Source organism: Theropithecus gelada, chromosome 10, assembly GCF_003255815.1.
Source record: "Theropithecus gelada isolate Dixy chromosome 10, Tgel_1.0, whole genome shotgun sequence".
NCBI lineage: Eukaryota > Metazoa > Chordata > Mammalia > Primates > Cercopithecidae > Theropithecus > Theropithecus gelada.
In genome coordinates, this window is record NC_037678.1 from 2,179,425 (window position 1) to 2,251,513 (window position 72,089).

Consider the following 72,089-nt stretch of genomic DNA (forward strand, 5'->3'; position numbering starts at 1 on the left):
TGACCTGTGGGCCAAGTCTGGCCCTCTGCCTGATTTTATAAATAAAGTTTTATTGACACACAGCCCCTCCCCATCTATCTACAGCTGCTTTGGAGCTACAAAGGTAGAGCTGAGTAGTGGTGACAAAGATCTTGTTGTCCCCTAGGCTGACCACATTTGCTGTCTGTCCCTCTAAGGAACAAGCACCTCACTCCTCCCTTCACAATCAGCCCTGGGGCTTTGCACAGATGAGCCCCAGGGGAGTCAGTCCAGAGGAACCCTTGCCCAGCCAGCCTGACCCTGCTGTGCCAACACCACTGTTCAACTCCTCTGTTCCCTTCTTGGTCTTCCAAAACTCCCTCAGACACAACAACAAACAAACAAGTAAGAAAAAAAACCCCAAACGCTGACAGGAAAGTAAATAGATCCTGAACCAAAGAGTAACTCTGGAAATCAGAGATAAATTTCTCACAACTTTCTTTTGAAATAAGAGACATGCTGGGCACGGTGGCTCATGCTTGTAATCCCAACACTTTCGGAGGCCAAGGCGGATGGATCATTTGGGTCAGGAGTTCAAGACCAGCCTGTCCAACATGGTGAAACCCTGTCTCTACCAAAACTACAAAAATTAGTCAGGCGTGGTGGTGCACACCTGTAATCCCAGCTACTTGGGAGGCTGAGGCAGGAGAATCGTTTGAGCCCGGGAGACAGAGTTTGCAGTGAGCCAAGATTGAGCCACTGCACTCTAGCCTGGGTGACAGAGTGAGACTCTGTCACAAAAAACAAACAAACAAACAAAAACAAGAAAAAAGAAAGAAAGAAAGAAAGAAAGAAAGAAAGAAAGAAAGAAAGAGAAAGAAAGAAAGGAAGAAAGGAAGAAATAAAAGAAATAAGAGAGGCATATTTCATTTATTTTATGATGATATTGCTGGTAGAAGTAACACAAAATAAATCTGTCAGGCAATAAAACTTCACACAGTAACATGTATTCTTATCATTTTTGAAAACTTTAAATATGCAAAATTTAACTTGGACATTTTAAACTGTGTAGAAAGAATGCACCTAAAAAGAAAATGTACAGTGTTTATCATTGGTATAATTGGTGAAAATGTGTATGATCACATTGATTGTTGTTGAATGCTTATAAAATCAAACCAAAGTAATTGATTCTCACAAAATTAATGTCAGTAAAACAAAAATGAAAATAAAATTACCTGTTTGAACTGTGTAAAATAAATCAAAGAATTATGGTAAGTTGAAAATTTGATAAATCTTGACCAACAGTTATAATTCTATTTTGAATATTTATACTCATTGAAATGGAATCAGATGTCCATATGGTTTTGAAGTATCCTCTTCCTGGAAACTAGCCATCCATCCAACCATCCAAACATCCAAATATCCAGCCATCTACCTTACTACCCCCTTTACCCCCTCCATCACCCAGCCCTCCTTCCACCCATTTACTCATCTACTGACCCACTCATCCATCTCTCCATCTCTACATCCATTTGCCCATCCACTCCTTCACCCACCTACCCGCTCATTCACCAATCCATTCACCCATCCACTAACCCACTCATCCATGTATCCATCTCTACATCCATTTACCCATCCACTCACTTACCCACCTACCCACTCACCCACCAATCCATTCACCCATCCACTAACCAACCCATCCATCTATCCATCTTTACATCCGTTTACCCATCCACTCATTCATCCACCTACCCACTTACCCACAAATCCATTCACCCATCCACTAATGCACCCATCCGTCTATCCATCTCTACATCCATTTACCTATCCACTCATTCACCCACCTACCCGCTCATCCACTAATCCATTCACCCATATCAACCCTTCTATCTATACATCCATCATCCACCCATCTACCCCACCATGAGCCACTCAACCATCTATCCACCTTCCATCTACCTACCCCTTCACCCATCCATCTATCCACATAATCATGCATTGGTCCATCCAGCCAACCTTTCATTCATTCCACAAAAATATCTGAATCATTTAGAAGAAAAAGTATAACAAAATAATCATTTGTTAGGATCTGGAAAAATGTCAGAATTAGAGGTCAGACCATGGGAAGATGGGAAATAAAATATTTAGGCCTTGGATCCTGGATCAGCATTTAATGGGAGCCCCACATGCAGCATTAAGCTGCTTTTTTTTTTTTCTTTTGAGACGGAGTCTCGCTCTGTCACCCAGGCTGGAGTGTGGTGGCGCGATCTTGGCTCACTGAAACCTCCGCCTCCTGGGTTCAAGTGTTTCTCCTGCCTCAGCCTCCCGAGTAGTTGGGACTACAGGCATGTGCCACCACACTCTGCTAATTTTTGAATTTTTGTATTTTGTATTTTTAGTAGAGACTGGATGGAACCAATGTGCTGACACCTGGTTATCCAGGCTGGTCTTGAACTCCTGACCTCAGGTGATCCACCTGCCTCGGCCTCCCAAAGTGCTGGGATTACAGGCATGAGCCAACACGCCCAGCCAGCACTGAGCTTCTTACTGGAAAAAGCAAATTCAGCCAGCAACGTGTCTTTCCTCTCCGCTAGGAAAAACACACCAGTCGAGTAAGAAAAGTGAATCCTTGCTTCGCATTCAGGTCTGAAAACTTTTCAACAGTGACGCTTCACTGGGGCAATCACAGAGCAGATAACATCCTCTGGCATGTCCCTGGGGTCCACGCACAAGAGTTTCCTCTGCAGCTGCAGTGACACCCCCTCTCAGCACGGAAAGACACCATGAACCACGACAGGTCACATGTCAGGAGGAGTGGTCTCTGGGCCTTGTTGGATCTACTCCAGGGAGCTCGAAATAATGAAATCCTGTGTCTCTGTAAAATGCCATAATGCAGGCTTTCCAGTCCCCGAGGGCTGTCATCTCAACAATGAGTGTGGAGCTGTGACATGAGGCTCACCTGGACCCTCCTTCTTATCGTCTTGTTGAATCATGGTTTAACTGGTGAATAATTCAGCCATGGATTTGAATTGAATGGTGGATCCCCACAATCTGTCCACCTGCTGCTCCTGTGAATATGGCCTTATTTGGAAAGGGGTCCATGCTGATGCTAAGAAGTTAAAGATCTTGAGTTGAGGTCATCCTGGATTATCCAAGCAGGCTCTGAATCCAGTGACAGGTGTCCTTTTGAGAGACAGAAGAAGAGAAGGGAGAAGACACAGAAAGAAGAGGAGGTCACACAGATATGGCAAGGGAGACCAGAGTTCTCCCTCTACAAGCCAAGGGGTGCCATGGAGTGCCGGCCACCACTGAAAGCTGGGAGAGAGGCCTGGAACACAGCCTCTGAGAGCCTCTGGATGGAACCAACGTGCTGACACCTGGATTTTGGACTTCTGGCTTCTGGAACTACCCAGGTTGTGGTAAGTTTTAATGGCAGCCCTAGGAAGCGAATGCACCATGGATCAAGCATTTGTTTAGTTGACATCACTCTAGATAGAACACCAAAACCCTTGGGTTCAGAACGCGAGCTGGCTTCCAAGGAGTTTATTAAATAGTAGGTATTTTACCGAATGGACTTACAGTTTATGTACGTATATTTTCTTCTTTCTCCAACCCCACCCACCTTAAAATAAGAACAGCAGAACTAGGTAAAGAGAAATAAAATGTCTCTTTGAATTCCTTGGACAAAAACCTGATAATACAAAATTATTATTTATTATATTATGATGATGAGAATGATGCCCCTTATTTATTAAAGGTTCTTGAATGTTTGCTGCATGTCAGGCACTCTGTTGGGTATGACAGGATGAGGTGAAGGGATGGAGTCATTCTGGTCAGTTCAAGGCCTCCCTATGGCCATCCAGGTGACTGAGGACAAATGGCGGGGCCCTGGAGCACGGCTGTTGGGAGGAGGGAGTTTGCTCAGTAGGGAAGGAGGGGGTCCTGTCCCTTAGGCAAGTTCTGGGGACAGGAATAGTTATGTCAAAATGAGAACTTCGAAGGTACAGACCCTGTCACTAGGCAGGTTTAAGTGCATCACATTTTCATGGATAATTTTCAGCTGAGACTGTTACAACTTCGAATAAAAGTTCTCCAAGCCTCAAACTTTCAGTGTGCGTCTCTTCTGTATCCCTTCCCATCCTTACAATAGAAGACATCACTTCCTCCTGCCCAAAGATTCCTTTTTCCTTTCAACACTCAAAGCGCTGCCTAACCAAACCTTCCATCCAATTATCTCCCTGCAGCTTAATTTGACTGTTCCTGAGATGCTTTTTCTGGAACCCTCTACTTTTGTTGCTAAAATTACACTTGGCTATCCTGAACTCAGCTCAATTATAATTCTCGCTTCTGAAGATTTATTTCCTGCAAAAAAAAAAAAAAGAATCTTCTGAAGCGCCATGGAAATATCTCTGCTCCTCCGTGTTGATACCTGCTGGCGAGGCCGTTCCCCCAGCACCAAGGTCTGGAGCCCAGATTCCTCGGGACCTGGTGCAGGGGTTACCTGGTCCCCAGGGAGCTTGCTGGTGAGTGCAGAGGGCAGCCCTCACCTTCATTCAAGGAGTTTATCAAACAATCAACATTTCATCTAATGGACTCCTAGTATCTGCTGGGTAAATTTACTTCTCACCTGGCTCCTAATCCTTTTAAAATAAAAATAGCAGAAGTAGGCATTGAGTTAAAAGTGTTTAGCCAGAATATAGGGATGGAGAGGGAGCCTGCCTTCCGAAGGATAATTGTCCCATTTCATCTCTTGCTCAGTGAGCCCAGGAGGACGGTGCTGTCCCTGGGGGACCCACCACGTGCTGTGTGCACATCCTCAAGTCTGACCTCAACCTTGCCAAACAGATACTATGGTTTTTCCCCCGAGGAGGACCTGGTGATCCAGAGTTCATGATCGTATCGTCAGTTGTGTGAGGATCAAGGATTTGACTCGGGACTGTCCAACGAGGAGTCTCCCCTGACACCACGTCGCTTCACAATGGAGAGAGAAGACCTCATTCGATATCTTCCAGAAACATCCCACAGGAGACACCAGAAAGCAGGGTTTCTGGCCCAATAAGTTTGTGAATCAGAGCATGCAATGCCCCTTTCTTAGAGATGACTGTGCACATTAGTATTGCAAGAGCTCCAAGACATTCTGCAATTTAAAAAGTCACTTTAACTCTGTTCGACTCATCATGTACTAATGTTTAAAAAATAGCACCTACGAATACACCCAACCTAGTGTCCCAGGGGCATGTTGGGGACTTAGCGTGTTGGCCCGGTTTGCTCTGTAACACATCACTGGCCACAGATCCCACACCCTAGAACCACCTCAGTCTTGGAGCTCCTCTCCCTTGTGTGGCCCCTAGATTTGATGCCTATTTACAATTGGAAATCAGCTCAAATTCCCCCATCCTTATTTGGCCTTCTTTACTGAACAACACTTGTACCTCTCCCCTGCCCGATTTGCCAGCCCAGGTTAAACACGTTGGCTCTGTAAGCCCGGTCACCATGGCCAATATTTGCACATGGTCACTGAGAAACTCAGAGACAGGAACCACCGGCCTCAGTGAGCTGGGAACATGGCACGATGGAAAGAAGCCCAGGAGGATGGGTGCCCGGAGTGAGTCCTGCTCCAGTCCCCCGGAGGATGGGCTTCCGGGCTCTGCCCTCGAAGGTGGGCTGCAAGCCTCCTGCAGAGACGCCTTCTTTGGGGGAGGCAGGAAGCAGAGCACGGGGAATAGGCCTCAGCCTCACGAGGCCAGGCCCATCTCCAGCCGCTGGGGTGAGCTAAGCTGCTTTGGGCAGATGCTCAGCCTCCCACCTCCCACCCCTGGAGGGGCTGGCCATCAAAGGCAGGGTCACAAGGGCCCTTCCCTGGCTGCTGAGAATTAAATGGGATGGCGCATGATGGTCTGTGGCCAGAGCCGGCCCCCAGTGAGCCTCTGCGGCCTCGTTGATTATTGATTCCTGGGGCTCTGCTCTGTGTCTGTGCCTGCATGATGGATGTGGCCCTTTGCCGGCTGCGGTGTGTATTAACTTGATGGAGTGGGCCACCTGCCCTCAGCGCCCCTCCCCTGCAGATTCCACCAGAAGCCACAGGAGGGGCTACAGGCGATGAAGCCAGGGAGGCTGCGGGCCTCAGCTGCCCAAGGGCACTGCCATGGCCACAGGGAGTCCCCTTCAGCCCCTCGTGCTTGCCCTTCCCAGTCCTGAGTGGAGGGCTCTTCAGGGGTGTGGTTCAAACTTTTCCCCAGAGTCACAACAGCTGCCTCTGGCCCAGCCGTCGGGAAGGGAGCTGCCCTATGCTTGGTCCTAGTTCAAGGAGTTCATCTCTGCCATCATCCTGATGAGTGTCCCAAGGCTGGTGATGTGCTCATTAGCTTACCCGTTGGTTACATTAGCGTACCCGTTGGTTACATTAGCGTACCCGTTGGTTACATTAGCTTACCCATTGGTTACATTAGCTTACCCGTTGGTTACATTAGCTTACCCGTTGGTTACATTAGCGTACCCGTTGGTTACATTAGCATACCCGTTGGTTACATTAGCTTACCCGTTGGTTACATTAACTTACCCGTTGGTTAGCTTACATTAGCTAACCTGGTATCTGCAGACAGGAAACAGGAAAGAACAGCAGTTCTCAGGCTGGGCTTCAAGGAGCCCATTGAAAACAGCAGGTAGTTCCCTGACCACGTCGACACATGTGCCTTGACTTTATTTAACTCCAGACAACAGCACAGACTGCAGATGGCAATCATCTAATTGCTAATAGATTAATGCAGTGAGCCCAACCTGCTTGCTACTTGTTAGGAAGTTGTGGTTTTCAACAATTATTCTGAGATGCTGCTGAAAGGCTGTCAGAGGTGCTGGCTGGAGGTTTGTCTGATGAATGAGAGGATGGGTGCCGGGCTCGGATGTCCACACCTTCATGAGGCTGGAATTTAAGTCGACATGAGCTGTGAATCCAGAGGTGTCTGTGATGAGAAAACAAAGCAACTGCCCTGTCTCCAGCTTTCCCTGATAAAATCCCGGATTTCTGTACGGTGTGCTTGCTACAGACTGTGTGAGCGTATGTGAAGATAAGGCTGTGTTTCCTGTTTGCTCAGTTCTACAAGTAGTGGTGACACAAAGTTGTAAGTCAAATGGTGTTTCTGGAGGGTGGAAGAGAGAGCGCAGCTTCATCGTTGCATTTGTGGGTTTTAGGGGTTTGGGGGCACACCTCCGTGGACACACAAAATGAACCCAGTTTGAAAATGGAAGTCTCCTATATCCTGGCTGCTCCTAAGATGAAGCTTCTCATTGGAAGCCTCCGTACTGCCTGGTGCTTGAGACTTTGTAAGCATTTGACATCGAATTTACAGAAGGAAAAACAATCAACTCTGGCACCTTAGTAAATGTTAAGACAGGTATGCTAGCTGTTAGGTTTGTAATTCACAGCTATTAAATTCCTTAGGGAGGTGATAAAAAGTTTTTCTTGGGGCAAGAAAGTATGAAAAAAGATGAAGAAAAGTGCAAAAACACGTTTATACATGGGGCTTTGATACAGTTTTGTAATGCTAAGTGATGAAGAGCTATCAGCTTGGAATTCGCACCTAATCAGTTCATCAAATAGTTGTGTAATTGCTGCCCTGAGAACACAAGAGTGGGAAGAGAAAAACCCAGGTGAGGTGCGAAGGTTCCCTGGCTTGAGTCCCAACCTACACTTTCGGTTTAAGGGACATAAGAACAATATTTTTAAAATGCAACATATATATATTTATATTTATTTGTATAACAAATATATATATTTGTATAACAAAACGAATTTGTATATCAAACTGCATTTTGTGAAAGTCTTTGCAGTTTCCTGAGAGACGGCAAGCCAACTAATTAGACACAAAATTGAATTCAAACGGCTTAGCCTGGCATTCAAAACCCATCAGCACCGGCCTTCCTTGTCCACGCAATTCCTCCACGTGTCTGGGCATCTGGCCTCGGGATGACATGAAGGCTCCCAGCCTGTGGGACCTGACCGCTGGAGGACCGGCCGGTGCCCTCCTCAGGCAGCCCCCATGGCAGAAGGGAGGGAGGTCTTCCTCTCCACTCATCTGGTAAACCATCATGCTGTGACTTGAGATATATTTTGAATTTCATGTGTCACTTCTCAAAAAAAAAATCTCGACTCACATGCTGACGGTGAGAGAAGGCCACCAGGCTGCATAATTTAAATGCTTCAGTTTTTACCTGAAGTCTCCGGATGAACAAAAGGATCTGGAATGCGCTTTCTTTCTTCATTTAAATAGAACTTGCCTGCTGAAATATAGAGCATGAAAAACAATAAATTCTTTTAGATAACTTGGAAAGTATATATAAAAAGACATAGGAGCAGACCTTTAATTTTTACATATTTTGATCTTAGACGATGTCATAAAGAATGCTTGGATGCCGTGTCTCACATTAGGGGGCCGCTCTTGCAGGTCTGGCTGTGACATTTTTGGGACCTGATGAAAAAGGACAAAAAGAAGAAAAAGAGGCCCACATGTGTATGTCTGAACATCTGAGCTAAGAATCTACTAGGCGTGTTGTGTTCTGATCTCCAGCCTTGACGGATGTGCCACCATAACCGCCTGGAAGCTGAGGTTTGAATTTAGAATCCTCAGACACACAAAGCCTTGGCCAGGACTGCGGCCAGGGTGGAGGAGCCTCGCCTGGGCTGGGGGCTGGGGGCTGGGTACTGGGTGCCAGCCTGTGGCCTGCCCACTGGGGGTGGAGGAGACTCACCTGGGCTGGGTGCTGGGTGCCAGCCTGTGGCCTGCCCCACTGGGGGTGGAAGAGCCTCACCTGGGCTGGGTGCTGGGTGCTGGGTGCTGGGTCCTGGGTGCCAGCCTCTGGCCTGCCCCACTGCTCTTCCTGCTTGCAGGTCTGTCCTGTGCCTCCAGGGACCTCATGGAAGTGAAGGAAAAGGCTGTGGGCAGAGAACATGTTGGGGGCCACCGGGCAGAAATCAGTGTCCTGCCCAATGGAATGGGCTGGGACTGGGACCCCTACCCACAAAGGAGGACTGTCCTACTCTGGGCCAGTGGTGGGTAGCAGGGATGCTCTGAAGTTGCTGGCCTCACATGAGGGCAGGACTGAGACTGCCTCTGATTGTCCTAAAGGAGAAATCAATGATCATTTTCAGGAAGGATGAAGATTTCACCCGGGGCAGGAGCCAAGAGCATGGCCCCAAGATGGGGAGGGGACTGGGAAGCCCTCAATTCTGTGTGGGCCTCTGTAAGTGTTCACTGGTTCAGGAAACAGTGGGGATGATTCGTATCTGATCATTACTGGATGCATTCTTGAGTAGAAAGCAGGAATCTACAATCTCCTGAGCACATTCCATCAGAATTCTGAATCTTTTACTTGCAAATCTATGTACACTTTTTATAAACTGGTGTCTGGCAGGAAGAGGGAGGTCCCTAATATTTAGCTACATATCCCCTTGGAAGGCTGTGCTGTGCTGGGCTGTTTCCCCCAGACAGATTCCTCCAGGTGGCTGAGAGCTCATCTGTGAAAGCTGCAGTGAACAGCCTTGCGTGAACGTCTCTGCCTGCGTCTCTGAGCTACTCCGAGGATGGTTTTTGGAAGCGTGATGGTGGCATTAAAGAGTGTAAATTCTTAACTCGCATCTCTTCGATTACCACATTCCTTTTGAGAGGCAGTTCAAGTTTCTATTTCCACCAGCAAGGAAAAATATAGCCATTTCACTTCACTCTTCCCAACATCACATATTATCTTGCTAAATTGCCAATTTGAAAGGTGAAAAAAGTTTCATATTGCTCCTATTTGCATTTTAAAATCCCTGCGAGGCTGAGTGTTTTTCACATGTTTAGAACGTCTGTGACTTACCCGTTCATACCACTAGTCTCCTGGTGGTGGGTAAATGCTCCTGAAATGTGGGGGATATTAAGACTTTGCCATAGTTGTTGCTAATGTTTTTCTTAATATGCCCTTTGTCTTTTGATGACAGAAGAAAGACAAAAATATTACTTTGTGACAATAAATATTAGTAAGTTAAACTCTCCTATTCTGTGACAAAGACCAGCATATTAGGGTAAACCGTTAGGCCCATTTCTAAGAAGAATACATAAAACAAAATGGTAATTTAATGATAATTTCAATTAAGAAAAAGTTCCCATGTATGGACCACGATTTACCGTGTGAAGCATGGTACATTTCCTCAAAGCCTGTTTGATTGGACTTCTCTCTTGGAAGCTCTCCTGAGACCCCTTAGTTTGTATCCATGGCACCTTGTCTTTCAGCCGGCTTGCAGGGTTTCAAATTCCTGGAAAACTGTGTGTGTGTGCTGTTCACCACTGAATCACTCAGTCAGTAACTGTTCACAGATGAACCCTAAATTCATTCGCTCATTTAATTCCATCTTATGTATAGCTATTGTTGCCCCCATCTTATAAGTAAAGAAACAAGCTTGGAGAGTGAAGTGATGTTCCTCCAACCTTGAGTCTCTGAAGTGGCTCGGCCAGAATGGAAGCCCTGGTTTGAGGGACCACAAAATGCATCCACCACACAACAGCTGGAGGTTCAGGAGGAAACTCCAGGATAAGCTTGTGGAGAAAAGCAAAGGAAAAGAAAGGAAGGCTTGAAATAGTCATTTACAACAAAGGCCAAATGCAAAGCAACCATCATTTAACGAAAAAAGAGAGACATTGTCTTTTGGAAAGAAAGGATATTGTTCAACAAGGCTGTATCAGTCTTGAATATTTTGTGCTAAATGCCAACATCTAAATATACTAAAAATACTTTTAGAAATGTAGATATAAGTGGGCAGAAATCCATTTATAGGAGATTATGTGTCTCCCAGGCTTTGATCAAATAGACAATGTATACATTAAGGACCTAATGAATTTGAATAGTTTGACTAAAAATGTTATATTAGAGCACCTCTATCAAATATTGTATTGCACGAATTATTGTTTTATCCTTTCAAGCTGCTGTGAAACATATGCAAAATAGAGATTATATGTTAGGCCACAAAAATCACAGTCATTCTAATGCATTAAACCAGAAATTAATTTAAAAAATACTCACACAGAATGAATCGCTTGTAAAGTTAAAAACAAAGCAAAACGAAACAACAGCCAGGCTTGGTGGTTCACACCTGTAATGCCAGCACTTTGGGATGCCAAGGTGGGTGGATCACCTGAGGTCAGGAGTTCGAGAGCAGCCTGGCCAAGATGGTGAAACCCCATCTCCATCAAAAATAAAAAATAATTTAAAAAATTTAGCCGTGAGTGGTGGCGGGTGCCTGTAGTCCTAGCTACTCGGGAGACTGAGGCAGGAGAACCACTTGAACCCGGGAGGTGGAGGTTGCAGTGATCCGAGATCGCACCATTGCACTCCAGCCTGGGCAACAAGAGTGAAACACTATCTAAAACAAAAACAAAAACCACTTCCCTAAAGGGACTGTTGAATCAAAAGATTCATTCAAACAACCACCGCAGACTAATTAGGCTTCTGAGGAGCACTGCTGAGCCACCAGCACGCCAGTGTGGAAGGCGCCTAAGACATTTGTGAAATGAAGAAAGACCGAAGCACCCACTTGATTTGCCTTCACCTTTGCAAAACCCCTCGCTCTGTAACAGGGCCTTTGTATCCATTTCTAGCATCTCACAGCACAAACAAGATGTTCCTGACTGTGACCCTGTCCACTTGGAATAATTTCCTTCCTCCCTGCTTTTACATGTTGGGGTGACAAGTGAGTCCTTAGCCTACAAGACTTGTCATTCCTCCTTACGAGAAAACCTGAACAATCTAAAATCAACAACTTTTCACGACTCATCAGAAAATGGAGGTCACAGGGCAAAATCTGGAGAGCTGGAGACATCAGAGAGACACAGCTCAGATGTGCTCACCTGAGCTTTCTTTCCAGAAAAATACAGACCGATATTTGTCATGAACATGTATCTAAATATTTTAACATTAGCGAACCAAATCCAGTAATATATAAGAAAACATAAAGGCTCATGACCAAGTAGAATTTGTTTCAGGAATGCAAGACTAGTTAACACTCATAAATCAAACCAGGGAATTCTTATTTATTTATTTATTTTAACTTTTATTTTAAGTTCATGTGCAGGTTTGTTACGTAGGTAAACTTGTGTCATGGGGGTTTGTTGTACAGATTATTTTATCACCCAGGTACTAAGCCTAATATCCATCAGTTATTTTTCCTGATCCTTTCTCTCCTCCCACCCTCCGTCCTCCTATGGTCCCCAGTGTCTGTTGTTCCCCTCTTTGTGTCCATGAGTTCTCATCATTGAGCTCTCACTTATAAGTGAGAACACGTGGTATTTGATTTTCCGTTCCTGCATTAGTTTGCTAAGAATAATGACCTCCAGTTGCATCCATGTCCCTGCAAATAAAATGATCTCATTCTTTTTTATGGCTGCATAGTATTCCATGGTGAATATATATCACATTTTATTTAACCCATCTATCATTGATGGGCATTTAGGTTGATTGCATGTGTTTGCTATTGTGAATAGTGCTGCAATGAATATATTCGTGCATATGTCTTTATAATAGAATGATTTATATTCCTTTGGGTATATATCCAGTCATGAGATTGTTGGGTTGAATGGTATTTCCATCTTTAGGACTCTGAGGAATTGCCACACTGTCTCTCACAATGGGTGAACTAATTTAAATTCCCATGACCACTGTAAAAGCGTTCCTTTTTCTCCACAACCTCACCAATGTATGTTGTTTTATGACTTTTTATTAACAGCCATTATGACTGGTGTGAGATGCTATCTCATTGTGGTTTTGATTTGCATTTCTCTAATGATAGGTGATTTGAGCTTTTTTTCATATGATTATTGGCTGCATATATTAATATGTCTTCTTTTGAATAGTGTCTGTTCACGTTCTTTGTTCACTTTTTAATGGGGTACTTTGTCTTTTTCTTCTTGTAAATTTGTTTAAGTTCCTTATAGATGTTGGATAGTAGAATTTTCTCAGATGCACAGTTTGCAACATTTTTATCCCATTCTGTAGGTTGTCTGTTTAATGGTGGTTTATTTTGCTGTGCAGAAGCTCTGTTATTTAATAAGATTCCATTTGTCAATTTTTGCTTTTGTTGTGATTGTTATTGGTGTCTTCACCATGAAATCTTTGTCCATGCCTATGTTCTAAATGGTATTGCCTAGGTTGTCTTCCAAGGCTTTTATAGTTTGGGGTTTTACATTTTAGTCTTTAATCCATCATGGGTTAATTTTTATATGGTGTAAGGAAGGGGTCCATTTTTAATCTTCTGCATATGGCTCACCAGTTACCCCAGCAGCATTTATTGAATAGGAAATCCTTTCCCCATTGCTTGTTTTTGTCAGGTTTGTTGAAGATCAGATAGTTGTAGGTGTGTGGTCTTATTTGTGGGTTCTCTATTCTTTTCCATTGGTCTATGTGTCTGTTTTTGTACCAGTACCATGCTGTTTTAGTTATAGTAGGCTTGTAGTATAGTTTGAAGTTGGGTAGTCTGATGCCTCCAGTTTTGTTCTTTTTGCTTAGGATTGCCTTGGCTATTCAGCCTCTTTCTTAGTTCTACATGAATTTTAAAATAATTTTTTCTAGTTCTGTGAAGAATATCAGTGGTAGTTTAATAGGAATAGCATTGAATCTATAAATTGCTTTAGGCAGTATGGCCATTTTAATGATAGTGATTCTTCCAATCCATGAGCTTGGAATGATTTTCCATTTGTTTGTGTCATCTGTGATTTAATTGAGCAGTGGTTTATAGTTCTTGTAGAGGTCTTTCATTTCCTTAGTTAGCTGTATTTTTGGGTATTTTATTCTTTTGTGGCAATTATGAATGGGAGCATGTTCTTGGCTTGACTGTTGTGGTGTATAGGAGTGCTGGTGGTTTTTGAACATTGAATTTGTATCCTGAGGCTTTGCTGAAGTTGTTTATCAGCTTAAGAAGCTTTTGGGCTGAGAGTACGAGGTTTTCTAGATATAGGATCACGTCATCTGCAAACAGAGACAGTTTGACTTCCTCTCTTTCTAATTGAATATGCTTTATTTCTCTTGCCTGTGTGCCCTGGCCAGGACTTTCAATACTGTGTTGAATAGGAGTGGTGAGAGAGGGCACCCTTGTCTTCTGCCAGTTTTTAAAGGGAATGCTTAATGGAACTTTTAATATTAACAGATAAAAAAAAAACATATGATCATATCAACATACCAAAAAAGCATTGAGAAATTAAACACTTATTTATAATAAATCTCTTATCCAACTAGGAATAGAAGGGAGCTTCCTATACCTATTAAGGGAAGCTTATCAAAACCTCACAACTAACATCACATTCCAGAGTGAGAGACTGAACTCTCTCCCTCTAAGACTGGGAACAAGGCCGGATGTCCCCTCTTATCACTCCTACTCCACATCACACTTGAAGTCCTAGTCCTCCCATAAAACAAGTACATAAAATAAAATACATTCATATTATAAGGAAGAACGATATCTGCTTTTACTATTAGTTGATGTTATATCTATGCAGAAAACTTCAAAGAATCTGTAGAAAAAAATTATTTGAATCAGTAAGTGAGTATAGTAAAACAAAGTCAATCTACAAAAGTCAATTGCTTCGTTACATATTAGTACTGAGCATTTCGAATCAGAAACATTTTAAAAATAATTTATAATGACACCAATAAAAATAAGTACTTAGGTATAAATCTAACAAAATATGTCCAGGATCTGTATGTGGAAAAGCACCAAACAGCAATGAAAGAAATTGAAGAAGAACTAAATCGAGGCATGTTCTGTGTTTGTGAATCAGAATAGTCTGTAACATCACAATATCAATACTTTTCAAATTCAAATTGATCTATAGATTCAACACAATTCCAGTCAAAGTCCTAGCAATATATTTTGTAGAAATTAACAAATTTGATTCCAAAATGTACCTAGAAATGCAAAGGACATAAAATAGTCAAAATCATATTGAAGAAAAAAAAAAAGTTGGCAGAATCACATTACCCAATTTCAAGAATTATTATAAAGCTACAGAAATAAAGCAGATTTGAAAAATAATAGATCAGTGGACAGAATATAGAGTCCATGTATAGACCCATACGAATATAGTCAACTGATTTTTGACAAAGGCATTGAAGGCAATTTAATGGGGAAAAAAGAACCCAGGTACAAATTTCAAATCTTACACAAAATTTGACTCAAATGGATACTAACAAAAACATAAAATGCAAATTATAAAATTTTTAGAAGAAAACATAGGTGAAAATGTATTTGACCTTAACTTTGGTGATACATTTTTAGACAAAACACCAAAAGCATTGTTTATGAAAAAAAATTGTTAAGTTGGATCATTACAATTAAATACTTTTGCTCTGTAAAATAATGAAAAGAGAAATTACTAAATAGAAGAAAACATTTGCAAATCATGTATCTGATAAATAGACTCTATCTAAATTATACAAGTAACTTGTAAAACTCAACAATGAGAAAATACAAATTGTAAAATGCCAACTAAGTTTCCAATTTAAAAAATGGGCAAAAGTCCTGAACAGCTATCTCATTAAAGAACATATACAGATGGCAAATAATCATATAAAAAGATACTCACCAACACTTTTTATTAAATAATTAAAATTTAAAGCAATAGTAAGATACCACACACACCTAATAGAATGGCTAAAATCCGAAACACTGATAATACCAAATATTGGTGAGGATGTGGAGAAAGAGAAACATTCATGTTTTGTTGGAAGGAATGCAAAATGATCCAGTCACTTTAAAAGACAAGTTGGCTACTTCTTACAAAGTTAAATATGGTCTTAACATACAATCTAGCAATCATCCTCTTAGATATTACCTAACTGATTTCAAGACATATGTTCACATGCAAAAAAACAAAAAACAAAAAAACTTCACATTAATGTTTATAGCAACTTTCTCCATAATTGTTTTCTCCATAAAAGCTGAGAGTGACCAAGATACCCTTTGGTAGGTGAATAGATAACAAATCCTGTTACATTGTACAATGAAATAGTATTCAGTAATAAAAATAAATGAGCCATCAAGCCACAAAAAACACACGAAAGAAACTTAAATGTATATTGCTTAGTTGAAGAAGTCAGTCTGAAGTGGTAACAGACTACGTGATTTCAATTATATGACTAATGGAAAAGACACAACTAGACAGATGGTGAAGAGACCAGGAGTTGTCAGAGGTTCTGTGGAGGAAGTACTGAAGAGATGAAGTATTGTGCATCTTTAGGATGGTGAACTGTTCTGCATGATATTGCAATAGCAAATACATGACACCATGCTTTTATCAAAACCTACATGTCTTCACAGAACAAGAAATGAATATTAATGAATAAAAATTATCATTATTATTATTATTTTTTTTTTTTGAGAGAGAGAGTCTCACTCTGTCACCCAGACTGCAGTGCAGTAGTGCAATCTTGGCTCACTGCAAGCTCCACCTCCTGGTGCAAGTGATTCTCATGTCTCAGCCTCCCAAGTAGCTGGGATCATAGGCATGCACCACCACGCATGGCTAATTTTTGTATTTTAGTAGAGATGGGGTTTCACCATGTCGGCCAGGCTGGTCTCAAACTCCTGACCTCCGATTATCCACCCACCTTGGCCTCCCAAAGTGCTGGAATTACAGGCATGAGCCACTGTGCCCAGCCTGTTTTTAAAAATAACTTTAAGTGTGAAGGGGTGTGAGGATGGAATGAAGACAGCAACAAGAATTCAACTGTATTACCAATGTGCGAAAGAAGCTTATCGAAAGAAGGAGCTGTCTTAAGCAACTGGAAATGGATAGAGAAGGAGCTACGTAAGTGACTTCGGGAATGGATAGAGAAGGAGCTACGTAAGTAACTTTGGAAATGGATGGAGTCTGTAGACTAAGGGTAAAAGACACTGTACATAAGTGCTGCACTCTGACTGATAAAGTTACTTCCCACAAGGGTATGGGTTAGCAATTCTAATACCACTCTACAGGTGCACGAAAACTGAGAAACCAAGTAAACAGTGGCAGAAAATGGGTGCTAAGGTTTACAATGTTGGAGTGGGGGTGTACAGAGAAGCAGGGAGAAGAGGCTCTAGTGATCCACATGGCAATGGATGAGAGTTGGTGGCATCAGTAAGAATCCACATTTAGCTCGGTATAGACACAGATGGTTACACAGAGAATATTTATGGACTCATGCACATACTCGGGTCAGAACACACATGCGCATCCCTTTGTTCCTCAGATGAGAAGGCCTTGAAGCAATGGTACCCTCACAGCAATGACTGCACCCGATTCCTGAAATTTGGTTTCTCATGCCTTTCTCTAATAAACAGAACCAGGAGAAATATCTGACTCCAAGACCGGAAATATACAAGATAAGCCAGGAGCAGTTCGTAGTGCCATAAAGTAAGGAAGCGCTCATAGCAAACCAACAAGGATGGGACTATGTTAAAGAGAAACAAGAACCAACTGAAAGAGCTCCCAATGGCCAAAGCCAGAGCAACAAGAACAACAAAAGAAACAAAGGAGTATTCTATGACGTCCAAGCGTAAAACAAATATCCATGAGTCTATACAGGCAGAAATACATGATTAAACAAATACATACACAGGCAAACTAATAGACAAGTAAGGTGAAAGAGACCAATCTCTCATGCAGAATGATTCCACATAATTTATGTAGAAACTCCACTCTCAAAAAGATGTAGAGAAAGCTCCTCAACCCAAGTGTGGGCTTCCCATAGGGACTTCCTGCCAAAGAGTCCGCTGTGGACAGGAGGGAAAAGGAATAGTTGCATAGTGGAGACACCTGACAGACATTCTTCCAGCCAGATGCTCTTCCAGCTCCTCACCAATGATGATAGCGCCTACTGATGTCAATGTGCTGGATCTGAGGTAACAAGAAGAACGTCACTTCTGTGGTCCTCCTCTCCAAACCCATCACCCCCGTCAAACCACGAGAAAAACATCAGACAAACCGCAGTGGAAGACATTCTACGAAACACCTGATCAGTACGTCTCCCAACTGTCAAGTTTGTCAAAAAAGAAAGAAAATCTGGGAAACTGTCAGAGACAAGATGTGCTCAAGGAGATATGATGAGTACATGTAATGAGGTACTACGGATGGTGTCCTGGAATAGAAAATGAACATTAGGTAAAAAAAAAAAAATAATAAGGAAATCTGAATATAGTAGGAACTTTAGTTAATCACATGGTATTGGCTGGGAGAGGTGGCTCACCTGTAATCCCAGCACTTTGGGAGGGTGAGGTGGGTGGATCACCTGAGGTCAGGAATTCGATATCAGCCTGGCCAACATGGTGAAACCTCATCTCTACTAAAAATACAAAAAATTAGCCAGGTTAGGTGGCGTACACCTGTAATCCCAGCTACGCAGGAGGCTGAGGCAGGAGAATCACTTGAACTCAGTGGGCAGAGGTTGCAGTGAGCCAAGATCATACCACTGCACTCCAGCCCGGGCGACAGAGTGAGACGCAGTCTCAAAACAAAACAAAACAAACAAAACAAAACAAACAAACAACAACAAAAAAACATATTGTATCACGATTGGGTCATTGAATGACAATATTGGCTCATCACTGGTTAGTAATTATTGCATCAATTCTGTGACAACATCATGTGACTATAAGATTAATAACAGAGGAAACTATGTGTGGGGTATATGGAAATGCTCTGTAATGATCTTTGCAACATGTTTGTAAATTGGAAATTTAAAAAAAAAGTGTATTAAAACAGTTTTGTAAAGGGTTGGCATATTTTAACAGCAACAATTTTTAACTGATAAAAACCTTCTGTTACGTCATTTTAAAATTATGATATAGGCAAAAAGTATTGTATGACAATTTTGAAAAAGGAACGTTAATTGCACACTCATAAGTCTACCCTGTGGCAAATCTTTTTCGCCAGTTTCCATTCCCAGGCTTTTGGCCTGACCTGGTCACCTGGATGCAGATTTTTCAGATTTGGATATTTTACTGTTCTTGTTCACCTACTAATTTCCTTGCTGCTTGTTTTTAAAATAAAATTATAAAATGTAACAACAGAGTTGTGTTCCCCTGAGAAATTATTTTCTATTACACACAACGCAACAGTGAACATCGCTGTGAGTGTAATTTTTCTCTTCCGTTGAATGATTTCTTAGGATGCCATCTCAAAATTCCTTGTTTGGGGTCAAATGACAGGGATCCTTTCACGCCTCTTAAAATTGATAAATAAGATTAACAACGTGAAATTACTTCATGACAAGAGCAAAATTAAAAACAGAGGAAATTGCAACACGATATTTGGCTGAGTTGGTGATTGATTAGCTCATCGAATGACAGAGATGAGAAGTAACTCTTGTCCAGTGCTTTTTCTGGGCCAGGCACTTGGCATTTGTGATTATGCTGTGAATGGCTCGTGTGATGTTAATGTTTAGTAGCATATTCCAAGTGTGGGAAGATAATGTAACAACAGGTATCCCGGTCTGCTAGGGACACTTTCCTATTTCTTTCAAAGCATTTTTAAAAATAAAAAATAAATTACAATTTAGTTAAACACCATCTTCTTTTGTTTATTGGATATAACTCCCTTTCCTCCGTCTTAAAATTCACTTCTGTGTTACACATTCACACTTTATATTTCTATAATGTATGTGTATATAATAAACAACATGCACTATTGATTTTCATTGTTTTAAGACTCACTGTAAATGGAATTATGTCATCTTCCCTTTTGCAACTTGCCCATTTTTGCTCAACACCTGTTGGGTTTTATGCTTGTACATAGATATTCATGTAGATGTAGTTAATTCATTTTAAACATTGATGGTATAGCTTCACGCAAATATAACACGCATTCTGCAAACATCTGTTGCTGGGGGTTTAGGTTGTTTCCAAGAAACTGCTTCCCTGGGTCTCAGCATCTTTTTCTGAGGCTCCTAAACTGCTCTTCAGTCTGTTGCATCAGTTTTTGCTTCCATCATAGCACACGAGCATGTCCAGCCCAGGCTCAGGAGTGTCCGCAGTGTCATGGGGGAAGAGGTTCAGGATAGAAATTCAACTTTCTGAAATGGTGAAGTGAGCCAGGAAAGTTGGTTAGGGATTCGACGTGGGATTGCAGGGGTAGGGTAGGACACAGCTTGTGACACCAGGCAGGCAATGTGTGTCCCTGGAGGGCCTGGGTCGGGGGTATCTGCCTCTCTGTTACTTCAGCACTCACATCTCACAGGGGCTCCTCTGCTGGCCAACATGGAGGCAGAGCCCTCCCAGGTTCACCAGAGGCCCCAGTGCCCTGCACAGTAGCTAAGGGTGCCCATGCCGAGAGGACGCACTCACCTTTCCCACCCTCTCCTCTCCCTTCGGCTCACTCCTGCATCTTTCCCTTCATTGCCATTTTCCTTCTTGAGCTGAGCCATTCAATTAAAAGCATGTGTTTATTATGCTTTATCTTGCTTTTCTAGGTGAATTATGTTTTAAGAAGAATGGTTTTAGTTTATTTATTCTGCCCTATTGCTGGAACTGGAAATTTAGCTACAATATATAATACTCATAACAAGCAGCACAACTTTCCAAGCCCGGGAGGTGAGCCCCTTCCCGCACTCACAGAGCTGTTACGTGGTGAGCAGGGAACCCACCTGGGCCTTGCTACCCCAAAGCTCACCTCTCATGCACGGATGCTCTATTTCCACAGGGCTATTAGGACACCATTTTGGTGAAGGCTGGGCTCAGTCCTTCTTGACTGAGGAAGAGGCACCAGCTCAGACCCGATCTGATCCCATCTGGAGTTGCCTGTTTGTGGCTGATGGGGACCCGTGGAGCTACATGTGGTTTTGGGGCCATTGGCTTTCTGGCTGGCTGGGGGAGGAGCACCCTCCACCTCCCTTCACGCAGGGGTCTGTGTTGTCCTCTGCCTGCTTCTCTCAGTTCTGGGAACCTAGACTTAGCAAGCCCAGGTCCTCCTTGTCATCTCTCCTGCCTGCAGTCCAGTCACCCTTATTCTGATAAAAACACTCGAAAATTTTGTGGAGTCCTGGTAAGTCAGCAACAATGAGGAGGGGCCTCCAGCTGGGGGACAGTGATTGTTCTGAGGCACATTAACTGCAAACAGCACACACTGCCACAAGGACCTTCCTCCGTAGGTAGCCCCTCCAGCATGACTCTGTCAAATCCCACAGCCCCTGCCTCTTTGCAGACGCCCCCTTCTCTGCTGCACTGTCCGTTGCACCCTTGCAACACACTTTTCCTCGAATCGATCTGCCTTTCTTTACTTGGGACTGTCTTGGTAAATGCCCTTACCACCCAGGACACCAACCCCAGCCACTGGACCTGTGCCAAGTTTCTTGTGCAGAAGTGCCCCTGCTCCATGGGGTGTGCATCTGGGTGCAGACTCCCCCGACCCAGGCCCTCCAGGGACACACGTTGGCTGCCTGGTGTCACAGTCTGTATCCTGTCCCCTGCAATCCTGTGTGGAAGCCCTAACCTCCAGTATCCCAGGATGCGAATGTTTGGAGAGAGGGTCTTTAAAGAGGTGATTAAGGAAAATGAGGTCATACGAGTGGGCCCTGATCCAATCCCACTGGTGTCCTCAACAGAAGAGGAGATGAGGACGCAGGCACACACAGAAGGGTGGCAAGGAGGACACAGAGAGAAGATGGTGTCTGCAGGCCTAAGAGAGAGGCCTTAGGAGGAACAAATTCTGGCCACATCTTGATCTCAGACTTCTGGCCTCCAGAACAGTGAAAAATTAAAGTTCTGCTACTTAAGCCACCCAGTCTGTGATACTTAGTTATGGCAGCCGGAGCTGATGATGACACCTGTCCAGTGGTACACGTGCCCCAGGGCCCCTCAGGTGTGTTCAGGGCTGAGCAAATGGCTCACGTGGGGTCAGTGAGGAAAAGAAGCTCCCTGTCCTCAGATGTTCCAGACATCAGTGCCCAGGTCTGGACAGCAAGTGGCCATGGTCACGGCTCACGGCAGAAGGCTGCCTTCCGGACATCAGTGCCCAGGTCTGGGCAGTGAGTGGCCGTGGTCACGGCTCACGGCAGAAGGCTGCTGCATAGGGTCAGTGCCAGGGCAGGACAGAGGGAGGACCCCCTCCAAAGACTGGTTTATGCCCATGTCAGGCTGCGTGGGCTGCAGACCCACCCCAGGGCCCTACCCCATGTCTCTGCCCTCGGTGCACCGGCTCTGGAACACAGTCTGTGAACATGGCCCTCCCAGAGGACCGAGCCCAGGTCGGCGTTCAGACACCCTCCTCGTCTCGAGGGTATGCGGAGTGTGATGGAAACACAGGCTGACGTAAGGGAGGTGCTCCTCCTTCTCCATTTTCCTTTGCTGGAGCCAGTGGCTTGGTTTTTGTAGAACACGACTTTCCCCTGGAGGGCGAAGCGAGCAGGTTTCCGGAGCTTGAAATGGCAATAGTCATTAGGGTAACCAGCTTCCCCAGAGCATGTGCCCGGCTTGTCCTGGAAATGACAAGAATGGAAACGCGATCGAGCACAGACACCGAGGCCTGAGGACGCTGAGACTTGGAGATCTATTTCGTCCTCCACGGATCTCTTCCAAGTCAATTTCTGTCCTACCATAATATTCACCTCATTGGGATAAACTGTTCCATTTCCCCATCATTTCAATGGGATGTTATAGTGAGATAAACTTGCCAGAAAAAATTGAATTCTGTGGGTTTATTTATTGATTTGTTTATATTTGGAGGGGGTAAGGCCAATGAATGTGAACCAAAGTAACATTTGCACTTTGTATCAGAATTGGCATTGCTGACATAATTTAAGAAACTAATTTCATTAAGAATTGCTAATTGTGAGATGCTAAAAAAAAAAAAAAAACCAATAACCCTGGACTGTATATATTTCAAGCTAGGAGACACATTTATTAGAAGGAGAAATAGTCTTAAGGATTTCTAAAAATGTTAAATTAGATGCCACAGAGGTCGCACGGGCAGAGCTGGTGAGTGGAATTGGAGTCTGAACTCCACAGTGATGGGGCGCACAGGGAAAAGTGTTCCCCAACCCAAGGACTTGGGCTGAGTTTCCTGAGGCCATCCAGGCATGGGGCCTCGACCGCTTTCTACCACCAAGCCCAGGGGGCAGTGAATCTGGAGCCTCCCCTCCCCTCCCCTCCCCTCCCCTCCCCTCCCTTCCCTTCCATTCCCTTCCCTTCCTTTCCCTTCTTTTAAAATACTGGGTCTTGGTTGGGCGCAGTGGCTCCCGCCTGTAATCCCAGCACTTTGGGAGGCCGAGGCGGGCGGATTATGAGGTCAGGAGATCGAGACCATCCTGGCTAACACAGTGAAACCCCATCTCTACTAAAAATACAAAAAATTAGCTGGGCATGGTGGCGGGTGCCTGCAGTCCCAGCTACTCGGGAGGCTGAGGCAGGAGAATGGCATGAACTCTGGAGGCAGAGCTTGCAGTGAGACTAGATGGTGCCACTTCCTTCCAGCCTGGGCGACAGAGCAAGAACCTATCTCAAAAAAAAAAAAAAAAAAAAAAATACTGGCTCTCACTCTGTCACCCAGGCTGGAGTGCAGTGGTGCAATCTTGCCTCACCGCAACCTCCACCTCCCGGGTTCAAGTGATTCTCCCGCCTCAGCCTCCTGAGTAGCTGGGATTACAGGTGTGCACCACCACGCCCAGCTAATTTGTCTTTTTAGTAGAGGTGGGGTTTCACCATGTTGGCCAGGCTGGTCTCAAACTCCTGACCTCAAGTGATCCACTCACCTCAGCCTCCCAAAGTGCTGGGATTACAGGCGTGAGCCACTGTGCCCGGCTTGGAGGGTATTTTCTGATCCCAAGGGAATTCCATGCAAATTATTTCCGATATCAATTCCTGCTAGGGTCTCTCAACGATATCTCCACATGAGGTTTCAAAGAGGTGCCCACAGAGGCCGCAGGCCCAAGCCCCTCTTGAATGGTGGAATTGTGCTTTCTCAGGACACAGAAGCAGTGAATGCCACCCTTCCCTGCCCCCAGTTTTGACTCCTCACACTGGATTCTTGAGGATATTCACCGCTGTTTCTCCTCACTGGACAAGATGAAATGTGCTTCCTGTGGATGTTGTCAAAGGGGCAGAATTTGAATGCTCGTAAATAAACGGCCAAACACTGCAGATGGCATTTTAAGTGACTATTTGTGACCTAGAGAGGGTTCATTGTGTGTTTGGTTTTCCTTGAGCCTTTATCGGATGCCTTTGTTCCTTCTTCAGGGAATGTTCATGGAACCACTATTGGGCTCTGGACACTGTGGGCAAAGAAGGATGACATCCCAATGAACGAGACCATGACCCCGCTGGGAAGACAGAGCCCAGCCAGTCTCTTCCTCCCTCCTCTCTCTGTCTCTCTCACACATACCCACTCTCTTTAATGAAATGACACATCGACACAATTTTCAACAACAGCTGCTAAAATGACCCAGTGAGAGGCTGAGGGAACTGTGTGCTGGGCACATCAGGCCAACGGCTCGTTAATTTCTGATACCCTTCCTGATGAATGGGACGCAGTCAAAAGGACACGAACGGTTCTTTGGTGAGGCCTTCTTGCCAAAATTTAAACCAGAGTCCGACCATGATCCAATTACTAATTTAAAGAAAACATAAGTGAGGTGGCTCGCACCTGTAATCCCAGGACTTTGGGAGGCTGAGGGGGGTGGATCACCTGAGGTCAGGAGTTCGAGACCAGCCTGACCAACAAGGTGAAACCCTGTCTCTACTAAAAGCTGGGTGTAGTGGCTCATGCCTGTAATCCTAGCTACTAGCGAGGCTGAGGAAGGAGAATCACTTGAACCTGTGAGGCAGAGGTTGTTGTGAGCTGAGATCGTGCTACTGCACTTCAGCCTGGGCAACAGAGTGAGACTCCATCTCAAAACAAAACACACAAAAAAAGAAAATACAGGGACAGAGGAACATGTTAGAAACACCACAGCGATAAAATTTGGCAGAATCTTGAGTGTGTGGGAATGTCTATAGGACAAAAGAACTTTCTTCAACAAAAACTAAGAAACAAACAAAAACATACACACACACAGAAGATGTCCTCTGCAGATCGAAAGAACTTAAGAGGCATAGAAACCAAATGTGTGGACCTCGTTTGGGTTTGGTGAACCAACGGTCTATAAAATAAAATAATATAGAGAGGACTGTAGATGATTTTCAGAAATGATCAAGGTGTTCGGGACAGATGGCACAGATGGCATAGATGCTGGGCTAAAAAAAGTCCTTCTTTTCTAGAGGTATACACACCAAAGGACTTCTGGATAAAATCACTTTGTGTCTAGGATTTATTTTTAAATAATCCATTCTGGAGTATTAGTGAGTGTGGCTGTAGCTGAAACAATATGGATCACGTGTTTAAAACCGTGAAATATGGGTGATGGTGGCCAGGCGTGATGGCTCATGCCTGTAATCTCAGCACTTTGGGAGGCTGAGGCAGGCGGATCACGTGAGGTCAGAAGTTTGAGACCAGCCTGACCAATATGGAGAAACCCCGTCTATTAAAAATACAAAAATTAGCCAGGCGTGGTGACAGGTGCCTGTAATCCCAGCTACTTGGGAGACTGAGACAAAAAACAAAACAAAACAAAACAAAACAAAACATATCTGGGTGGTGGTTAGTGAGGGCTCATGTTACTATTTCTCTCTCCTTTTGTACACACATGAACATTTCCAAAATACAACGTGAAGAAAAGGTGTCTTTTTTGTTTTGTTTTTGTTTTTTGAGACAGAGTTTTGCTTTATCGCCCAGGCTGGAGTGCAGTGACACGATCTAGGCTCACTGCAACCTCCGCCTCCTGGGTTCAAGCGATTCTCCTGTCTCAGCCTCCCGAATAGGTGGGCTACAGGTGCATGCCACCACATCCGGCTAATTTTTTTGTATTTTTAGTAGAGATGGGTTTTCACCATGTTAGCCAGGATGGTCTCGATCCCCTGACCTCGTGATCCACCCACCTTGGCCTCCCAAAGTGCTGGGATTACAGGCGTGAGCCACCGCACATGGCTGAAAAGATGCTTTGAAGGAAGTCAGATTCAGGCATGCATCTAGGAGATGGGATAACAGCTCTGAGGATCAAATTGTGCAGGTATGAATAGCAGCCCGGTGTCTGGAACACCAGCACGCAGAAGCAGCCATGTCTGGAAGCTTCTCTTTGTTTTGTGAAGGAAAGGCGAGGCCCCTGCTGGGCGTATGGGTGAGCTGAGGTGCTGAACTCCAAGGCTGAGGAGTGGGCGGGAGGTTCAGAAGAGGCCGGAGTGGATGGGATGGGGGTGTGGCCCAGGGTGGTGGACACGTTGCCAGGATGAGAACTGATTGTGTGCTTGTGTGATGTTCTCAGTCAGGCTTCCTGGCTCCAATAGGATGACTGGAAAACCCAAGGACGGGTCTTTGTCTTGAAGAAAGACAGAGGAGTGAAGGCGGTTAGGGGTAGTCCAGAATGGAACTAACCTTCAGAGCATGAGTCTCAGCTACTGAGAGGGTGAGAGCAGCCAGGGGAAGCTAGAGGGTTTCCTATGTTAACCATCTGCTCCGTGGCTGTCCAGGAAACCCACGAGGAATATTCCTGGGAACCAGTGAACAAGGCCATTGGCAATGTGGGGCACTTTTTATAGGGGAGATTGATGGGGTGGAGCTGAGGGGATGGATGGCAAAGCTAAGCTGTGACCTTGAGCATGGCAGTCAAGGATAGAGCAGAGGAGGTCACTGCAGGCAAGAAAGTCAAGGGACCACTAGGTTGTGCCTCTGTAGTGGGCTTTCACATGGCTGTTCAAAACCTACCACTAATGCAGAAAGAAGGAGGCAGAAAGAAGGAGGCTCTGGGTTGGAGCTCAGACTTCCATGCATGCAAGGAGTGGTGAGTGTGATGGAACTCAGTCCGAGGGGGAGGTGAGCTGGTGACATGGAAAGGCAGGGGGCTCAGGAGCAGAGCTGTGGGTGCATCTGTGGGTGTGCACGTGTGAGTGTATGTGCACATGTGTGTGCGTATCAGTGTGCATGTGTGTGTGCTGCGAGGGTGCAGGTGTGTGTTCCTGTACATGCGTGCATGTCTGAGCATGCACTTGTGCTCTCCAACTGGAGAACAAAGAAGTTGTACAGCTGCCGGGGAGGTGGCCAATTTAAGGAAGGAGGGAGGCGTTGCCCGTGACAGCAGGATCGGGGATATGGCTCTGAATGGCTTCGCACAATTTTGGGGGTGCCTTCTGAAGCATGTGTCCAAGGCCTCACGCTTTTTCCCCAGAGATTCCTATCCCAACAGGGGCTGTGCTCTGACGGGTGCGGACAGGAGCCCAGGAAATGGCTGGTGGGGCTCTCCCCCCAGTTCTGCATGGCCACATCACTCAAAGGTGGCACTGGGACTTCTCCGGGTCCCAGTTCCTGTCTCTGAGAAAGTGAGGGCCTCTGAGACCTGAGTATTGAGCGACACGCTTGGGGTGTCTTGGGCTTCCCCTCCCTCCCTGAGGACCTTGGCTCCAGCGCAGGGCTGAGGTGTGAACAGGTGTGGCAGACAGGCCCAACCCAGGCCCTGCACCATGGCCGTGCTCAGCACAGAGTCACGGAAGACATGCTTCCCAGGCTGCAGCAAGTGTCACCCGGCGGGCAGGGGACCTCAGGAGCAGAAGCTCCATCTGAGACCAGGGCCTTTTCCTATGGTGTGACTTCAGGCCGGTTCTTCTGGCTCTTGGAATCCCACTCCCACCCTGGTGGTGGGTGTCTTACTTGCTGCTGGGCAAGTTTGCTGAAAGGAAGGAGGAGACTTGCCACCTGCCCTGGGCTCCCACCCACACCAGTGCATGGGGCCCTTCCCCTCCCTGCTGCTTTCTCATCTGGGACAGGAGTAGCCCTGGAGGCTCCTTTCCCCTCAGGCTCAGGAGGCAAAGTGGCCTCTGCCCCAAATCCCAGCTGAAAATGGTGCCCCCCAGGACGAGATGTGGATTCCCTGCCCCGTTCTCTGTCAGAGTCCAAGTTCCATTGCACAGTCTCCCCTGAATGCTGTGATGGTGCTGGGGCCTCATTCCCTGCCGGCTCTGCCTGGGCCTGGGAGCTGCCCCTCGGGCCCTGCAGTGGTGGCCTCTGCTCCTCTCTGTTTGTGCATGACTCCACCTTCCCATTACAGTCATTGGCCTCATTAGCTGTGGTCGGCACTTCCTTTAAGGGTTGGGGGAGAACACGCTGATGACACATGGATGTCCTGAAAACTCAGATGTCTGTTTCATTGGCTTGTTTTGCTTTACTCAGGTCTCTGGGGTTGGCCGCTGTCTCCTGTAAGGGTGAAAATGGCCACGACTGGGGCTTACCCAGCTCTCTGGGGTTGGCCGCTGTCTCCTGCAAGGGTGTAAATGGCCATGACTGGGGCTTATCAAGGGCTCTGGAGTTTGCCGCTGTCTCCTGTAAGGGTGAACACGGCTGTGACCGGGGCAGGTTGGAAGCCAGGGGTCTGGCCAGGGAAGGCTGGTGTAACTACATCCCAGGGGCTGCATCTTCCGGATTCTGTACGTCCAGCAGCCAGAGTAGGGTGGAGAAGGGGAGGTGTCCATACACCTGGCTGCTCCCCACTCCCAGCACTATATGCTGAGCCCTGTGGATCCTTCTGGAATGCACCCTGAACTGTTTCTCCCTGTTCCAGGTCCCTTGGGATGGAGCTGCAGCCCGCAGGACCCAGCCAGTGGGAACTGGGGCTGCCTCGTGCCCTTCACTTTCCTGGTGATGGATGAGCTCAGGTCCCCACACGTTTGCCTGGGCCTCCCTCCTTCCCCAAATGTCCCCCAAGTACTGGTCTGCCTGGGCATGGGCATTCATCACAGGTGTTGGGAGTGTACAGGAGGCTCCTTACAGTCAGGCTGTATGGGAGGCTGTGAGCTGACCTAACCCCTCATGTCTTCAGAAAGCAGGGCAACGTGCACCCAGAGGGAAGACAGATGTTTGGGGGCCAGGCTTGGCTGCAGCACTTACGGCCACGTGATGTCAGACGGCCCCTCAGGCCTCTCTGAGCCTGAGTCCTCAGCTGGAAATGGCAGGCTGCTTTTCATTACGGTATTCATTCCACAAACCTTTCCGGTACCTCCTAAGAGTCGCTCTGTTCTAGGGGTTGGGGACACAGCCAGGAGCAGAACACCCAGCCCTCCCCTGAGGAGCTGACATTCCCTGGGAAGAACCAGTGCTGGAAAAGTCCCTGGCACACCATGGCTATTGGATTTAATATTTACGAGTATCATCAAAGAACATAAACATGGCTCTACCATCCGCCAAGTAATCCCGGCCGGAGGAATTGGCCCCAAGGAGCTCATCTGTGAAGGACAAGGCCTTAGAAAGCGGCGTTTTCAACGCAGAGTTCTCCACACGGTGAAAACCTGGACCAAATACCCCTCTGCAGAGAGCTGATCTAGTGAAGTACGGTTCATCATTTGAAGGAATAGTATGAGGCATTCAAAATCATAATTAGGAAGCAAAGTACATAACCACATAAAATGTTTATGGTGTAAAATTGCACACACGCAGTGATTGCAGTTGGGGAAAACTATGTATTGGGGGACACGGACTGTGCATGTGTGTGTGTGCACGCACGCACGTGTGTGTGCGCACTGCGTGTGTATGCGTGTGTGCGCACGTGTGTGTGCATGCGTGTGTGCGTGCACTGCATGTGTATGCGTGTGTGCACACGTGTGTGTGCGTGTGTGTGCATGCACGTGTGTATGTGCATGTGTGTGCACACGCGTGTGTATGCATGTGTGTGTGCACGTGTGTGCATGCGTGTGTGCACACGTGTGTGTGCGTGTGTGCACACGCACGCGTGTGTATGTTCATGTGTGTGCACGCACGTGTGTGTGCGTGTGTGTGCACAGGGGCTGAGAAAGGCAAGCAGAGAGAGAAGAGGAGCTGATATACTTGGGCAGCAGGATTGAATCCACCACTGGGCATGGGCTCACACACGGGCACAGCCACGGCAGATGGACCTAGCCTGGCTCTGTGGTAACAGCGGTGGCTCTTCAGTCACACAGTGAGTGACCCCTCTCCTCCTGGTAACATCGGTTCCTCTTTCCCCTGTCTTCTCTGGAGCATGTATCATCATGCTTCGCCCTCTCCAAATGCAGCCACTGCCTCAGGCCTTTTCATCCTGGGTGCAAAAGTGTGACGATGCAAGTGGTGACTGTCACTTTTTTCTCCCTGTGTGGGGGCCGCTGAGGCTTTTCATCAGGCACTTTCTGCTTCCCGGACTCCTGAGCTGCCTGGCCCCTGCCTCTCTCCACACCTGGCTCTCCGGACAGCCCTCCTGTCTGAGCTGTCCGGGATGCCTCCTGCCGATGGTACATAGCCACACCCTGTTGCCTGCAATCAAAGAGCCCCAGGGGCACAGAGCCTGGCACCAGGAGTCAGATGCCAGGCCCATAGCCAGGAGTGGACTCCACTAAGGCAGCCTGGAGGAGGTTAGGGGAGCCTGGCCGGCTGGGGCATGGGGAATCCTGGTGGCCCGGCAGTACTCTGGGATGAGGAGTATGTGTTCTGACACTGCAGTGTGCATGAAAGCATCAGGTGTGACTGTGCACACCTCTGTGGAATGCTGCCACGCTGAGGCCGGCTTCGGCTGACGCTGGCCCCTGTGGAAGCAGAAATGTGGGAAAAATACCAAATAGCCAAGAGAAAGCTTTTTTTCCTGAAGCCTGAAAATAAAAATACTTTAAATATGGAAAACAGGTTCTTTATTGAGTTAGAAGACCAAGTTTTCACAGCAAGCTAAAATTATTTGTGCTAAACAGGGAGGTAGATCACAGAGAAGAGAATTGCCCAGCTTCCTCCAATACCTCCTCTGTATCCCTCTATTGAAATTCTATCTGAAGAGGGGACACTCACTTTTTTGGGGAAAATAAAAAATCAGAATAAAAGCAACACAAAGTCAGGATGCTATGGGAGCAAGAGGCCCTGTGATGAGCTTCCCATTGCCCCAGGACAGAGCCCAGCGGAAACCCTCACTCTGAGAAAGAGAGAACGGGCTAGCCATGGACTCTGATGATTATATTCCAGCCATTCTTTGATTTTATATTTCAAAACTATGACACAAAAACCTTTCTGGCTTTGGACACTTGGCCATGGAATTGATCACAGTAAAATAGTTCGTAAACTAGCCAAAGGGTGGCCGGTGTCTGGTGCCGGAGCCAGTGCAGCACTGGGCTTTTCGACAAAAAGGAGTCCATCGTGCCCAATCCCCACGTCAAGACCAAGCCTCCTTCCATGCCAGGAAGAAGTGAGCACCCAGAGAGGAAGCCGCAGAAGACCACGGGCCCAGAAAGGGGAAGCCAGATGGGCTGACTGATTTTAAAATCTATAAATACTCACACTGCATCGTGTTTAAGAGCTCCTGCTTTGGAATTACTTGGGCCTGGGTTAGAATCTCAGCCTCATCGTTTGCTGCCTTTTCTGAACTTAGGTAAAATATGTAAACTCAAGTCCCATTTTTTCATCCTCCCCTAACAGGATTGACATGAACAGTAAATGGGGTTGTGATAGAAATCGCTTTTCCGGGCCAGGCACGGTGGGTCACGCCTGTAATCCCAGCACTTTGGGAGGCCAAGGCAGGCAGATCACCTGAGATCAGGAGTTTGAGACCAGCCTGGCCAACATGGCCAAAGCATGTCTCTAGTAACAATACAAAAAAAAAAAAAAAAAAAAGAAATAAAGAAATTAGCCAGGCATTGTGGCATGCACCTGTAATTCCAGCTACTTGGGAGGCTGAGGCAGGAGAATCACTTGAACCTGGGAGGTGGCGGTTGCAGTGAACCAAGATCGTGCCACTGCGCTCTAGCTTGAGCAACAGAGCGAGACTCCATCTCAAAAAAAAAAAAAAATCACTTTTCTGGGTGCCAGGAGCCAGTAGGCATTCCATAAATACCTCGTTTATGCCTAATTTATAGGACAGAGGTGGGTGGTTTTCTCCCAAGTCGGGCTTGTTATCTTGCCCTGAATGTCCTCTTTCTCCAGCCACATCTTCCGCTGCTCATTAATATCATTTCCCAGCCTCCAGGCTCCAGAGCCTGGCTCTGCCTTCCACGCCTCTCCTTCACGGTCCATCAGTCCCGCGCATGCATATTGTTGCCGACACTATCAGGTTCTGCCGGGATCCCGTCCAGCCCCTTTCTGCTCCAACACGGGTGCTCTTTCCTCCCTGTCGCTGTGGTGGACCCTCAGCCCTTCTCTGGGGAACTGCTCTGGTCCCTGGCACTGCACCGGCTGCCCACACAAAGGGCTGGAGATGTCTGGGAGTTGGCGTCCTGCCCCTCTCCCGGGTGTGCTTAGCTGGGGTGGGGTAGGAACTCCCAGCTCCTCAGCTGAGTCAGGACATCTCTGAGGCGTGGTCCAGAAATCCCTTGAAGGCTTGGGCCGAACCTGCATTCCGTGAAATTTCTCCTGAAATTGCAGCCTTTTTTGGCTTCCTCCTCTTCCTGTCATCCCTCCTCCACCCCTCAGTGTCTCTGGGGAGCACATCCTTGAAACATCCGAGAGTCCTGCACAGAAGCAGCCTGGGTTGGGTCCCGTCTCCTGCATCCTCATGGCACCTGCTCCAGGCTGATCTTCCGCACTCCTGGGTTACCTCACAGTATCCTGAGGGCCTCCTCTTATCTGGTCCACGCTTCCCACACTCCCAACCTGCATCTACCCTTTCATGCCAAGACTTGGATAATCCATGGATCCATCAAACCCTTATTAAATCCTCCCTAACGGCGAGGCCAGGCGTGATGCGCGGACACCATAGGAACGGCGGCTATGTGATTGTTCCTTGTTGCCAGGAGCTTGCTTTCCAGGCGATTTATTTTGCTTTATCACTCCTTTACCTGGAAACCTTAATTTGACCCATTATCAATTAAACGAAGATCAAATATTCTTCATTCTGACATGCAAAGCCCCCCATATTTGTCGAGTGAAAGAAACATGATGACCCCGGAATGTGCGTGAAACAGCCGCGCTTCCCATAAACACCAAGTGAATGAATGAACGAGAAGATGAATGAATTCTAGGTCGAAAACCGCCCTCGGAATGTCCCTTCTCCCCTCTTTTCCTGGTCACCCCCTTAACCTGGCCCAACAGGTGTCTGCACCTGCTTCCTCCTCTGATGCTAGTTCCTCCTGCCCACATTTACAAACCCGAATGCTACTAAAATTCATCCTTGGCTCTTTATTTCTTATGCCCGAGTGTTTCCAGCTTTCTGACCTCTGGTTGTGGGCTCTGCTTTAAGAGTCCCTCCCTGCTTGTCTCCTTGGTCCCTCCCCTCCTCTCCGCCTGACTCTAAACGTGGGTAATCTCTGCAATTGTTCTCTAGCTCTCTTGTAAACAGCCCCGCACTGTCCACCTTCTCAGCTGCCCAGAGCCCTCAGGACTCATCTGGCTCACAGTAGGGGCTTTCGGCTGCAGGGAGTACAGAAACATTCTGTCCTATCTTTTCGATGTTTCCAAAAATGTATTCTAAAATAAAATCTATGATATTAAAAATTCTATGTATTGTTTCAGATTATACCTGCTCGAGTGACGACAGAAGGTGGACCCAGCTCATCATTTCTATCTTGGTACAATGGAAAGGCAATGAGCTGTATTATATTACTCAGTCCCAACCAGCAAGCCTGCACTTAGAACCCATCACAGCCGGCTCCGTGTCCACCCCCAGGTCCTTGCCTGCAGCGTGTTGATCCACTGTTGCCAGGGACACGGTTCCTGATATGCAGCACGTGGTCCCTGGACGTTCCTTTATACCTCATCTCCTCTTCACCAGGGAGTCTTTTTCAGCCGCCCAAGCCTGATCCCTTGCGCTGTTGCATGGATCCTGCGCCTACTCCTGGCCCCCATTTCTGCCTCTCACCCTCCTCTGCTTCCATCTTCTCTAGAGTAACACTTGCTGGTTGCTTTAACAAACAATTCCCAAACCCCAGCGGCTTAGCACAGTAACAGTTTCTTTCTCTCCTGAGGAATAAGGAGATTCGCCTGCTGTGAGCATGGAGACTCCTTGGCTCTCCTCCAGGCAGCTCCCGGGTCTTCCAAACTCCATCCATCTCCACTCCGTGGTGAAGCTCACGGTGTATTTGGGACGGCAAGGGAGAAAGCCTCGACCTTCATCTTATCTTCAGCCTGAGTCGTCATTTTATCTCACTCATAGACTTGTCTCTGGATGCCACTTACTCTCACCTCTCCCTGACTGACTTAATTACACTGTAGAGAAAAAACGACTTTCGCTTGATATTTGTAGCTCAGGTTTTGAAAATTCTACCTCTAGATGTAGGCAGTCCAGCTCTCAAACTCTGCGAATCCCAGAACTTCAGGGATCTCTCTCTTCTCATTGATTGCTTTCCTGAGGCCACCTCTGTCTTGCAACCTCTTGCCACATACTGCCAAATTGCCAGCATTCACCATTCACATGATTTTCTGACCTCCTTCTCTGGAAATATGGACTCAGTGGGCACGTGGCTGACTGACCGTGGAGAGAAGGTGAAAGTTCCAAGATGTGTGTCCTCTGCTTGGTTCACATTAACGTATTTTTAGTTTCTGATAATCAGGTATAGGGTTTGGCTGTGTCCCCACCCAAATCTCATCTTGAATTGTAGCTGGCATGATTCCTTTGTGTTGTGGAGGGACCTGGTGGGAGATCATTGAATCATGGGGGCTGTTTGCCCATGCTGTTCTCGTGGTAGTGAGTAAGTCTCACGAGATCTGATGATTTTATCAGGGGTTTCCCCTTTCCCTTAGCTCTCATTCTCTCTCTCCTGCCCCCATGGAAGACGTGCCTCTCACCTTCTGCCATAATTGTGAGGCTTCCCCAGCCACACGGAACTGTGAGTCCATTAAACCTCTTTCTCTTTATAAATTACCCAGTCTCAGGTATGTCTTTACCAGCAGTGTGAAAATGGACTCGTACATCACGTTCCTCCCAGACAGCGGCCTGACCTTGAAGCTGATATCGCCTCCCCCTTTATTTAACGGAAACACCCAAGGTAAGTACCAATTTCTCCATCAGTCAGGGAAATGCCTCTCGCTGCCAAAACCACAATCCCCACATCTCTGGAACTTGACTGAAACAGGCTGATTTCTCCTCATTCCACAGGCCAGCGCAGTTCTGTCTGATGCGGGTTAAAGTCCATTTCCAGTTGGGTGCCCCGCCAGACACTCCTCTCTGAATCACCATTAACACTTTCCACAGTGGTCAGACCTGGCTGCCATAGCAAGATACCATAGGCAGGGTGGCTTAAAGAACAGAAATGCATTTTCTCACAGTTCTGAGGGCTGGAAAGTCCAGGATCCGGGTGCCGGTCAGTCCAGCTTCTGGGGAGGGTCCTCTTCCTGGTTGGCAGATGCCACCTTCTCTCTGTCTCCTTCCATGGTGAGGAGAGAGGGGACATGGGCGCTGGCTCCCTGTGGTGTCTCCTTACAAGGATCCATAAGATCGGGGCCCTACCCTTACCACCTCATGGAGCCTTAGTTACTTCTCAGAGGCCCCCATCTTCAAATACAGACACGTTGGGAGTTAGAGTTTCAACCTAGGACTTTTGTGAGGCACAAACATTCAGTCCATAATACTTCCTTCCATCCCGTGTTTCTAACGGTAGAGCAGGGAAAAGGGCACTGTGGAATTGTGTAGGATGCTTGTAAGGATCAGGGCTTGAGGTGCTTTACGTCCCTTCTACCTGCATTCCCTGGACCAGAACTCAGTGTATGACCCACGTCTGACTACAAGGAAGACTGATTTTCCTCTGTGCCCAGGAAGAGGACCCAGGTAGGAACACCGTGACTCTCTGCCACAGCCTCCACTGGGACACCATGTTCCTCTGGGCAAGGGAGTCAGTTTGTCCTTTACTGTGTAGATGCGTGGGATTAGCACGGTGTGCCACCCAGGATAATGCGTCTTCCTGTAGAGTCTCTAGTGATGTTGCCTTTCTTCCTTGATGGCATCGCTGCTATGTTTTTCCTGATCAATCTCCCTAGAGGTCTACTGACGTTATTCATCTTCTCAAAGACTACCTTTTAGTGTCAGTAATTGTTAAATTTTTCCTGTATCCTATTTCTATGATGTAGGCTGTGATACTCATTATTTACTTTCCTCTGCGTATGTTGGGTTTAATTTAACTTTTCCCCCTTCCTAGTTGTTTTTTTTGGAGACAGAGTCTCACTCTGTCACCCAGGCTGGAGCGCAGTGACATGATCTTGGCTCACTGAAACCTCTGCCTCCTGGGTTCAAGCCATTCTTCTGCTTCAGCCTCCTGACTAGCTGGGATTACAGGCGTGCACCACCCCTGCTGGGCTAATTTATTTTTATTTTTAGTAGAGCTGGGGTTTCACCATATTGGACAGGCTGGTCTTGAACTCTTGACTTCAAGGGATCCACCCACCTCGGCCTCCCAAAGTGCTAGGATTACAGGTGTGAGCCACCATGCCCGTCTCCTCCCAGTTTCTTAAGGTGGAAGCTAAGGTCGTTCCCTTCAAACCTTTCTTCTTCTCTAATATAGGCATTTAGTGTTTTATATCCTTTCCAAGGACTGCTTTAAAGGCACCCAACAGATGTTTGTATGTTGGGTTTTCATTTTTATTCAATTCAAAATACTTTCTTATTCCCCACTTTGATTCCTTCTTGACCTAAAGGCTATTTAGGAATGTGTTACTCAGTTTCCAAATGTTTGAATTTTCCAGATATCTTTTGGCTGTAGATTTCTAATTTAGTTTTATTATGGTGACAGGACAAACTTTGTATGAGTTGAATGCTTTTCAATTTATCAAGATCTATTTTATGGCCCAGAATATGGTCTATCCTTATAAATGCTTGTGAGAGAAATGTGTGTTCTGTTGTTGTTGGATAGAAGGTACTGCAAGCATCTACCAGGTCAAGTTGCTCTCGTGGTGTTGTTCACGTCTATATCCTTACTGATTTTTTGTCTATTTGTTCTGTCAATTATGGAGAGAATGGTATTGAAATCTCCAACTGTAACTGTCTGTTTTTCTATTTTTCCTTTTGGTTCTTTGAGCCTTTGCTTCTTGTATTTTTGATCTTTCTTCTTTCACTTTCCAATTTGCTTATTTCATTATTTATCTATTTTGTATAATTTCAATGTTAGATATTCTAGATACGGAGGTACATGTTCAGGTTTGTTACATGGGTATATTGTGTGATGCTGAGGTTTGGGGTACAGATCCATTCACCCAGGTGGTAAGCATAGCACCCAATAGGTGGTTTTCAACCCATGTCCCCCTCCCTCCCTTCCCCACTAGTAGTTCGCGGTGTCTATTTTTCCCACTTGTGTCCATGTGTACTCACTGTTTAGCTCCTACTTATAAGTGAGTATAAGTGAGGACAAGCAGTATTTGGTTTTCTTCTTTCTTTCTTTTTTTTTTTTTTTGAGACAAAGTCTCGTTCTGTCACCCAGGCTGATGTGCAATGGTACAATCTTGGCTCACTGCAAACTCCGCCTTACAGGTTCAAGTGATTCTCCTGCCTCAGCCTCCCAAGCAGCTGGGATTACAGGTGTGCACCACCATGCCCAGCTAATTTTGGTATTTTTAGTAGAGACAAGGTTTCACCATGTTGGCCAGGCTGGTCTCGAACTCCTGACCTCAGGTGATCCACCCACCTCAGCTTCCCAAAGTGCTGGAATTACAGGCATGAGCCCACCACACCCAGCCATGGTTTTCTGTTCCTGTTCCTTAAGATTCTTCTTAAGAGAATCTTAATTCTCTTAAGATTACAGCCTCCAGCTTCATCCATGTTACTGCAAAGGACACGATTATGTTCTTTTTTATGACTGTGTAGTATTCCATGGTGTATATGTACCACATTTTCTTTACCCAATCCACTGTTGATGAGCATCTAGGTTGATTTCAAGTCTTTGCTATTGTGGATAGTGCTGCAATGAACCTATGACTACATGCATCTTTTTGGTAAAATGATTTTATTTTCTTTTGGGTATACACAGTAATGAGATTGCTGGGTTGAATGGTAGCTCCGTTTTAAGTACTTTGAGATTTCTTTGAGATATCTCCAAACTGCTTTCTACAGTGGCTGAACTAATTTACTTTCTCACCAACAATGTATGAGAGTTCCCTTTTCTCTGCAGCTTCACTAGCATCTGTTATTATTTGACTTTTTAATAATAACCATTCTGACTGGTGAGAGATGGTATCTCATTATAATTTTGATTTGCATTTCTCTGATGATTTGTTATGATAAACATTTTTTCATGTTTGTTGGCTGCTTGTGTATCTTCTTTTGAGAAGTGCTTGTTCAAGTCCTTTGCCCATTTTTAACAGAGTTATGTGTTTATTGTGTATTGACTTGTTTAAGTTTCTTATAGATTCTGTATATTAGACTTTTATTGGACACATAGTTTGCAAACAATTTTTTCCATTCTGTAGGTTGTCCATTTACTCTGTTAATAGTTTCTTTGCTGTGCAGAAGCTCTTTCATTTAATCAGGTCCCACTTCTTAATTTTTGCTTTTGTTGCAATTGCTTTTGGGGAGTTAGGCAAAAATTCTTTGCTAAGGCTGATGTCAAGGAAGTTATTTTCTAAGTTTTCTAGGATTTTCTATAGTTTGAAGCTCTTATATTTAAATCTTAATCCATTTTGAGTTAATATTTGCATATGGCAAAAGGTAGGGGCTCACTTTCATTCTTCTGTATATGGCTAACCAGTTATCCCAGCACCATTGATCAAACAGGGATTTCTTTCCCTTCTCCTTGTTTTTGTCAGCTTTGTTAAAGATCAGATGGTTATATGTGTGTGGCTTAATTTCTGAGTTCTACATTTTTTTTCAGTTGGTCTATGTGTCTGTTTTTGTACCAATGCCATGCTGTTTGGGTTGCTGTATCTTTATAGTATAGTTTGAAGTCAGGTAGTATGATGCTTCAAACTTTGTTCTTTTTGTTTAGGATTGCTTTGGCTATTCAGGCTCTTTTTTGGTTCCATACAAATTTTAGAATTTTTTAAATAATCCTGTGAAAAAATGATGTTAATAGTTTGAAAAAAATAGCATTGACCCTGTAAATTGCTTTGGGCAGTATGGCCATTTAAATAATATTGATTCTTCCAATTTGTAAGCATGGAATGTTTTTCCTTAGATTTGTGGAAATCTGACTCTGACTTCCTTCAACAGTGCTCTGTAGTTCTCCTTGTAGAGATCTTTCACCTCCTTGGTAGGTGCATAAATGTTAGAATTGCTATGTTCTCTTGATTGACTGCTTCATCTTCATGGCATGGCCTTATTTATTCCTGTAATTTTCTTTGCTTTAAAATGTACGTTGTGTAGTATTAATATAGCCACTATAGCTTTCTTATGTCCAATGTTAGGTAGTTTTATGGCCTTAATTATATCGTTTTTCCACCCTCAAATTTATAGGTTGAAGCTCTAACCCACAATGTGACTGCATTTGGAAATAAGATCTACAAGGATGTAATGAAGGTTAAGTGAGGTAATAAGGGTGGGAGTCTTAATCTGATAAGGCTGGTATCCTTGTAAAGAGTAAGAGATATCAGAATGTTCTCTCTCCACACATATGCAGAAGAAAGGCCATGTGAGGATTCAGAAGAAAGAGATAATTTGCAAGAGAACCCTAACTAGGAATCAAATTGTCCAGGACCTTAATCTGGGACTTCTAACTTCCAGAACTGTCAGAAAACACATCTCTGTTGTTTGAGCCACGCAGTCTAGAATATTTTGCTATGGCAGCCAAAGCTGATTAAAGTAAATGGCGTAGCTTGTTTTCTTTCTTTTGCTTTATTTTTTTGTCTCCATATTTACAGTATGTTCCTTGCCATCCACATATATTTGAGTCATTTTTATGTAGATCTGGCAATCTGTATTTTTTAATGAGAGTGTTTAGACCATTTACATTTATTGTGATTATATTACTAGATCGAGTCTATGCTCTTGCTGTTTTTAATTTTGGCATTTTTTTCTTTTTCCATTTTTAATTTTCTCCTACCTTTTAAAGATAATTTGTGGATATTGGTGACTATCTCCTTTGTTGACTTATTATATATAACTCTTTTATTGCTATATTAGTGGTTGCTTCAGGGTTTATAGTACATATCAATAACTTACCACAGTCTATTTTCAAATGATATGCTATATCATGTATAGTATAAAACCTTATAACAGTGTACTTGAATTTCTCCACTACCTGCCTTTATGCTATGGTTGTCATACATTTTGCTTACACATGTTATGACCCCTGTGTTACATGCTTTTGTTTAAGTAATTATCTTTAAACACAGTTAAACAATAAGAATGAATTTAAAAATACTTACTTATGCAGTTACCATTTCTGCTTGTTCTTCTTTGTGTAGATTTATTTTTTACATCTCGCAGCATTTTCCTTGTTCTTAAAGGAATTCCTTGAACACTTTTCCACTGCAGGTCTGCTTGTAATGAGTGCTTTCAGCTTTTGAGTGCTGGTAAAAGTACTTTGCCTTTATTTTTGAAAGATACTTTTGTTGACTATAGAATTCTAGGTTGACTTTTAAAAAAGACTTTACTTTTTCAGAGCGGTTTTAGGTTCACAGCAAAATCAAGATGAAAGAACAGATTTGCCATATATCCCCTGCCCCCACACATGCACAGCCTCCCCCAATGTCAACATCCTCCACTGGAATGGTACATCCATTGCACTGTGTTACCACTGATGAAGCTACATTGACACGTCATGATTACCTAGAACCCATAGTTCAGGTTTCACTCTTTATGTAGTGCGGTTATATGAGTTTTGACAAATACACAGGGATATGCACCCACCATTATAGTATCATACAGAGTATTTTCATTGCCCCTCAAATCCCCAGTGCTCCACCTATTCATCCCTCCATCCCCACTAACCTCGGCAGTTAAAAAGTATTCTCACTGCCTCCATAGCTTTGCCTTTTCCAGAATGTCATAAAGTGTGTTATACATAGACTATATGTAGCCTGGATTACAGGCATGAGCCACTGCATCCAGCTTGAAATTAGTCTTCTAAGGTTCTGGATATATTTGTTTCTATAAATATTCTTAAATTTCCTTGAGGTTCAGTTAAGTTAGTTGGAAACTATTGATTCCTTTTGGTCTTTGCTTTTAAGATTTGTTAGGCAGGTCCCGAGCAGTGCTCAGTTTAGGGCTAAGTATTCCTCAGATCCTGAGATGAGCCCTGGTAGATGCTCAGTCATAGTCTTTCAATTAACAAAAACATTCGTAAATAAAGGAAATGATCAATGATCAAATGGCATCCCAAAGGTGAGGGGCTGATGGCCACTTCCACTGTTGTGTAGTGAGTGCTCACGTCTGCTCCTGAGTCCTGAGCCTACAAGGAAAGCCACACGACATTCCCAGGTGACATAAATAGGACCTGGGTTGGGTTTGGTGACTACACCTGCACAGGCAGGAGGGGTCTCGACTCCTTGAAGATGCTGGTATTTTTGTCTCTTAATAAAAGCTGCACTGGCATCTGTCCCTTCTCCTGGAAAGAATTACAGCAAATGTTCACCCGCCCAGAATGTGCAGCCTATCAGCCCCCTAATTAGGTTTCTCTGGTAAGAAATGGATTGTTTCCACTGTGATGGGAGTGGATCTAACATGACAGCTATTTATTTCTTCCCTATTTCAAACACATTCAAGAGGCACTGAGAAGGGCGTCCACTGACTTTCCAGCCGAGCGTGCCAGCTTCTCCATTGTTGGACTGCAAGGGCTGCCAGCGCCAGCAGCTACGAATCATTCCTGCAGTCCCTTACGGGCAAGTTGAGGGATGTGGAGCGCCTGCAGGTGGCTGAAATCGCTCCCCTGCTCTTCACGTCTTTCCCATCCCATCTGCCTCAGCACCATTCCAAACCAGAGTCCTGGAATGCCGGTGGGGTTTGTCCGTTCCACACAGGGGCTCGATGGTGGCTTTACTGATAATAACTCATATCAGAGGCTGGTGCAGTGGCTGCGACTCACTCCATCTTTCACATGTTGAAGATCAGGCAACATTATGAATAACTTGTTTGTCCACCTCGCAACGTTCTTCAGGATTTGAACCCAAAACGGACCCCGAAGCTCTTATTCCTGACATTCAATGGCTTTAGCTTTTTGGTCTATTTTTGGACTTGTGGTTGCTGCCTTGTTTCTCTGAGGCTGGAGAACAGTTTGATGTTACATGGTTGTATTTTTGGGTCCTGGAAAATCTAAGGGCACCTGGATCAATTGCATCCTGGGTTGGTCGTCTCCTGGGTCTGTTGTACCTTGGGTCTATTGCATCCTGGTTCTGCTGTACACTGGGTCTGTACCTCGGGTCTGTTGTCTCCTGGGTCTGTGGTACCCTGAGTTGTTTGTCTCCTGGGTTGGTTGTACCCTGGGTGTGTTGTACCCTGGGTCAGTTGTCTCCTGGGTCTGTTGTACCTTGGGTCTATTGTGTCCTGGTTCTCCTGTACACTGGGTCTGTACCCCAAGTCTGTTGTCTCCTGGGTCTCTGGTACCCTGGGTCGATTGTCTCCTGGGTTGGTTGTACCCTGGGTGTGTTGTACCTTGGGTCTATTGCATCCTGGTTCTGCTGTACACTGGGTCTGTACCCCAAGTCTGTTGTCTCCTGGGTCTCTGGTACGCTGGGTCGATTGTCTCCTGGGTTGGTTGTACCCTGGGTGTGTTGTACCCTGGGTCAGTTGTCTCCTGGGTCTGTTGTACCTTGGGTCTATTGCGTCCTGGTTCTACCATACACTGGGTCTGTACCTCGGGTCTGTTGTCTCCTGGGTCTGTGGTACCCTGGGTCATTTCTCTCCTGGGTTGGTTGTCTCCTGGGTCTCTTGTGTCCTGGGTCTGTTCTACCCCAAGTCTATTGCATCCTGGGTCTGTTGTCTGCTGGGTCGATTGTCTCAGGCAGTTGCTGCCATCTGTAGCTATTGTTTCTCTTTGACATGGGATGGCCTGATCAGGCTGCTTTACTGAGGCTTTCTTGTGAAACCGAAAGAGTCTTCAGGGAACTCTGACCCCTACACAGTGAGACTTCCATCACCAAGGCCTGTCAGAGACAGCCTGCTTCCACTCTTGGCCACGCCATTTTTGAAAAGAGTTGCATTTCTCCATCTGCATTTCACCTGTCTGTCCATCCGCATTGCACGGGGAACACGGGGGCACTAAGCCTGAGGTAGGGACTTGGTTCCAAAGGCACTTCTCACCGGAAATCGGCCACCCATTTATTTCTGCGCAGGTGACTCATGCTCATTAGGCCTAATCACAGTGATTAGATTCCTGAGACGCACAGCAAGTGATTTTCATACTCATGAAATATTTTGTTAAATGACTGTTTCTACAACAACAGAAATACGATATTTCCCTGATTATTAGTTATGCGGGGATTGGGAATGAGACTTGATTTCCTTGATTCATTCTTTTTTAAGCTTCCAGTGAACTCTCTTTACTTTGCCTGTTCCTTCAAGCTTGAGCCCATGCACATGTGTGTGCACCCCGACTCTCTTCATACCTGAGCCCATGCCCTGCAGAGAGCAGGTGAGGCTCCCATACCCCTGGGCATCTGGGGCCTCCCCTGCCAGCTCCTGCAGGCTTATAAGCCTGGGGTCAGGGCTGCCTCCAGCTTTCCTCCCAGGTGGGCATTATCCCAAGGTGGCAATGCACCTGAGATGTCACAGAGACAGTCCCGTTCTGTCTCCCTGCACACCAAGGTGCGTGTCCCTGAGGACCTCCCCATTGGCAGCACAAGGCCCCCAGGAGTCAGCCCACACCTGCTTCTGCAGAGCAGAGGCTGCAAAGGGAAGAGTGGCTCCAGCCCCTGCCCCGGCCAGACCCAGAGCTGGGGGCTCAGTTTCTCCTGGTGGTGCCTAGGCAGACTCCAGGGCCTGCCCTGTGCCTGCCGCACTCTGGGTCCCCCTTTCCCATGGCGTGTGGGTATCCTCGCATACCCTGGCTGCTGTCTCATGTCTCCTCCTCTCATCCACTGGGAGGGGGTGGGCCTGTCAAGGCCTTCCCAGGGCCTGGAAGCTTCCGGGCCAGCCAGCGGCTTACAGGACAGGGCTCCCCTTCCCCTTTTAGTCTGCCATGTGGACAGGACCACAGGGTCAGAAGAAGATCTCTAGCCTTTCTGATCAAGTTCACCAAGCCAGGTCCTACTATGCCACTCTAGCTTTGCTCCCACCCACCCTCTGTCTAGTACCTCCTGCTCCAAAAACCAGCTGAAAAGCACCCCCTCAGCACAGCTTCATGGCCACCCCTTGGCTCTACCACTGTCCTGTGGGTTTCTGGTGTGTCCCATGAGTTCAAACCCTGCTGGGCCATCTGGTTCGCCCTAGGGGTTCACCTGCATGAGATCTCTGCCCCCAGGGGATGCCTGGGCCCCTTCCTGTCACGCAGCCCCTGACTGGCCCCAAGTTCCTGCTCCGGCTCTGGGGCTCTGGGACTGCCCAGTCTGCGGGGAGGGGGCAGGTTGGCTCTGCCCATCTTTCCACTCTGCCACTTACTCTGAAGTCCCCACTGCTGGTCTCTGAAGCCTCTTTGCTCACGTATGGAAGAGGACGCAGGGGCCTCCGCTGACCGTGTTCTCAGGACTGGTGCGGACCGAGTGAGGCCCCAGCAGCAGTAAGTGCCTCGATAGTGTGCTCTTGATGATGGTGCCCCATGGTGGGGGTATGGGGGTCGCCAGCCCTGGGCAAGACGCCAGCATTACTGTGGGCAATCTGGACTCAGGCCAGCGGGAGCCATTTATCTGCATGCTTCCTCCAGCACCGAGGGTCACTGCCCAGGCTCTTCGTGGCTGCACCTGCAGGATCTCTGGTCTGATGGCCATTGAAGGGCTTCAGACCTCAACCCTCATGGACACCTAGATCCTTCTTAGACACAGGAGAAAAAGATGCTAATGGTAGACAAGTGAGGAAATGCAGGGACACAGAAAGAAAACCCTTGCCCCATCAGAGAGATAATGGTGCATACCTGACACGGTTTTGGTTCTGTGTCCCCACCCAAATCTCACCTTGAATGATTGGCAGCCTCCCCCTCCATGTAGAACTTGGAGTCCGTTAAATCTCTTTCCTCTATAAATTAACCAGTCTCAGGTATGCAATACCATATTTGTTATTTCTTATTTTTGTAGAGATGAAGTCTTGCTATGTCGCCCAGGCTGGTCTTGAACTTCAGGACTCAAGCAATCTGCCCACCTTGGCCTTCCAAAGTGCTGGGACAACAGGCATGAGACACTGCACCCGGCCTCCTGCCTGCCCAGATTTTAAAGAAAAGTGGTTCTGTTAGGAGACGTCTCCTTAAACTTTGTAATATCCCTGGAACATCGTCCCAGGGCAGTGGCGCCTCCTGTGTTACCTTCACAAGTGAATGCCTGGTGCTCCAGTGGGAGGCAGCAGGATCTGCCCAGCTGCACCTCTGCCCATTCCTAGCCCTTCCTGAGGGCCAGCGCCTGTGCTGAGCACCTGATGCTCATTGACTCTCAACGTGCTGGGATTACAGGTGTGAGCCATTGTGCCGGCCCCTGATTGACTTTTCATTATCTGTGATAGGAGCAATCACCCCCACTTAGCAGATGAGGGAACTGAAGCTCGAGATGGTGAAGTAACTTGCCCAAGGTCACACGCCTCTTGCCCAAGGTCACACGCCTGGTCAGGAGCAGAGCCAGGGTGCAAACCCAGGACGGTGGGCTCTAGAGTTTGTTCTTTGGCCAATTCTGGGGTGAACGGTGTATTTCCACCTTTTTCAAGGGTCTGATTTCCTCCTGTGCGTAAGGAGGCGGAATTCCTGAAGCAGAGCACGTGCACATTAACAGGTTGTTCTGAAAGCTTTCGAACATTCAGAAAAGCAGAGCAAACTGCTCTGGTACAGGGTGGATTTCTCTCGTCTGAACATCCAAACTCCAAAATGCTCCAGAATTCAAAATGTTTTGAGTGCCGGCATGACGCCACAAGTGGAATTTCACCTCGTGTGATGGGTTGCAGTCAAAGGCAGTCAAAACTTGGTTTCATGCACAAAATTGTTAAAAATATTACATGAAATTAGCTTCAGGCTATGTGAGTAAGGTGTATATGAAACATAAGTGAGTTTTGTGTTTAGACCTGGATCCCATCCCAAAGATATCTCGTTATGCATATGCAAATATTCCAAAATCCAAAAGAAAAAAGAAAGAAAAAGAAAAAATAGAACTCTGAAACCCTTCTGGTCTCAAGTGTTTCAGAAAAGGGATACTTGACCTGTATTTCCCATCACCAGATTCAAGGACTGTCAGCCACATTCTGTGAAGCCTGTAAGCCAGTGTCCTTCAGGTCCCTGGCTACTGGGGGCCGCATGGTCAAGGACCATGTTCCTGCTCTGAAGTTCATCCCTGCATTCACACTGAAGACAGGTTCCCCACAGGCTGCGTCAGCTGATAACTGAGGGCAATGGGCATACTGAGGCAGCTGGTCCCGGGAGGACCCCCCATGGCCTCCCCACTGTCCTCACTGAGGTCCAACACGCCCCACTCACCCCGACACCAGGGCCTCCCCTTTGTTTTAGACACTGTCTTGTTGACGAAACCTGGACATTTTTCCTGTAGGGTTTTCCACATGCTGCACTTGTCGATTAGCTTTTTTCGAGTGTCATTTAATGTGTTCCTCTATCCTAAATATTTTCTGTGAGCTGGAAGGTGGCTCCAAAACACTCATCAGATCCAAGTTCCCATTTTCTTTTGACAAAACGTGTCCTTGGTGGTGCTGTGTGCTTGCGAAGCCGTCACTGAGTGGGGGCAGCTGCCCTCAGCCTGATTCCCACATGGGGAAGTTCGGCGTGACCAATGTGTCCAGGGATGGCCGTCAGCAAAGCCTGAGAGCACTGCCACCCCATGTCCTGAGTGGCTTGCCCATGGCCACATGGTGCACCTGCCCTCCCCAGGGGAGACAGGGGCCTCTCAGGCTGGCAATGCCAGCACAGTCCTTATCTGTGCGTCAAGCTGTAGGAACTTTCATGATTGTCTTTCCTGCCAGTAAACATTATATTTAATTTTCCCTTAATATCTGATACCTATAATTCTATAACATACCATCAGACAGCATCATAATGCAAGGATGCCCATGTAAAAAGTAAAGTAGAGGTTCCTTTTCAAAGACTTCCCTCTCCATGTAATTAGGAATAAATAGTAACTTCTCTCAGGAACAAAAGGTATTCAAAGACCTGTGCTAACATTCTTAAATATCTTGTAGCCGTAATAAAGAAATCAGTGTACTTTATGTTCTTAGCTCCCACAAACACCCATGAGCCCCTCCTTGCTGACAAGAGGCTCCCAGGGCTTTGTAATTTGCATTTCTTTGAGTGCTAACGAGGATGAACATTTTTGCATGCTTATATTTTTATTTTGATATTGGCTTATTGGCGTTTTTTAACCATTTTTCTCCAGATGGAGGAGCTTTATCGTTTTTCCTTCTGAGTGTGAGGAACATATTTTAATAAAACATGAATCGTCAAATTCATCCGTATTTTCTCCTTGTGACTTCTGCCTTTGGTCTTTGCCTAGTAAACTGCTTTTCCATCCTGAGGTTATTTAAAATGATAACTTTTTGAGCTTCCAATATTTTATGTTTTGTATAAACTGTACATTTTAAATCTATCTGGAATTTATTTTGCTGTAGAGATCGGTAACTAACATCATTTTATAAATACTTCTTTAGTGGTCTCAATACAGTTTAGAGAATAATCCATTTGTCACCAACTGATAACAAAATACCGTTTTTATCATATGTCAAATTATTCCAGATGATTCTTGGGCCTGTTTCTAGACTATGTATTCTATGATTCCATCGATCTCTTTCCATCTCTCTCTCTAAGTAGCGTACTATTTTATTAATGTAAAACTATTTGATAAGACAGCATTTCTTGGTTATCTATCATTTTATTTTTCAAGAAAAAAATTTCAAATCAAAGATCCATTTTGTAAAGTTCTACTGAGATTTTCATTGGAATTCTAATTTTTTATCAATTCATGTTGTCAGGTTTGACATCTTTAAAAAGTTGAGCTCTCCCCTCTGGGAACACGATATTTCTTTCCATTTATTCAAATCTTTCTTCACGTCTCTTCTTCGGTATCTGTCCTGAATATTTCTTGTTAGTTGTTGACTACATATTTGATTTGTTTTGTTGCTGTTATGCATGGAGATTTGTGCGGCTAGTCCTTCTTGGTGTATAAGACAGTTACTTCTTTGGGATAGTGATGTTATTCTGAGTTATATTATTACTCCTAGTAATGATACCCCGTGTTTTAAAGTAGACCTTCCTCACTTTTGCAAACGATCGCGTTGTTTTCCCTTTTCAGGCATATCAGAACTTCAGATTTTAAAATTTATTTGGACAGGGCCTCAAGGCAGTTTTGTCTTCTTTCGCTCTCCCCCAACCCCTCTAGCCCTTTCCAGGAGCTAAAACCAAGGCTAGCACTGGAGGGAGGGACCAGTGGCTGCTCTAAGCATGAGACCTGCTGCTGCCAGGTTTGGGGCAAAAGGCCAGGAAGGAGGTCCCACTGGGCCTGGACGCAACTACATTCCTGATTCTGGCCAAGTGGAAGCCAAAATAGCTTCATTCAGAGTCAGGTTTTCCCATTTTGAAATGACTAAATTCCACTATGTAGCAATGCATTTAATAAATTAGCTATTTTGATGTGGCTTTTATAGGTGCTTATGATACCAAGAAGAACAATTCCCATGTTCATTCATGCATTCATTCACTAGCTACCTACTCTGCATCTGGCATAGTCCTAGGCTCTGGGAATTTATCAGTAGACAGAATAAGCAAAAATCCATAAGGTATGTGCCACATAAATACGATGCTGGGATAGGGAAATATAATAGCGAGAGAATAAACAATCAAAGTACAGGGAAAGTGAAGGTCAGGCAGCAAAGCCTGGAGTCCTGCATGGTTATTAAAATGGAGCTGTATTGGGGGCTATGCTGAGCTCCCTGGTCACCAAAGCAAAAGAGGAAATAAGATGAATACATGGTATGCTTTTCCCATAGGCAAAACACAGCCCTGGTTCTCATGTTCTCTTTCTGTTTGTGGCCTTGCTGATTCCCAGAAGGAACCTGATCTATAAGAGAAACAGAGATGCAGGTTTATTTGGGCCCGACTCTGTGGTAGGCTTTGTGGGTGCCTGAGTGCCATGGTAAAGCATGTGGAATGAACACAGTGAGCACTGGGCAATGGTGTGGAGAAAATAGCCCAGAGCCAGGGGCCAGATTTGTGATGTATCTTTTGAATACTAAGTGGCGTCCATCAAGTCATGTTGCCTTTTTGAGCCATGGTGTCTCTATAAAAATTGAACAAGAATCTCTATCCTAAAGCTTGCTTTATTTAATGAATTATTACATTTGAAAGTACTTCTTTCATTGTGAAGTGTTAGAAAAGTGACGGTGATAGCAGTGATATCACTTTGATCATTGGAGTGGGGAAGGGGATTGGAAGGAGGAAGGCTGGAAGAAGGAGATCAGGTGAGGGAATCATAAATGCGCACCCGGGAGGCCCAGCAGGAACGCTGGATGCTGGGGAGCGTGGAGGGAGCCTCCTCAGCGTCATGTAACTGACCTGCTCCTGACTCCCGCCAGAGCCCCAGGAGCAAGGCAGAGAAGAAGGGAGGCAGGAGAGGAGACCTGGAAGATGTGCGGGTGGCGTGCCTGTTACCTACCTTGATGTGACAAGCCAATGCGAATATGCAGGGGTGAAACAGGCACTGTTGTCTGTTATTAGCATCTGGATTCTGCAGGTCTGCAGGTCATCATGGCCTCTGCTTCCTGATGTCGGGACCTCTGCTGGGAGGATGTGACGGGTGGAGGGGATGCTGGGGGCCAAGAAGTCCAGAGCCAGCTGTGACTGCAGACCAGAGCACTTCCGGGTCCCCTTCCTGTGGCCTGAGCTCTTCCCAGTCCCGTGGCTGGGTTCCCAGAAGGAGCTGTCTGAGAGAGAGCAATTGGTGAGCAGGTGCATCCCCCTGCTGTCCTGGCCTCAGGAGTTACACCCAAGACAACATCCCTCAGCTCATAAATAAATAAGTAAATAAATAAATACATAAATAAAACGTCCTGCAATGTGGCTTGTGGTGTCCTGAGTCTGTGGCCCCTCAAAGGTTGCTTGGCCCGTCTCTGAACCCAAAACTCCCCCTACGGCCTTGGCACTGGATTCTTCCAGAAGCTGAGCTGCCCTACAGCAGACAGGACTGCATCCGAAGAACCCCGTTTTCCGTTCCCAAAGTCCACCCTCCTTCTTGCTGTCTTCCACTGCTTGGGACATCCAGGCCTGGAAGCCTCTTCTCCTCTCCTTGGAAGCCCCTCAAGGGCACCTCAGTAGGGGGCGCTGCCTTTGAGGAGTGAGGGCTCCTCTTACACCTTCCTTTCTGGATGCCAACCATGTTTAAATAGAGAGACGCTTTTGTTCAGCGGGACGGACGCACACAATGCCAAATTCACAGTTACATCAGTTCTGATAAGTACTTTTAAAGCATTTGGCACTGAAGTGTATTATTTCAAAACAATTAAAATTAATGTGTAGAAATAAAAAACAATATGCCTATCCAGAATCTGACACTTCTGTTCTTCCTGGGGGCAGCAGTTCGTGGTGAGGTCCCTTTCCTTACAATTACAGATGCGGCCCGGTTCTCAGACTCCTCGTCAGCAGGAGAAATGTTTCCATCTCCAAGGGTGGGCTGTGCCTCTCCCACCACGCCACAGAGCCCATGGCACACACAGGCCAGGAGCGGTGAACACCGGGTTTACAGAGTGTCCTGGATCCGTGCTACTTCCCGGGGGCTTGGGCCCCTTCTTCTCTGAGTCTGTTGGATTCCAGCCTTATTTTCCTTCCTCCCAGATGTGTCTCCCTTTGGTGTTCCATGCAGTCAGAGCCCCCAGGGCTGGAAGGCCAGTGGAGGTCTTCCTGTAGAATCTAAGAGGTACACAGAGGGCCAAAGCCACAGTGGACAGGAGGCCTTTCCAGGTAAGTGGCAAGAGAGCCAAGCTGCCCCACGACATCCTCAGTGCAGCGTGCTGTGCTGCTGCCACTGTCTTTATGCTAAATGCTGGAATGCGGAGGCCCTCACAAGGGACCCCAAGTCATTTACCAGTTCCTATTTCCAGTGTGTGCTTTAGAGAGCGGCTCTTCAACACCACTTAGCTCCTGGGACCCGGGAGGCTGATCCCGCTGTTCTGGGACTTCAGGATGGCCAACAGCAGCCTGGATGGGTGCAAAACAGAGGGGCCAGGTGGGGGGCCTCCAATGCACCGAAAGCCCTCCAAATATAATGAGCCAAGGGTTGCATCAGTGAAATATAAGGCTGGCATCTTAGGTGAGACCCTCCCTTGTAGGCCCTGTAGCACCCCAACTCCTACATTTGTTAGTAAATGGCCATATTTTGGAGAATTTCTAGATGAGCTAAAGAGCGTCTTGTCTCTTAAGCCATTTCTTCAGGTGGAGGCGCCAGGGGCCTGGAAAACATATTTAACCAAATGAATGTTTGTTTCCTATCAGAGCAGTTCAAACTCGGTCCTGCTGCAGGCACAGAACTTCCTATTTATATCACAAATAGCCCTGCTTCCAGCCTTGGAAAAAAACTTAAAGATTGACTCTCTTATCTTGTGGAAACAAATGATTAGCAGTGATGTGTTCACGGATGTGGGCATAGTGGCCAGCAAGCATTTACGATGATGCCTAAAGCTCCTCCAATAATGCATAGAAAAGCTTTGGTCTGGGCCCACCCTCAGTCTCTCTGGAAAGAGGAGCGGGGGTCCTTGTGTGGCCAGGTGGGCTTGAGGCCCAGGGTCCTGCAGGGGAAATAACAGTGGCTGATGGAAAAAGAGGCAGCAGCCAGTCAGAATATTGTGAACTTGCTGTCTTTGCTCCCAGCTTTTCCAAAGAAAGCTGAGTTTAGATCCCAAGTGCATTGTGCATGCCCAGGCAGGGATGCCTTCAAGCCTGGGCCACTGCTGCCCTGCAGTTTGATGTTCAGTTTGATCTCAGTGTCCTTCATCAGGAGCTAAGAGCCTGGTGCTCGGCGGTGGCCCACACATGCTGGCTGAAGGAATGAATGAGCAGATGAATGAGTGAGTGAGAGGTGATGACATGTGAGGTGGGCCCTGGGCAAAAGGAGAAGGGCCGGTGCAGGTAAAATGAGACTGAGTTTGGGGAGAGATATAGGAAAGGTAAATTGGGTAGTAGAAAGATGTGTGAGCCTTGCCAATTAACAAAAGAAAAAAGTACACCCAACATCTAATATCTTCCTGTATCTGATATTGCTCAGTGTAGCTAAAAGGGGAGACGTCCCGTGGAGGAGATGGAACCCCAGGCTCCTGCTCAGGCTCTAAGACCTGACACCCCATATAGCTTGCGTGGTTCTAGTGTAGACACACAGCTCCTGGGAGCCCAGGTAGAGGCCAAGACTTGGGCAGACTGGAGGCTGGCTCAGGAAGGATTGGGTGTGACAACTGGAGAAGATACTGAATCTTGCTGCAAGTCAGTTTCCGCATCCCTAAGGCAGCAGTTTTCTTTCTCATCCCTGCCTGAGGATGAAGTGACGGGCAGACGCTCAGCACAGGGCATGGTTCCCCCACATGGGGCCATCAGTCAGCAAACCGCAGCTCAGCCCGGGTAAGACCCACATGAATGCGAAAGGCTACACTGCAGAGATTTATTACCTTTTTCCCTGTTCCAGAAAATACCTAAGACTGGCTTTGGAAGTTCTGGGAGGTAGCAGAAATTCCAGGGATTTGCGGTCTGATCCTTGACACCTTGTGGGCTGAACTGCGTGACCTTGGACAAGTTCCTCATTCAGCTGCTCTGAAGGCCAGGACTGTTTTGCTCTTCTCTTTGGAAAATGGGGGTCCTGAAGCCCACGTGCTGAGAAGCTGGAAAGACTGGAGATCACACAGGCAGGGCCTCCGCACGGGAAGCCTGCAGTGGGGGGCAGCTATGGTCATTGCCACTCTTGTCATTCATCTGTCACTCACGGAGGCGAGGAAGATGACAACAGAAACAGGTGACCTTTGCTCAGCTGGTACCCCACAGGCACCTCCCTGCCTAGTTCCCTGCAAGGAGGGAACGTTGTCTGGATATGGAGGCTCTTCCGGGAGGAGGTCTTGAGTGGCTCCTGGAGGGATTCCACGCTGTGCAGAGGTGGTGGCTCCATGGGCGGGGCTGGAGCTCGAGCCTCCCGGGGGCCAGATAGGGTGGCTCAAATGTTTACCAAACCAGTTATTCCTTTGGGCTCAAATGTTTACCAAGCCAGTAAATTCCTTGGTAAAGGAATTTACCAAGCCAATTGTTTTGGGCTGCTTTTGACCGCACTTCTTCATTGGCCTCTATGCCTGGGCAGTCTGTGAACCGCTGTAGACCAAACCTCAGCACCACCCACCATGGCCTTAAATACAACGTAAAATCAGCAAAGTCTGCAGAGGCTCCAGGGCAACAGCTCTGGGGAGGATGGGTGTGTCTCAGGGACTCCCCGTAGTCAGGGTTCCTATAGAGAGGGAGAGTAAACACACAGGCTCCGGAATCCTTAGAAAGAGAGAACCTTTTCTGCGCGCGAATGGCAATCAATCAACTAATCCTCAATGAATGCCAGATTCTCTGCATTCAAAATCAATTCCACAGTTACCAACGCACAGGCATGATCTCAGCCACGTGGCCAGAATAACCTGGTGCCCCTCTCACCGGAGCATCTAAGCTCGCGGAAGAAAGCAAGCCCACCCTGAGGCTTCCACCTCTGCCTTCCCAAGAGGCAGAGGGAGATGGGCCCAGCAAGGATCACCTGGGGCCTTGAATTCTAAGACCCTGGAGGCACCAGGAACCCCCTGGTGCAGACGGAAGCCCCAGCTGGGGGCTGGGGAGATCTTCATTTAAATGGAGATTTTGACTTTCTGGTCTTGCCTAGCTTGGAATACTAATTAGAGCAAGTGCTTGGATAATGTAGAATGCGGCACATGTGCAAATCTGACATTTTCTTTTTTTCTCTCTCCCCTTTTTCTTGGGGGGGCGTTGGGAGCATTTTTTTCTCCTTTTGTAATGTTGAAAGTCTAAAGTGAAACTCAAATCGACCCCTTTCCAAAATCTAACATCACAGGACTCCAGGAGAAGGGATGATAGAGGAAGAGACCTCCACCAGTTTCTCCAGTTCTATCCCGAGCCCACGTTCCCAGATTCTGTAGATCCTACGAGACGTCCCACCTGGAGCCAAGGGCAGCTGCAGGAAGTGTTGTCTGAGAAGCTCCTAGCACATCTGGGGTGGGGCAAGTCCAGCTGACTGAGGGTGTACGCAGGCTACATCGGATATGGCGGAGGAAATGGCCTTTTGTTAAAAAAAAAAAAAAAAAAAAAAAAAAAACTTAAAGAGAAAAACCCTAACTGATGCCACATGCCAGGATGGACATGTCCCAGTGCTCAGGGAACCTCTGTCCTGACTCCAGTCCTGTGCGGGAGGAAGGTGCCCTCGCCTGACTCCTGCCATTGCTGACTTCCTCATCTGAGGCCTGGCTGAGCGCTCACCTGTGTGTGGTGCATTGTTGATGAATGTTAGGCCTTTAACTCTCTCTCTCTCTTTCTTTTTTTTTAGATGGAGTCTCGCTCTGTCACCCAGGCTGGAGTGCAGTGGTGCGATCTCTGCTCACTGCAAGCTCCGCCTCCCGGGTTCACGTCATTGTCCTGCCTCAGCCTCCCGAGTAGCCAGCACTACAGGCGCCTGCCACCACACCCGGCTAATTTTTGTGTTTTTAGTAGAGACGGGGTTTCACTGTTAGTTAGGCAGGATGGTCTCGATCTCCTGACCTCGTGATCCACCCGCCTAGGGCTCCCAAAGTGCTGGGATTACAGGCATGAGCCACCGCGCCCGGCCAGCCTTTTAACTCTTTAATGGATTTGGAAGGTATCTTTGCATATGGTGTGAGTCAGAATCTAACTGAATCTTACTGTGAAGTCCGATGTTCCCAATCCCTTTTGTGGAATAATCCACCCCTCCCTTGTTGTCTTTCATCCCTTTTTCTTTTCTTTTTTTTTTTTTTTTTGAGATGGAGTTTTGTTGTTGTCGCCCAGGCTGGAGTGCAGTGGCTCGATCTTGGCTCACTGCAACCTTTGCCTGCCTGGTTCAAGTGATTCTTCTGCCTCAGCCTCCTGAGTAGCTGGGATTATGGGTGCCCACCACCACGACTGGGTAATTTTTGTATTTTTAGTAGAGATGGGGTTTCACCACATTGGCCAGGCTAGTCTCGAACTCCTGACCTATGTTATCTGCCCTCCTTGGCCACTCAAAGTGCTGAATTACAGGTGTGAGCCACCGTGCCTGATTGTTTTATAATCTCAATCCCTTGCTGAGCGAAGGATATTTTAGGGATATCGGTCCTGTTCCAGGAATGTTTTCCTATCCTGGCATCAGTAGCTTTATTTCTGTAGTTTTGGGATACGGTTTGGTAGCTGGTAGGACAGATTCCCCTTATTATCCTTAACTTACCTACATATTAAAATATTATTATATGCTTTTCTCCCCCCAGATAAACTTAGGGATGACTTTTACCACATTTTAAGAACATTCTTCATGGAAATCTTGATTGGAATTACATTAAATAGCAAATCAATTTAGCAAAAATAATATTCAATATTTTCTTTTTATTCAGCAACAAAGTACTGTGCTCTATTTATTCAAATTATCTTTCATTCATTTTAATGAAGATTTATTCTTTCTTCCATTTAAAACCCGTATGTTTCTTATTAGTGTACGTTTCTCGTTGCTTTTTTGAATATTTTGTTTTTTCTGGCCTTGCTCTAACTTTATTAGAATGCTGGCCATGGTGAGGGACAAAAAGACACCACAGACAGAGCTGACCAAGAGAGGCGGCATGGCCCGTGCCGCTGAAAAGGCTGGAGGCGGCCATGTCCTTCCTGGTGCTCTCAGCTGGGCTCTGCCCTCCTCTGAGGATTAGCTCTGACCCCCACCTGGCTCCCCTACAGCCAGAGCCTGGCCCAAAGGACCTCTGCACAGCATCTTCCAGGGGCAGGTGCTCTCCCACTCCCACCCCGGGCCTGGGCACTCGTGCTCCTGAGGATGGAATGACACCCTGTGGCCCCTGTGATGGGATTAGTGCCTTTGGCCGAATTGATCGGAGCCGCTCATGGGATCTGCGTCTGGAGCTGGCCCCTTGGAGGCACATGGTGGCTTTGAAGCTCCCCAAGGGGAACCTGTATGCTCTTAGGACAGGGGAGGGCGATGCTGGATTTGGGCCCCACAAAAGTCCCAGGTGTTTAATAGAATTAGGGATTTTTGTTTAATAGAATTAGGGATTTTAGGTGGAAGACAGGGGAGCTGGGGAGATGGAAACCTCAAGCCCCAGTGGGCTGGATGGTATTTGGAGGTGGGGCCTTTGGGAGATGATCAGGTTTTGAGAACGGGGCCTTCATGAATGGGATTAGTGCCCTAATAAAATAGACCCCAGAGGCCGGGCATGGTGGCTCACACTTGTAACCCCAGCACTTTGGGAGGCCGAGGAAAGCGGATCACTTGAGGTCAGGAGTTTGAGACCAGCCTGGCCAACATGGCGAAACCCCATCTCCACTAAAAATACAAAAATTACCTGGGTGTGGTGGCACATGCCTGAGGTCCCAGCTACTCGGGGTGCTGAAGCAGGAGAATCACTTGAACCCAGGAAGCAGAGGTTGCAGTGAGCTGAGATCGTGCCCCCACTACACTCTAGCCTGGGTGACAGATCGAGACTCCAACTAAGAAAAAACCAAAAAACAAAAAACATAGACCTCAGAGAGACCTTCCTCCTTCCTCCATGTGAGGACAGTGAGAAGGTACCAGCTGTGAACCGGGAAGCCCTTCCCTGGGTGCTGAATCTGCTGAGACCTGGATCTTGAGCTTCCAGCTTTCAGGACCCTGAGAAGTCCCTGTCTGTTCTTCCTGAGCTCCCCAGTGCCCTGTCCTAGAGCTGGGTTGGGCTCAGACACCCACAGAAGGCTGCTCCTGGGCCCACAGGTGCTGGGGTCAGTGGGTCCTGGGAGAAAGAAAGGCCGGATCTAAAATGGGGAGAGCAAGAGCTAACCTGACGGGGCCTGAGTCTCCCTCACCCTGCCTCAACCTGGACGGTGCAGTGGCCAGCTTGGCCCTGGAGCTGCACACAGGGAGCCACTGCAGGCTGAGAAGGGGCAGCTGCTGCCGGCCTCTGCAGTGAGTCTGCAGGGCTGGCCAGGGCTTTACAGGGACTGTCAGAGCCTGGCTGCTGCTAACTCCAGGCCAGGGAGCTCCTGGAGCCCAGAAGATGCCCTGAAAACCGTGGCACTGGCTTCGGTCCTCAGAGGCTTAGGTTTCAAAGCCAACTGTGCCCTATCCTGCCCGCGAGGTCATAGACAGACCCAGGGAGTGGGCCATAAATAAAAACCACACCCCCTGCGTTCAAAATAAGGGTCATCATTTTCCTGGGAACCAGGATGGCCCGGGATGGGTGCCCAGCTTTCCATACAAGTTGTAGGAATTGCATTGCAATGGCAAGGAAGCTGATTTTCGTTCATGTATTCAATTAACCCAACAAAAATGCACGGAGGCCTTCCTCTGTGATAGTGGACAAAGAGTGTTTCAGAGAGAGAAGGCCCATGCTCGGGCTCGTGCCAGGGGGCGGAAAGGCGACCCTCCCACTGCAGATAAAGAGCTACCTAGGTCCTGCATGTGAGAAACCAGGTGGAGAAGCATGGGTGTGGCTTCTGCCAGACTGAGGGACCCCCAAAGCCATGCTCCGGGGCACCGCTGAATTGCACTCGCAATGAGCAACAGATCCAGGCATGAGAAGATATGGGCAGAGAACTTTCCAGGCCTTGGAGACTGAGTCTGCATGAACCTTCTCTCATTCTCAACCTACGTGGGAGTGGATCATCATTGGAACGTTGCTTAGGAGTCCGGGGATCAGAGCTGTGGGCTTGACAGATGCGGTGATGATCTTAGGAGAGGCGTATGACATGCCCGTCCCCCAAATAATAATGGCCGATGCACCACAGCACGTCCAGTGCGCTGAGCCTGTTCTAAACCTTCCACACATCATAACTCAGTTGATCCTCACAGTAACGCTCGGGGTAGAAAGTATCTTTACTTCCATTTCACAGATGAAAAAACAGGCCAAGAGAGGCCAAACAATGCACCCAACGTCCGCAGCTGGGGAGCAGAGGGGCTGTGGTCTCGCTCCCAGGCACCCTGGCCAGGTTTTCAATGCCCACTAACACCGTGCCTACCCTGCTGCCTCCTGGACACTGTCCAGCAGACACATGCCCACGGGGGCTGGCCTTGCCCAAGGTCCTTGGAGGCTGGGACTTCCTTGCCCACACTGTCCCCTCCTCTGCGGACAACGCCCATCCCTCCCACAGGCCCTGATGTGGTCCTCTCCTTCATTACCTCTACTCTGAAATTAAGTCGTGATTTAGCTGTGTGCTGGTTTTATAGTTCAATTTTTAAGGACAGTCCTTTTCAAGTTCGAGGCCCACGCTGTGGACACCTCTGTGCCTTGTGGTGGAGTTGATTTTGTGAAGAGGGGTGGCTCCCCTTCTTTCTTCTTCTTCTTCTTTTTTTTTTTTTTTTTGAGACGGAGTCTCGCTCTGTCGCCCAGGCTGGAGTGCAGTGGTGCAATCTCAGCTCACGGCAAGCTCCGCCTCCTGGGTTCACGCCATTCTCCTGCCTCAGCCTCCCGAGTAGCTGGGACTAGAGGTGCCCGCCACCATGCCCGGTTAATTTTTTGTATTTTTTTTTAGTAGAGACGGGGTTTCACCGTGTTAGCCAGGATGGTCTCGATCTCCTGACCCCATGATCTGCCCGCCTCGGCCTCCCAAAGTGCTGGGATTACAGGCGTGAGCCACTGGGCCCGGTCTTCTTCTTACTCTCCCTGCTGGGCTCTTTGGCCAAGGTTGTGCAGGGATTAAAAAATATAATGACTAGCTGACTCTTGCCCTGCTACATTCTAGAGAAGTTTGTAACCCACAGGAATTCTGGGACTGTGCCACCCCTTTTATGTTTGCAAGAATCCTAAAGCCATCTAATCGAAGGGCTTTTTGGAAGCATTTCCTTCGGTGACTCAACATCTTCAATGATTGCCAGACTCTGCCGGTTTTCTTCGTCTAGAGTCCATGTTGGCAACCCTACGGCCACAGGTGAATCTCAGGTTCACGGACATTTTCAGGTTGATTGGCATTGCACTGTCCACAGTCTCTCTCTCATATTTCAAAATGTTTGTGTCGGTTGTCATTCCCTCCTTCTTAGACCTGACTCTGGTTTTACTTGTGCTTATTTTCTTTTTATCTTAGGCAGGGCAGGAGTTTGGGTTTTGTTTGCTTTGTGTATTTACTGGGTTTTTTTTGGTTTTTTTTTTTTTTTTTTTTTTTTTTTTTGAGACAGGGCCTCACTCTTGTCTCCCAGGCTGGAGTGCAGTGATGTAATCTTGGCTCACTATAACCTCCACCTCCTGGGTTCAAGCAATCCTCCTGCCTCAGCCTCCTGAGTATCTGGGATTATAGGTGTGTGCCACCATACCTAAATAATTTTTGTACTTTTGGTAAAGACGGGATTTTACCACGTTGGCCAGGCTGGCCTCGAACACCTGACCTCAGGTGATCCACCTGCCTCGGCCTCCCAAAGTGTTGGGGTTACAGGTGTGAGCGTACTTTTTAATGTACACTTTTTTTATGTACGTACTTTTTAATGTACTTTTTAATGCCTGGCGTACTTTTTAATGTCCTAAGAAACAGATCCTTGATTGACATTTTGATTCCTTTATGTTTTATGTTTCTAATTAATGGGCTTATGTGTGTGAATATGAATGTATTTAAAATACTGTCTGCAAGCTCCCCATGCACAGGGGCCTTGTTCCTGGTGGGTTGATGGTATGATGAAGGCTGGCTCCTGCCCTGGGGATCTTTCTATCTGTAGGCAGGACAGGGGTGCATGCAAGGCGTGCTAGTGCAGCCCAGGGAGATGCAGAAAAGGCATCAGTCCAGGTGCCAGGACAGCACTGGGCGACCAGGGGTCGCTGCTCAACACTGGGGGCTGGAGGAAGGGCCCCAGAGAGGCGGAGTCTCATGTGCCTTCTGAGTGACATAGGATTCTGCAGAAACACATGGTCAGGGCGTGCCCCGCAGAAGGTGCTGACCGTGCCCAGAGGTGAAGGGAGCACACAGGCATACAGGCAGCAGCAAGTGCTCTGGGGTGGATGGGGCGGGGTGTGGAGGAGGAGCGGCCAGCAGTGAGGTCCAGATGGGAGTGGGCAGGGCAGTCACTAGCCCCTGAGTAACCCTTGATTCATGTTTGTGCTAATGCCAGATATAGAATGACTCCCTTCCTTCTTTCCTTCCTTCCTTCCTTCCTTCCTTCCTTCCTTCCTTCCTTCCTTCCTTCCTTCCTTCTTTTCTCCCTCCCTCCCTACCTGCCTGCCTGCCTTCCTCTCTCTCTCACTCCCTCCGTCCCTCCCTTCCTTTCCCTCTCTCCTTCCCTTCTTTCCTTTCTTCCCTCCCTCCCTCCTTTCCTTCCTTCTTCTCTTCCCCTCTCCCTCCCTCCCTTCCTTCCTTCCTCTCTCTCTTACTCCCTCCGTCCCTCCCTTCCTTTCCTTCCCTCCTTCCCTTCTTTCCTTTCTTCTCTCCCTCCCTCCTTTCTTTCCCTTCCTTCCTTCCTTCCTTCCTTCCTTCCTTCCTTCCTTCCTTCCTTCCTTCCTTCCTTCCTTCCTTCCTTCCTTCTTTCCTTCCTTCTTTCCTTCCTCTCTCTCTCCTTCCCTCTGTCCCTCCCTTCCTTTCTCTCCCTCCCTCACTTCTTTCCTTCCTCCCTCCCTCCTCCCTCTCTCCCTCCCTCCCTCCTTCCCTTCCTTCCTTCCTTCCTTCCTTCCTTCCTTCCTTCCTTCCTTCCTTCCTTCCTACCTTCCTTCTTTTCCTCCCTCCTTCTCTTTCTTTCTTCTTTTTTTTCCTCATGGAGAGACAAAGAATTGGTCCCTGTAGGTTCAGTGCAGCCCCTATACCCCATCCTTTGATACACAGACTGTGTGTATATGTGTGTGTGTATCTGTTTGCTCCTATTATAAATCCAGGTTTCAGTGAGAGAATGTGTCCTGTGCAGTTTTGCTTTTGAAAATTTGTTGAGATTTGTGTAGCATAGATGAAGACAGATTTCTTAGAATTATTGGAAATGATAAAGAGTTTCTTTCTGGTATTATTTTATTTAGTAATTGAATCTTTTCAATTATTTTAAGTTTTGTCACTGCTCTTATTTCTATACCCATAAGATTGTGAGGTATCCAGGAAACCCAAAAATCATTTATTAAGCATCCATTTTGGTTCTTTCATTTTCTTCAGATATTTCCAGGTGTTGTGGACTTGTATTTTCATGTTACCTTGGTCAGCCCATGCAGGATTATACTTTATCTTCATTGTAGAATTAAGATATTAACAACATACACTGGCATTTTATTCCATTTAATTCCATTTATATTGAAATACACAGTGTTAGAAATTAAAATTGTCAAGTCTGTTTTTAGTTTGCTTTTGGCCAATAGCTCTTGGGTGATACTTTAATCTTAACGTTCTAACATTGTTTTGTGTTGTTTATTTGTGCAATGACTTTGAACACAAACTACCTTGAATCAGCCATACTCCATGGGGTAAGGGGACTGTCCTCCTCAAGGAGACCCCAGCTGCAAATTCAGGGTCCCCAGGCCACTGTTACTTCTGACCAGCCGGCTACAAAATCAAGGGTCCCCAGGAACTTCTTCAGTTTCAATAAATCACTAAAACAATTCACAAAACTCAGGAAAGTGCTATATTTACAATGACTTTTATTATAGCAAAAGGATACAAACAATAGCCAGCTACAGAGAGAGCTACCTACAACGAGGCCTGGGAAGCTTCCATCAGCCCCAGGGGCTGGTTTCCCTCCCAGCACATGGGTGTGCGACCACCCACAGGGAACTGCCCACCAGAGATGATCTCCAGAGCTTCGGTGTCCAGAGTTTTCATTGGGGTTCCATTGCACAGGCGTGACTGACTGAATCCACAGCCCGGAAGTGGAACTCAACCTCCAGCCCCATCGCCTTCCTGGAGGTGAGAGACCAGCTGATATCCCACAGCTCAGAGCAATCCCCGCCCCCCCACCCACACCTGTGCTATTGCATGAGTGCTCTTCCTGGTAGGACCAGCCCCATCGGGGTCATCTCCTGGGCACAGCTTTTCTAGGGTCCCCGTAAGTCACTTTGTTGGCATGGACTCAGCTGTTGTCCAAGGACCCACTATGAGTAACAGAGACACTTCTATCCATTAAGAAATGTTAAGAATGTAGAGGTTACCTGGCAGGAATGGGCGAGAGGTGTGGTGGACAGAGACTGGCCAGGTTCATTATTACACAAGGCGTCAACAAGTAGCTTCTCTCACTTCATCCTGAGCTGAGATGTTTTGGTCTGTCTTTTATCAGAAATGTTGAATTTTCTCACATCCAGTCCTGTGATGGAATGGTCTGTTTTCACTCAGCACTCTCTCATACTTCCCTCGGCTGGGACATGTGTGGCTCTGCTCATCTCACTGACCCTGCACTGGGGAGGCAAATCCCCTTCTTGGACCTACAGGGATTCCAGAGCCTTCCCTTCTGCTCTGCCCTTGGAACTGGAGTTGGAGGCTATACTCTTCTTATTTTGTTGATATTCTGGGATTTTCCGTCATGAGTGTTCATGACAACTTCAATCTGGGATGGGGTGGTAGGGTGGACAAGACGGTGAGTTCCAGCTCTGTCACTAACCAGCTCTGTGTGTGAGCAGTTGCAGGTGTGTGTGTGGTGTGTGTGCATGCAAGTGTGCATACATGAGTCAGGGCAAAGTGTGTCACATCTCAAAGCCTCTGGTTCCTTACTTTGCATTAGGACAACATCCTGGTCACCCATCAGTGGGCGCCCACATGGCGCTGACCTTCCGTGTGGTATCTGGTCCCCTCCAGCTCTCTGCAGAGTCGGCCTCTGCGTGTTCCTTTCACAAACAGGGACAGCGGCTCACAGAGGCTAGGAAGCCTGTTCAGGTGACACAAGGTGGGGACCTGGCTGCACTCTGACCAGAGGTGGCCTAGGGTGGCTCCTATCAGCCTCTAGGATGCAGCCTCCCTTGCTAAACACAAAGCCATGTTTGCAAACTGTCCACTGAGCTCTATGAAGTGTAAGCTCAAACAGCCCCAGAAAAAGGGGCTAATGAAGAGCCCACTCCTGCCTTCCCCGGGGAGATCAGGTTTCACTTCGTTCAAGGGAAGCCCCCTTTCCCACCTCCTCTCCCCAGAACACAGCGCTCTGAGTACCAGGTACCGTTTCAACGTGCGCCTCTGATCCTTCCCCTGTTCTCAGTACAGCTGAGCTGCACTGGAATTTTCCAAAGGAACGTTGCTCAGATCTGAGGGAGAATTAGAGAGGAAAGCCACAGCAGCACAAATGGCCCATAAATAGACCTGCTCCTAACGAGCAGAGTTCTGGGCTCTCATTTCCCTGTGAGCGCACAGAGAGCTGGGAGCCCCCTGTGCTGACCCCATTGAATCCCCCGACCTGGGGCAGGTGGGCCTGGCTCAGCCCAGCTGCCACCCTCCTCACACAGCTCCTGGCTTTGTGGGGTTTGTGATGGGCACATGGGCCCCATTTTAAGGAAATGGGCCTGTTCCCTCTGCATGAGAGCTGCAAGAAACTTGGAACCTCTTTGTGCTGGCCTTGAAGCCCACCTGTGCTCACCATTCCTCATCATTCTGTTCCTTCACTTTTCCAAATGCCTGCAGCTGTGGTGAGCGGAGATCCCCCACATCCATGCCAGATTCTTTGATGCAAGCAAAGGATGCTAAGCTAGGGTGGAGACACTCCTGTCCTGGGGAGCACAGGGTGCCCAAAGAGGTTATCTTCAGGCTGGGGCCCCCCACCCCCAGGCAGGTGTGGCTTTTTCCCAGAACACACAGGGTGCCATCCTTCAGACGTGACCTGCTTCTCTAGGGGTTCTCTTTGAGCCATATTGTCAGGCGCTTGCCAAGAAGGATGGCATGAGGGCGTTGACTAAACCCTGTTATAAGTGAAAACACCTCATCCGTCCAGTCAAAGGCAAGTGCAGCAGGAAGAAAAGGCCACTCCAGAGAGCACTGCTGTCTACCCACCTGGTTCCGCATGACAATGGAGATCAGTGCTTACCAGCTTTTGTTCCCCTCTTGGAGCTGTGCCTCGCTTACAGTTCAGATAGGCCCAGGAGAGTTTAAAAGACGGCAAGCACTCTGGTTGGGTGGTTATCAAGGCCAATTTTGTAGGACTTCAAAAACCATAAAGCATCTTCCAAATGAGTCTGCTGAAACAGTTTGCCTTCCTGCATACATTCATCCATTCCTACATACCTCCACCATCATACACCATCACTCCTCCATCTGTTACCATTCATCCATCTATCATCCACTCACCCATTCATCCATCCATCATCCATCTATCCATTCATTCATCATCCATCCATCCATCCATCATCAATCATCCATCATTCCTCCATCCATTATCATTCGTCCATCTATCATCCATTCACTCATTCATCCATCATCCACTTATCCATTCATTCATCATTCATCCATCCATCCATCCATCATTCATTATCCATCTATCCATTCATTCATCATCCATCCATCCATCCATCATGATACATCTGTCACTCCTCCATTCATTATCATTCGTCCATCTATCATCCATTCACTCATTCATCCATCCATCCTCCATTATCCATCTATCTATTCATTTGTCATCCATCCATTTGTCCATTCATCCATCCATCCATCATCTATCCATCCATCATTCATTATCCATCTATCCATTTATTCATCATCCATCCATCCATCCATCATCATACATCCATAATTCCACCATCCATTATCATTCATCCATCTGTCATCCACTCACCCATTCATCCATCCATCATCTGTCCATCATCCATCATCTATCTATCCATTCATCATCCATCCATCCATCCATCCATTATCTATCCATCCATTGTTCATTATCCATCTATCCATTCATTCATAATCCATCCATCCATCCATCATCATATATCCATCATTCCTCCATCCATTATCATTCATCCATCAATCATCCATTCACCCATTCATCCATCCATCATCTATCCATCATCCATCATCTATCTATTCGTTCATTCATCATCCATCCATCCATCCATCATCTGTCCATCCATCCATCATTCATTATCCATGTATCCATTCATTCATCATCCATCCATCCTTCCATTCATCCATCCATTCCTCCATTCATCCATCCAGCCATCTATCCATCCATCATCCATCAATCCATGCATCCATGCACCCATCCATGCATCCATCCACCATCCTCCCCTTTACACACTCATCCACCCATCACCACGCCTCCTCCCTTCCCTCCATTCATCCGTGCATCCCTCCATATTTGTTGGACTCCCTTTTGTTAACCTCTCCCCACCTGCCTCCTTATCTATCACTGTGACCTACTGGCAGATAGTGCCTGGAATTCCAATATTGTATCATTAATCTTTCTTGCTAAAATTTCTGATCCCTCTTAGAATAAAATACTTCCAAAAAATATTTTCAGGTATTTGCACTTCAGGGTGATTAAACTTTGGAGGGTGAAGCTGCCACCCTCCATGACCTCCTTAGTAGTCAGCCTATTGCACACAACACCCTACCCTCGCCCCCAGCTGATGGAGTTCTCGTCTTTCAGTTGCAGTTAGGGATGTGGGATCCAGGTGGGACATGGCCCACCCCCACCAGGGGAGGAGGAATGTGGATCAAAGACAGCTACATGCGTTTCATTGTTCCTGGAGAGAGATTGGTCTTTGGAGGGCACATGGCCTAGTTCTGGCTGAGACACAGGAGGAGATGTGCTGGGCAGTGCTTCCCTTGTGGAGTCAGAAGACAGAGCAGCCTTCAGAGGAAGTCTGTGAATTTCCCTTTCTTCCTGACGGATGTCATGCCTGGAAGAGGATCGGCCATCTTGCAAACTCAAGGCAACAGGCACACCTGCTGTAGACGGTAGGACAGAGACAAAAAGAGCTTGGTTTCTTAATGGCAGTCGTGAGTCATTGCCCAGCCCCGACGGCCCACCCTGGGGTCCCAGATAGCTTTGTCTCTTCAGGACACTGCTGGCCACGCATTCTGCTGCCTGACCTGAATACACATCCAATCGATACAGAAAAGGAAGGAGAGAGGAGCTCACCTGCCGGAGGGTGGGAGGGGCACCTCTGTGGCCGGAGTGGGCATTCAGGGTGCTCTTTTGCAGAGAAGGGCTGATGGCAGGGGAGGCATTGGAGGCCTTTTCTCTCTGGGGTGTGGGCTGGGGGCATTCAGCTTACAGAAGAGAGGCTGGCGCTCTGCAGGGCCGGGGAGAAAGCAGCCTTCAGAGCCAGACGGGGCTGAATTTACATCCAGCGTCTCCTGTTCCCTGTGTGACCCCGGGCAAGCAGTTAACCTCGCCGAACCCCAGTTTCTTCATCTCTAAATGGGAATAACCGCGTCCTGACCTAAATAAAACCCTCAACAAACAGTAGGTGCCTTGTAAGTGGCGGCTCCTCTCCTTAGGTTGCGGCGGTGGCGGGGGAGGGGCTGGAGAGGACAGGGCAGCTATTTTCAAACATCCAAGGACCTGACCCCTTTTCCGAGGACAAGGGAATAGATTTGTTCTGTGTGACTGACTGAAGGGAACAGACACAGTGGTAACAGACGGAGCTTCAGGACAACAGGTTCTGAGGAATACAGGGAGGAACACTGCAGCTGCTGGAGCCATTCAAAAGGAACGGCTGCTTCACGGGGCCCCGGAGCCTTGGAACAGTGGGTGCCATCCACTTGTCTGCCCTCATCTCCAAGGGAGTCCTGGACCAGGCGGGAGGTGGGCCTTGGTGATGACTCAGGGCCAGTGCAGCCCTGGGGTGCCAGGTTGAGTGGGCGACGGGTGGAGGGTCAGGGACAGCACCTTGCCGCTGTCCACATTGAAGCCCTTGGTGTGTGTCTGGGAGCCAAGTTCCCTGGCCCCTTCTCATGGTGACTCATGCTCTCTGCTGAGAGCACGCAGTTGCCACCTCTGGATTTTCCCCATAACCACGCCTCCCCTCTGTGTTCCAGACAAGGTGGGCCGGGTTACTCTAATGACACCCAGATCAAGACCCTCTTAGTAGTTTCATGTAACTCAGGGCAAGCATTCCGCACAGGAGCGCAGGGAGCATTTCCAGTCCCACGTAGCATCTCATATGCGATAAGGGCAGCCCGGGTCTCCGCCCTCCGTGGACTGTGTGTGCATGCCCAGCACAGCTGTCAGGAACGGGGTCTGGCACCTGGCAAGGACTCAGGTGCTGGGCAAATGTGCTCCCCCACTAGCCCTGGAGGCGTGCTACTGACTTCTGTTTTCATTCCGCAAGGTTTTATTTTAAGTAAATCCTCAAATTGGATTAAACCCATGGCAAATGATCATCACCACCTTTTTATTTTTAACAAGTTCGTTTGGGTTTCATGGATGCTGGATACTTAGGAGGTTAGCAATGTTCAGGAAGCTTCCATTTCTTACTGGCTTTGGGGGTTTCATGCAGGAGGCCCCTTGACTAGGAGCTCCTTGGGGGAGGATTGCAGTCAGAACACCATCCAGGCTGCTGCGAAGCTTTGTCCTGGGACCCCGGGACAAAGGCTGCTTCGTGGTGGAAGGAAAAGGGGATCAAAGGACTGTCCAGAAATGCAGGACCTCAGTTGGCCACACACTTCAGAGTTGGGGAGGAGGCAGGGCCCAAGAGTGAGGTGGGAGAGGCATCCTTTTGGCTTTAGGTCTGGGCCACTCTGGACAGCTGGGTCCTCAGAAACAAAGTCCTCCCACCCAACATGGTCTGACCCACATTCAGCAGGGCCAGGGTTTTCTTTTTTTTTTTTGAGACAGAGTCTCGCTCTGTCACCCAGGCTGGAGTGCAGTGGCCGGATCTCAGTTCACTGCAAGCTCCGCCTCCCGGGTTCACGCCATTCTCCTGCCTCAGCCTCCCGAGTAGCTGGGACTACAGGCGCCCGTCACCTCGCCCGGCTAGTTTTTTGTATTTTTAGTAGAGACGGGGTTTCACCGTGTTAGCCAGGATGGTCTCGATCTCCTGACCTCGTGATCCGCCCGTCTCGGCCTCCCAAAGTACTGGGATTACAGGCTTGAGCCACCGCGCCCGGCCAGGGCCAGGGTTTTCAAGTAGGAGTTTGGGGCCACAGTTTGGGCTGGATAAATAGTGTTGGGCCTTAGGGTTCCAGGGCCTCAGCCATCCTGGCTTTGTACAATTTGAGATACACCTGAGCTTGGAGGTCCAGAGATGTCAGTTCCGGCCCCGGTTCAGATCCTCATGGCATCATTTATAGCGTGATGAGCATGAGGATGCCCTGTGAGGCTGTGCGGCAGCTCCCAGCATCGTGTGCAGGGAGCAGGTGGCCATTGCCAGACCCTGGGTGGCCAACCCATGCCCTCCGTGCACCTCCTGCCCAAGGGTCCCCTGCCCACTCTGGAGCCCCTGCTGCTCCCATGCCTGGCCTGGCAGCGGGGAGCCTGTGCCTCTGGAACTGAGAGTGGGACTGTGGGCTGCCGGCTGAGGAGAAGAGCCATGAGGACTCTGCCCTCTGATCCACTTCCCATGTTAAGAATCAAATTCTTCTCATGCTTGTTCCAGACTGTAAAGCAGACTCTACTCACGGGGACCCCTCCAGTGAAGTTTTGCAACAGGGGAGAAAGATTGGACTCCATTTCAAACACAAGGAAATGTGGGGATTCAGAGGCAAGGATCCAGGTGGGATTGGTGGATGGAAGATGGCTAAGAGGGTGGGTCACGCTGGCTAAGCTGACCTGGCAGGATTCTGGCTAGAGGCAGGCCAGGGTGACCGACATCACCCAGGGGAAGGGGGGGGATGAGGAATTCGGTCAGGCATTGAGGGTGCTCAGACATTGAAACTGGGGGCTTTTGGCTAAACTGACTTAGGGTTCTTGCTGACTTTGAACTCTGCAAGCACAAAGGCAGGAGCCCAGGGTGAGCCCCAGTAAACAGCAGGCTCAGCGCAGCCTGGCTAGAGCTCGGTTAGGGAGAGAGTCTGTGTCCCCTGGCCCAGCCTCCTGTAAGTACCTTCGTTTTCAGCTGTTTCTTTGGTTCTGCTGGCTCTGCCCACACGAGGAGTGCTTCCCCTGACATAGGTTGGATGTTTGTCCCTCTAAGTCTCAGGTTGAAATGTGACTCCTGTGTTGGAGGTGGGGCCTGGTGGGAGGTGCTGGATCACCGGCCCGGATTCCCCCTACGTGGTTTGGCCATCCCCTTGGCGATGAGTGAGCTCTCACTCTGAGTTCACAAGAGATCTGGCGATTGAAGGGCGCGGCACCTCCTCCCGCTCTGTCTTGCTCCCATTCTGGTGGCAGAAGAGGCCTGCTCCCTGGTCACCTTCTGTCGTGACTGGAGGCTCCCTGAGGCCTCACCAGGACCTGAGCAGATGTCGGTGCCATGCCACAGCTTGCAGCACTGTGAGCCAAATTAAAGCTCTTTTCTTCATCAATGACCCAGCCTCAGGTATTTCTTTATAGCAGCATAAGAACGGCCTAATACCCTCCCCTGAGCAGAGGCATCTGTGGGATCCCAGGCCTTCCTCATCCATCAGCTACTTAGCCGGCATCTCCTCAGTCCAGCTGCTGCCTGGGTGCGGCTCCCTCAGCCCCTCCCATGGTGCAAGTGTGGGTCCTGGGCTCTGTAGGCAACTGCAGACTCTCATGCTTCTGCCCCCCATGGAGCCGCCTCCTTTCTCTCCTTCCACTCCATTCCTCCTTTTACCAACCCAGACGAAACCCCTTCACCTGAAACTGTGGCAGAGATGGCGCTCTGCCTACTGCCTTCTGCTTAACATTACATCCTGATATTTTCCAGCCTCTGTCGTCCTTGTAATTAACATTTAATGATTGCAAAAATATTCACAAGGGCATCCACATGCAAAAAAATATATAAATGTAGACACTGACCTTACACCTTTCACAAAAATTAACGCCAAATGGATCATAGACCTAGATGTAACATGCAAAATGGTAAAACTTTTAGAAGATAACATGGGAGAAAACGTAGGTGACCTTGGATTCAGCAAGGAGGTTTTAGACACAACGCTGAAAGTACGGTTCATGAAGGGGGAAAAAAAAAGGTAAGTTGGGCTTCATTAAAATTAAAAACTGCTGCTCTGTGAAAGACACTGTTAAGAGAACAAAAAGACAGGCCACTGACTGGGAGAAATGTTTGCAAAACACATGTCTGATAAAGGACTTGTATCCCAAATATACAAAGAACCCTTACAACTCAACTACGGAAAGCAATCCAGTGAAAAAGTGGATGAAGGTGGAAACCATCATTCTCAGCAAACTACCACAGGAACAGAAAACCAAACACCGCATGTTCTCATTCATAAGTGGGAGTTGAACATTGAGAACACACGGACACAGGGAGGGGAACATCACACACCGGGGCCTGTCGGGGGGTAGGGAGAAAGGGGAGAGAGAGCATTAGGACAAATACCTAATGCACACAGGGCTTAAAACCTAGGTGAGGGGTTGAAAGGTGTAGCAAACCTCCATGGCACATGTATACCTATGTAACAAACCTGCACGTTCTGTGCATGTATCCCGGAACTTAACGTAACATTTTTAAAAAAGCAGGCAAAATACTTGAATGGACGCTTCATAAAAGAAGACAGACACAGGTAAGCATACAGCTCCAGGGAGTTGTAAACTAAAACACGAGACACCCTGTACACCTATCAGAATGGCCAAAACCCGGAACACTGACTCCACGAAATGCTGGCGTGGGTTCAGGACACCAGAAACTCCCATGCGTTGCTGGAGGGAACCCAAAATGGTAGAGCTGCTTTGGAAGACAGTTTGGTGATTTCTTATAAAACTAAACATACACTTACCATATGGTTCAGCAATTACGCTCCTTGGTGTTTACCCAAATGAGTTGAAAACTTCTGTCCACACAAAATCCTGCACATGCGTGTCGATCGCAGCTTTGTGCACAATCGCGGAAATGCGGAAGCAACCGGGATGCCCCTCAGTAGGTGAATGGATGAGTAAACTGGGACACCTCCAGACAATGGAATATTACCCAGCACTAAAAAGAAAGGAGCTGTGAGGTCATGAAACAGCCAGGAGGAACCTTAACTGCATATCACTAAGTGAAAGAAGTCAATCAGAAAAGGTTACAGACCGTATTATTACATTCAAAGGACTTTCTGGAAAAGGCAGAATGATGGAGAGGGGGAAAGACCAGTGGTTGCCAGGGGTTTGGCACGAGGGAGGGAGGGATGAATATGGCTGCACGGGAGTTTTAGGGCAGTGAACTCTTCTGTACAGGACGGTAATGGCAGACCCACGTCATTATGCATTTGGCAAAACCCGGAGAACACACAGCAGAAAGAGTGAACCCTCAGGTGAACTATGGACTTTGGTTAATAATAATGGATCAATCATAGTTCATCAATAACAACAAATGCACCATATTGCAAGGTGGCAATAACAGGAAAGCTGGGTTTGTCAGGGAGAGGGCTAGAGGAGGGTAAGGGAACTGTCTAACCTTCTGCTCAATTTTTCTGTGAACCTACAACTGCTGTAAGAAATAAAATCTATCTTAAACAATATATTCACAAAAGAACCACATACTTAACTTAGTGCCTTCAAAGTTGACTGGATTTGTGGCCTTGTTGCATATTATGGTTGTGAAAAAGACTGCTGACGGCCCCCAACACCTATATCCCCAAGTTTTAACTGGGCACAAAGCTGCCCGTATTAACTAAATATTTTCTCAACCTCTTTTACAGCTAGATATGGTCTGTCTGGCAATGTTTTGGCTAAAGAAATGCATGAGGTTGTGCAAGCAACTTCTCACAGGGAAGTGTACTTGATCTCCCCTTGGTCTCCTGGCTGGTGGGAGCACAAATGTGATGGCTGGAGCACATGCAACTATTTTGCACCCTGGAGCCCACTTGGGAATGGAGGTCATTCATGGTGCAACAGTGAGATATGAACCTAGGTCCCTTGCTCTGTGGACCTTCCCTACACTCTTCCTCATATGCAAGAGTGACAAGCCCCTGTATGCACAGCACACTCCCCACCTGCTCTCCTGCCTCCCTCAGCCTAACCCAGTCCTGAGCAGGTCAT